This window comes from Amphiura filiformis, chromosome 18 (genome assembly GCF_039555335.1).
Source record: "Amphiura filiformis chromosome 18, Afil_fr2py, whole genome shotgun sequence".
Lineage (NCBI taxonomy): Eukaryota > Metazoa > Echinodermata > Ophiuroidea > Amphilepidida > Amphiuridae > Amphiura > Amphiura filiformis.
This window is the reverse complement of record NC_092645.1, coordinates 15,521,142-15,593,230: the sequence shown is the minus strand read 5'-3', so window position 1 is coordinate 15,593,230 and position 72,089 is coordinate 15,521,142. Positions and strand designations below refer to the sequence as shown.

At 35.5% G+C, this 72,089-nt stretch overlaps 2 protein-coding genes across 2 annotated transcripts; one reads left to right on the top strand and one right to left on the bottom strand.

Annotated features, from left to right (window-relative positions):
- Positions 1-24,822: 24,822 nt before the first annotated feature.
- Positions 24,823-26,595, bottom strand: LOC140139591 (uncharacterized). Its single transcript, XM_072161296.1, has 2 exons — positions 26,509-26,595; positions 24,823-26,274 (listed from the first exon to the last, which is right to left on the bottom strand). The coding sequence occupies exon 2, from the start codon at positions 25,990-25,992 to the stop codon at positions 24,823-24,825; it is 1,170 nt and encodes a 389-aa protein (XP_072017397.1). The 5' UTR covers positions 25,993-26,274; positions 26,509-26,595.
- An 8,250-nt stretch (positions 26,596-34,845) lies between these two features.
- On the top strand, positions 34,846-65,607 carry LOC140139380 (uncharacterized). The gene is made up of 12 exons (XM_072161149.1): positions 34,846-35,195; positions 46,364-46,484; positions 50,147-50,218; positions 52,818-52,889; positions 53,983-54,057; positions 54,313-54,384; positions 56,154-56,225; positions 58,400-58,471; positions 60,548-60,619; positions 62,516-62,587; positions 63,737-63,820; positions 64,232-65,607. Exons 1-12 carry the CDS (start codon positions 34,892-34,894, stop codon positions 65,385-65,387), a joined length of 2,244 nt encoding a protein of 747 aa, XP_072017250.1. The 5' UTR covers positions 34,846-34,891; the 3' UTR covers positions 65,388-65,607.
- The last annotated feature ends 6,482 nt before the right edge of the window (positions 65,608-72,089 follow it).

Sequence of the window (72,089 nt, the reverse complement as noted above, 5' to 3'; positions counted from 1 at the left end):
GACTTGGATGTCGACCTTTTCCCATGATACATCACGATTTTCCCATGATACATCACGATTACATCGCAAACCGCTGGCGGCGCCCTTATTGCGAATAGCGAGAATTATGAACACTATAGGATTTGCACCACCTTTTGGTTTTGATTGGATTTTTTAACTGAAGTTTCTGTGACCCTTATTTAGCATAGGCCTATTATGTATTGGATTTGTTCATAATCACATTAAATCATTCTAATTATTTATTATTGTTACTGAAGGAAAAAGGGGTTCTCATAGGAATATTTGTGACTGTTTTATTATTGTTGCAGTAGAAAAAAAAACTTTTTCACTTTTACATTAATGTTTATTTTATATAAAGTTCAAATAACTTACTGAATGATTATTCGTTGCCGGATTTTTTAAATATCGAAAGAAAATACATGCAAATCGAAGTGGAGTGAATTGGAAAATATCCAGAAAGTTGCACAGGGCATAGAAAACGGAAGTGGAAGTCGTGTGAGGTATGAACGACTTAACGTTATGTTAGAATGTAAAGATACACAATACACAAAGGGAAAACGAAATACATGACCAACTTTGACACTATAGCGTCCATTGAAATTGACAATGAACCGATTGAGAAAGTAGATAGTTACAAGTATCTGGGCAAGACAGTCAAAATGGAGGACAACACAAGAGAGGAAGTCTTACTAAGAATCAAGGCTGGCTGGTGTTGTTTTGGCAGGTACAAAGACATCCTTTGTGATAAAAAGCTACCAATGACACTGAGGAGGCGCATGCGTGTTACCCACCATGACCTACGGCGCTGAAACCTGGTCGACAACTAAAGATCTGGAACATAAACTCACCATGATACAACGAGCCATGGAAAGACGTATGCTGAACATAACTATACGCGACAAAATCAGAAACAGTGACATAAGAAATAAAACTTGAGTCAAAGACATCATGGAAAGGATCGGTGAAGCAAAATGGAGATGGGCAGGACATGTGGCAAGAAAAAACGACAACAGAAGGACAAAAAGAGTCACCGAATGGCAACCAAGAACAGGAAAGCGTAGAAGAGGAAGGCAAAGACGAAGATGGCGAGACGACTTAACAGCATATAGAGGCACCACATGGGCAAGGGATGCGCAAGACAGACAGAAATGGAAGATTCTTGAAGAGGGCTTCATACTACAGAGGATGAAACAGCCTGGGTGAGGTGAGGTGAGGTGAGGTGAGGTGAGAATGTAAAGAATGCAAAGAAAAGGAAGTGAAAAGGAGTCTGTTTCCGATCTGGTGTCTTTATTGTGCATTATTTCCTTCTGGTAAACAAATAAACTGGGTATCGCAGTAAACATCAGCCGTTTCCTGATTAAGTTACAGATCATATTGAATTGATTCCATGCCAGGAACGAAACAAGAGCATCAGGGGTACATGGACAAGGAGCAGTACGGGCCCGTTTAACCAGGGCGGGATTTACCTAGTTGCGGGCCCTGGGACAGGCCAAAATTTGGGGGCCCCGAACTCACGTACCGAGGAAGACATGTGCACTCAAGTCAGTGGCCAACTTTAGGTTTACGTAAAATGCGTATGCATTAAAATATAGAGGGGACTAAAATATGAAGATCTGAGCGCAAGAAGACCGTAAGTCCACTTGCCCCCTCAACATGTATACGCTAACTTGAGTATAGTTTCGTATAGTTTGGTAATTTTTTATACATGTTCAGGGGACAAAACAAATCTTTCACAACATTTCATGATGTTGTCACCCTGGAACATGTATTAAACATTATAAAACCCTACGAAATTATATGTAACATTAGTGTATACAAGGTGAGGGACCAAGTGGACCCTCTGGTCTTGAGCGCAAAGGATGGATCTACGATTAGCTTAGGTCGTTTGGGCGTAAAAACGTGCGTTTTTTTTATGACGGATAAAAATCATAGTTCTAGGAATAAATCGATCAAATTATAAAATTGATATAATTTGCTAACTTATATGTTAAATATGTTCGCATTATTAACATATTACTTATAATATTCTTTCCACCATTATACTTTTCGGTGAAAGAATGCTGTGTTGTGATCACGAAATAGAGCCTATCCCGGTGATGAACAATCATAGTTTTATCAAGATTGAAATAATAATAACAACGTTGTCTGGAGATACTAAAACACCTTTTTAAATAGTTACTCTAAACCCATGAATGAAGGTAACACAATGTCGTCAGTCCTGGTGGACTAGAATACTGTTTGGATACCTTTGATATAATTATTTTGTTGTTAAATAAAACACATCCAAATGAAACATTTCACGAGCGGCGACAAGTCCTACATCGGCTAAAAGAAAAAAGACGGTTATCTGTCAATGAAGATTTACCTGAGGCTAAAATATGCATGGAGTTGGCAAAACGCACTTTTTTGTCAAGACCAACACCTAATCAACCTTGCAATAAAGTATCTTTATAGGTGATTGGATTCGACTATTCTCTTTGATTTGAAACATATCATGCACCAATTAGCCTCTTTCCTTTGAGGTACACGATAGAATTTTTTTTAAACGTTTTAATATTAAAGAGTAGCATCTCTTGTGGCAAGTGCATTGCATTTGTGTGAGGCCGACATGCTGTTGCAGATTTAACATTATATTCTCCAATTACTTCTACTTTATATAGTTAATGTAAGCCCCATTTGCGTAGACATTTAAGATACTGAAGAAGCGCGCATGTGAAATCAACGGAGATATAAATAGTGTTTTGATTTCGAAAAAATAATGTGCATCTATGGCATTTGCGGAAAAATATTTGAGAACATGAGAACAGTATTACTTTTGAATACTAGTATTCAATGAACAATAGGGGGAATTGTAAAGGCATAAGAAAACCGACAGCAGCCCATTGCTTTTGAATATGAACCACGTTACAACGATACCCTATTTTAAATTGTTTTACATGAGACATTGGAATTTTGAGTGTGAGCAATGTAATGATTGGGAATAACTGTCAACATTCTCATTAGCAAAGTATAAATAAAGTAGTTCCCGTAAAGATATTACCCCAGTTTTAAGTGTTAAAGTGGAAAACACATTTTGTTATTATTTTCACCCTTACATTAATGTTTATTCTACATAAAGTTCGAATAAATGAATGAATAGATTTGTGGGCGGGTTTTTAAATGTCGAAAGAAAATACTTTCAATTTGTTAAGTTAAGTGATGTACTTAATATCCAGTAACTTGCAGAGTGCACAGCAAACTAGAATGGGAACCGTGTCAGGTATAAAATACTTTTAGTTATGCTAGAAGTTGTTTAAACACAAAGAAAGTAAATGAAATCACACATCATTTGAAAAAGTGTCTTTATTGTTTATTTTCCTTCAAAATGCACGGCGCCTCCGTTTACTCAAAAGTTGGTCATTTATTAAAACTCTCAACAAATGAAAAAGTCAACTCCGTTCTAACATAAATATCACTCCTTTTCCCTATTGCGCTTTTGTAACTAACCCTGTACGCTGCGTGATTGACATCGTTTTTAACGGTTTCATCAGTCTATTTTAATACAACTGTGTCTAACAGCCACTGCAAAATCCAAACAGCCACTGCAAAATCCAACACGGCGTTATCTCAACTTGTGACAAGACACACTCGTATAAAAATTATTATAAATTTAAAAATATATACTGTGTCTCGTCTTAAATTGAGAGTTGTTGAGAGTGTGTCTCAGCATGAAATTAGAAATAAGTAAATACTTCAAAACCCTAATACCAATTAATATGAATGTTTAATAAACCAATAAAACATAACTTTTACCATATCGTATGGTGATAATAATCACTGTATAGTTGAATATTAAATTAGTTTTAAAGTTATTTATTTTCCATAGAGTGTCATAATTTGAATGCACTGATAAACATTATAAGCAAATAAAGCTTCACTGTTTTCCAAAAAAGGATTCTTCAATCAAAGTATCCCTATCTGTGTTAAAAAAAAGGAATTGATCGTTCTTTAACAACAATAACAACAAACAATCTGCAACTTTATTATAAATTTGATTTTACACCTTGTGTTAAAATACCTCGTGTCAAAAGGCAATGTCGACAATGCAAGGTTAGCTGTGATTTGTGTGCTGAAATGCACTTTTATCTATTTTGAATCTCGTTTCTTTTTTCCTGTAATTCCCGAGACTGTTCAAGCACATGCTTCTATATTTATCTAAGATTGAGTGATGGTGGAAATATGCAATATAAATTTTCTGAAATAATAAGAACGGATGTGTGCTTCCTTTCTACAGCAAGTATTCATAATGTGATACTTTACTGATGATATTCGTGAGTTAACATGCTCATGGTGATGATTTCCTTGAGATAACATAGTTAACGTGACGCTTTACTTGAGGTAAAATAATCAAGGTGATGCTTTACTTGAGTTAGGGAAGATAATACAATACTTTACTTGATTTTCAATGCCGTAGTCAGACGGAAAGTATAGTCTTGAAATAGATCAAATTATTAAGTATGTTATAATTTACTTATTTAAGTTGTCAAATATTTCCGCATTGTTTACTTATAATTTGTCCACCATGTCTTTTCAGTGAAAAGAAATGATGTAATTACGAAATATAGCCGATATGTGCTACACGAACTTAAGCTGGCTGGGGAGAAATGATGTAGACTTATACTTTGCGTGCTTTGCCATATGCTTCAACATGTTCAAGTTTTGAGATATTTTATCAAAATATCAAGAGCTATCTCAAAGACAACAGAACCAATACTGGACTTGTTTGTACTCATCTTAATGCATTATCGCACTGTTTCCAAAAACAAATAACGCCATGAAATGGGCATTTCTGAAATTTAAAAACTTGTCGTCTGCAGCCACACCCATGTTAAAGGGTTAAGCGATAGTGTCTTGAAAGCATTGAGACAATTGCCTCAAAATAAACTTAAAATTGTTTCAGTCACATCCGTTACTCAAGGTTATTCAAGGTTATTGCAGACATACCGCTTTGTCATAGAATGAATCAAGCTGGTATTTTATCAATTTGATTTTTTTTTATTGTTATCGTTGTATTACAATGGCACTATAATTTGGTGCTTCTTATTATACAGACTTGGGGAAATTTCTTCATGAAGTGCCAAGACTAGTCTGGAAAGGGTCTGCATAAACCGCACGGACTAAATTTCAATTGGGATGTGTCGGTAGATGGTGTGAAATAATTGTTTGATAGAAAATGTGACCATCCACCATGAAGTGGTAGTAAAGTCAGCTCTAGATCCTTTTCTGTTTATTGCAGATATTGAAAGAATGTACATGCATCTTTACAATGACACCTCAACCAGCTTCATCAAACATCTAGAAGTAAAGTTATGGTTCATCAAAGGACAAATTCCTAATATATTTTACATAGAAATCCAATCTTAAAATGGAAAATGCCGACTTTACGACCAGTTTGTCGTGGATGGGCACAAATGTGTTTTCCATGAGTTAACATCATGGAGCTCATAACGTAGTGCATTTGCATAAAATTGCGGACTTAAGGAGGCTGAATTAGAGCTTTGTGGGTGAACACAATTTTGGTCTTCATGCAACTTAGTTCTGTTATTATCAAATTTATTGGGGTTTGAGGTGATATTTCCTAAATTTCGTTAGCAATTGCCATTCATCAGAGCTGAATTGCACTTGAAATGTACACATTTTTCGAAAAATGGAGGAGCTTAAAATATGGCTCTTAAAGGTGGTACGTACTCAAATTGTTTGAATGCCACCAACTTTTCGCAAAGTTCAAGATGGTCTGGAAGGGGTCTGCATAAACCGCACGGGCCAAATATCAATTGGGGTGTGTCAGGAGATGGTGTAAAATAATTTTTGATAGAAAATGTGCTTTCCATGATTTTACAATATGGTGCTCATACTGTAGCGAATTTGCCTTAAATGGTGGATTTAGGGAGGCTAAATTTGAGCTCTGTGGGAGGACACCATTTCGAAACTTTATGCAACATGAAAATGGGAGGAGCTTAAAATGTGGCTCTTATAAGTTGTACGTACTCAGAAAGATTGAATCCCCCCGGTCAAATGTTATAAACTTACGGCACAAAACAACTGCGTGGATTCTTGGTTGTCCATTGAACTCGCGCTTTTTCTTTGTGTACAGTAAGTTTATATCCTTTTGGACCCAGGGGCCATTCAAACTTTCTGCATGCGTACCAATTTTCTGTGACGTAAAATTTAGCATATTATGTATTGAATTTGATCATAATCACATTAAATCATTCTAATTATTTATTATTGGTACTGAAGGAAAAAGGGGTTATCATAGGAATACTTGTCGCTGTTTCATTATTGTTGCAGTAGAAAAATAAACTTTTTCACTTTTACATTAATGTTTATTTTATATAAAGTTTAACTTACTGAATGAATTCGTGGGCGGATTTTTAAATATCGAAAGAAAATACATGCAAGTGGAGTGAATTAGAAAATATTCAGAAAGTTGCACAGGGCAAAGAAAACTGAAGTGGAAGTCGTGTGAGGTATGAACGACTTACGTTTGTGAAGAATGCAAAGAAAAGGAAGTGAAAAGGAGTCTGTTTCCGATCTGGTGACTTTATTGTGCATTAGTGTCTTCTGGTAAACAATTAAACTGAGTATCGCAGTAAACATCAGCCGTTTCCTGTCGTCGCGTGTTGGATGGCTTACAATTATACACGTAATGATTAGGTCATGATGCAGTCATGTCTACAGTAGAATTCATCTCGACCTTTGCAGGACTTAAACCCCATTAAAAGCTATTAAACCAAGATAACACTCATTGAAGCAGCTCAACTGATTAAATCAGATCTTCTCTGGTTGTGCACAAGTGTCTTGTTTTACATGTGCGACATCGCAATAAAGCTGGTATTATAGCTTCAGTTGGGTAACCGATTATAAAGGAAACGAAAGGAAACAATGGTATGTGTACCTTTGTTCACGAAATGAGACAAAGACCTGCTTTTTGTTAACCAGCATTCTTCAAAATGATCAACATAATGATTGTTGACTAACACGGTTTGGAAATAATTTCTTCATATTTTTGGTGTTATCTGTCGTTTACATAGCCTTCCTAAAACACAAAAGTGCGACCCTCTCCAAACATCTAAATTAGCTAAAAATTTAGGACATGTTACAAAACTATATTTTCTAGAACCTATTTAGAATAGTTTAAATGTAGCTTGTGCCGTTTTTTTGTGGCATCCTTCAGAACGGAGCGGTCCGTTACCAATATAGCTCAATATTTTCGGTCAAATCTCCATTCAATTAACACGGGGAGTTGGCTAGCTATGAGCTAGCTATGCTTTGCCCTCACTCATATTTTACAAAAGTGCGACCATTTCTGAACATCTAACCTAGCTGTAATTTTAGGTCATGTTAGAGAAACATATTTGCTAGAAGTTTGAAGAATAAATTAAATATTGGCTGGTTATTTTTCACACATTGATGTTAACTAGGCAAGTGTCCATTCTTCCAACATACATCATTTGTAGAGGTCACGCGTCAATGGTGAGAGCACTGTGTGGTTTGTGTATAGGAAAACGGACAGTAACTGCAGTATGTTACAGATCATTAGAATTGATTCCATGCCAGGAACGTAACAAGAGCATCAGGGGCCCATGGACAAGGCGCAGTACGGGCACTTTTAACCAGGAGGCCCTGGGACAGGCCAAAATGGGGGAGGGGGGCAACCTCACGTGCCGAGGAAGACATGTGCACTCAAGTCAGTATAATGCGGATGCATTAAAATATAGAGGGGACTAACATATGAAGACCTGAGCGCAAAGGGACCGTAAGTCCACTTGGTCCGTCAACATGTTTGGTACCAAATTAATCACCAATTCCAACAGATTCTTAAAACCATAACGCTTTAATCCAATCAAACTTCAAATTGCAGATATATCACAATTCTACTTAGCCACGTCCCAACAAAGCAAATTACAGTTTATCCAAAATAGTCTAGTGATGCTTTGCTTGAATTAATATAGTCAAGTTGACGAGTAACTTGAGTTAATATAACAGTCAAAATGATGCTTTACTTGAATTAGCAGAGTAAGGTGATACTTTCATTGTAATGCTTTACCAATGCCAATAGCATGTAAACGAACGTACTGGTAGAACTACTGAGCCAAAGTTGATATTCGGCTAAAAATTCTGCAAAATCATTGGAGTCTCACCCACCCCACCCTCTATGGTTATCTTTGATGGCCGGTCCTACCCTCTGAATCTGAATCTGAAGGTGCTGGGGATAAACATTTTATCACTAAAATGAGCGCAAAGGATGGATCTACGATTAGCTTAGGTCGTTTGGGCGTAAATACGTGCGTTTTTTTATGACGGATAAAAATCATAGTTCTAGGAATTAATCGATCAAATTATAAAATTGATATAATTTGCTAACTTATATGTTAAATATTTTCGCATTATTAACATAATTACTTATAATATTCTTTCCATCATTATACTTTTCGGTGAAAGAATGCTGTGTTGTGATCACGAAATAGAGCCTATCCCGGTGATGAACAATCATGGTTTTATCAAGATTGAAATAATAATAACAACGTTGTCTGGAGATACTAAATCACCTTTTTAAATAGTTACTCTAAACGCATGCATGAAGGTAACACAATGTCGTCAGTCCTGGTGGACTAGAATACTGTTTGGATACTTTTGATATAATTATTTTTTGTTAAATAAAACACATCCAAATGAAACATGTTACGAGCTGCGTCAAGTCCTACATCGGCTAAAAGAAAAAAAAGACGGTTATCTGTCAATGAAGATTTACCTGAGGCTAAAAAATGCATGGAGTTCACAAAACGCACTTTTTTGTCAAGACCAACACCTAATCAACCTTGCAATAAAGTATCTTTATAGGTAATTGGATTCGCCTATTCTCTGTGATTTGAACCATATCATGCACCAATTAGCCTTTTTCCTTTGAGGTACACGATAGAATTTTCAAAAACGTTTTAAAATTAAAGAATAGCATCTCTTGTTTATATGTGGCAAGTGTATTGCATTTATGTGAGGCCGACACGCTGTTGCATATCTATGGCACTTTTAACTGCTGCTGCACACTAACGTCACCCGCTCAAGTATAATTTGCAAATGATGTTTCCTGCCTTACATTTAACATTATATTCTCCAGTTACTTCTACTTATATAGTTAATTTAAGAGGGTACTACACCCCTCGATAAATTTGTGTCTATTTTTGCATTTTTCTCAAAAACTAATAACACACTGGTAACAAAAGTTATGTATCTTATTGGGGCAAGGAATCCAACTACTACACTGGAATTTCAGTGACCCTGTCCCAAGGCAAGCAGTTCGCTATTTATGATAAGAAATAAGGTACCGCTAGGATGTACCTGATTTACTATCATATATACTGAACCGCTTGTCTTGAGTCACTGAAATTTTCAGTGTGGTAATTGGCTTCCTTGCCCCATACACAACTTTTGTTACCAGTGTGCTATTATTTTTTGAGAAAATGCTGAAATAGTCACACATTTACCACAGGGGTGTAGTACCCCCTTAAGCCCCATTTGCGTAGACACTCTTTTAATATACTGAAGAAGCTCGCATGTGAAATCAACAGGGATATAAATAATGTTTTGCTTTTTAAAAAAATGCGCATCTATGGCATTTGCGAAAAATACTTGAGAAGAGCATTACTTTGGAGCACTAGTATTCAATGAACACTTTGGGGAATTGTAAGGGCATAAGAAAACCGACAGCAGTCCATTGCTTTTGAATATGAACCACGTTACAACGATACCTAATTTTAAATTGTTTTACATGAGACATTGGAATTTTGAATGTGAGCAATGTAATGATTGGGAATAACTGTCAACATTATCAGAATCTCATTAACAGAGTATAAATAAAGTAGTTCCCGTAAAGATATTGCCCCAGTTTTAAGTGTTAAAGTGGAAAACACATTTTGTTATTATTTTCATTCTTACATTTATGTTTATTCTACGTAAAGTTCAAAAAACTGAATGAATAGATTTTTGGGCGGGTTTTTAAATGTCTAAAGAAAATACTTTCAAATTGTTAAGTTAAGTGATGTACTAAAATATCCAGTAACTTGCATAGTGCATAGTAAACTATAGTGGGAACCGTGTGATGTATAAAAGACTTTTAGTTACGTTAGAAGTTTTGTTTAAACACAAAGAAAGTAAATGAAATCACACATCATTTGAAAAAGTGTCTTTATTGTTTATTTTCCTTCAAAATGCACGGTGCCTCCTTTTACACAAAAGGTTGCCATTTATTAAAACTCTCAACAAATGAAAAATTCAACTTCGTTCTAACGTAAATATCACTTCTTTTCCCTATTGCGCTTTTGTAACTAACCCTGTACCCTGCGTGATTGACATCGTTTTTAACGGTTTCATCAGTCTATTTTAATACAACTGTGTCTAACAGCCACTGCAAAATCCAAACAGCCACTGCAAAATCCAACACGGCGTTATCTCAACTTGTGACAAGACACACTCGTATAAAAATTATTATAAATTTAAAAATATATAATGTGTCTCGTCTTAAATTGAGAGCTGTTGAGAGTGTGTCTCAGCATGAAATTAGAAATAAGTAAATAAGTGCGTGGTACGCGATTGTGTCGCCAGTTTACGGGCAAATCGCCTTTCTACGCGTGTGTATATAGGTAACGTCGGCGGGATTAATTTAGCGCGCGTGAATCGAAACAGCCACTAAAAAATTCAACACAGCGTTATCTCAACTTGTGGCAAGACACACTATAGAGAATCTAGTTGCGCGGCTTATGCCATTGGTTTTACGCATGCTTGGATACACTGTGCGATTGTACTCTTTTGAGCTTTTGTCCCCGGGGCTTTTGTACAGGAGCCGAAGAAGAAGAAAGAGTAATTAGAGTATGGAAATTGATTTCACATGGATAAATACTTCCCGTTTTAGTCTATTTTTTTGACTGTATCTGATTTTCCTGAAGCAAATCTTTATCTATCGAATCTAGATAATCGTGTTGCATACATCATCCTTAATACACACGCGGGATGGTTAAGTCTGAGATCACTACAATTGATTCCTATAATCATAGTACTTTAAATTGCTAATCTTGTCATAATTTCCTGCCTCATCCGATTCCTTTTGAAAATATATCCTGACTAAACACTCGTGGGTGTACTTGAATTCCCCCATTTAGACGATTTACTCGGCTCTCAAAACGTATGTATATGCCATCTACAAAGTTTAACAAAGCAACTATGCTATGAAGTAAATACTTCCAAACCCTAATGGAAATTAATATGAATATATAATAAACCATTAAAACATAAATTTTACATATCGTATGGTGATAATAATCACTGCATAGTTGAATATTAAATCAGTGTTAAAGTTAGTTAGTTTCCATAGAATGTCATCATTTTAATGCAAATAAAGCTTATTGTTTTCCAACAAGGATTCTTCAATCAAAGTATCCTATTTGTAAAGTAGGTAATGGGTTGGTACTCTGCTCATTCTTTCTTATCCTATCTGTGTTAAAAAGGGAATTAATCGTTCTTTAAGAACAATAACAACAAACAATCTGCAACTTTATTTTAAATTTGATCTTACACCTTGTGTTAAAATACCTCGTGTCAAAAGGCAATGTCGACAATGCAAGGTTAGCTGTGTGCTGATATGCACTTTTATCTATTTTGAATCTCGTTTCGTTTTTCCTGTAATTCCCGAGACTGTTCAAGCGTATGCTTCTATATTTATCTAAGATTGAGTGATGGTGGAAAGATGCATTATAAATTTTCTGAAATAATAGGAACGGATGTGTGCTTCATTTCTATAACAAGTATTCTTAATGTGATACTTTACTGATGATATTCGTGAGTTAACATGCTCATGGTGATGATTTCCTTGAGATAACATAGTTAACGTGACGCTTTACTTGAGTTAAAATAATCAAGGTGATGCTTTACTTGAGTTAGACAAGGTAATACAATGCTTTACTTGATTTTAAACGCCGTAGTCAGACGGAAAGTATAGTCTTGAAATTGATCAAATTATAAAGTGTGATATAATTTACTTATTTAAGTTGATGTAATTACGAAATATAGTTTTGAGATAGTTTATCAAAATATCAAAAGCTATCTCAAAGGCAACGGAACCAATACTTGTCGTCTGCAGTCGACACCCATGTGAAAGGGTTAAGCGATAGTGTCTTAAAACATTGATAAAACTGCCTCAAAATAAACTCAAAGTTGTTTTAGTCACATTCGTTATTCAAGGTCATTGAGGATTGCACACATACCGCTTGGTCATAGAATGAATTAAGCAGATTTTTAGCTATCTGATGTTTTTATTGTTGTCTTTGTTTTGCAATGGCACTATAATTTGGTGCTTCTTATTGCACAGCTTTGATATTAAGTATGGAATATTTCTTCACAATGTGTCAAGACTAGTCTGGAAAAACAGCACGGACTAAATATCAATTGGGGTGTGTCGGTAGATGGTGTGAAATAATTTTTGATAGAAAATGTGCTTTCCATGAGTTAACATCATGGTGCTCATAACGTAGTGCATTTGCATAAAATGGTGGAATTGAACATTGTTTTGAAAACCCAAACTCACACAGACAGAAACGTGAAAACTACTAGCAACATCAGTTAAAATCATTCAAACCACTGGGCCTAAACATAAAAAACCAACTTCCGCACGTATATTAATTTTTTCTCGCATCACAGTAGTGTTTCTAGTTTTTTTTTTATCACCTAGCACTTCCGTTGAAGGCTTAACGCTAGCCGAAAGCTAAGGTCAAAAAACTGGTTGTTTTTGAACTGTTTAATATAAGCATTCAGCGTATCTCTTTAAGTAGATCCAACCATTATGTTTTACAGCACACTGTGGAATTGTTTGTGGACCTTTTGGGTACTACATATATTAAGTTAGATACACTTAAAGTTTTAAGACATGTGTATAAATTACTTTCATCAAAATGTCAAGATCGATTTTCCAAGACAACCTTTTTGAGCATGTAATTTTGGCGTACACAGCTAGGGGACTCGCTCGATTATGTGTCATACATACAGAAATTAACTAATGGGAGGCACGCATACATAAATATGCTTCACCAATATAGCGTTTGTTCTGGTATTGGAAAATTACGGTTTGATCATGATTGAAATAATAAAAATAGTTTTGTTCCGGCAGCACTGCCTAGAGACATTCAAACATGCTTAAAGAAAATCACTTTATTTGAAATGATCATTGTATAGCACATGTAAACGGCAACATTATCAAAAACGAGACTTCGGGGGTCGATTTTTCTGGATGGAACTATAGTGTTCTCAATTCTGCTGGATATACCTGAAGGACAGAACATTTACCACAGTGGCAGAGCCCATTTCTTTGTTCAAAGGGTTGCAACCATAAATTACACTACTTTAAGGGCAATATCCGTGTTAGATAAAGTGCTTAATCGAAGCGTAAAATATTTGGAGCAATTTTAAACAGATCAATATTTAACATTCGTAAACGATTTCACTCACTTTAGTTTTTATTCAGAAATAGAGAGTACTTTTGAAGCCCATTGTAATTGCTGCAATTCCCGTATCCGTGTTTTATGTGCGTTATTTTCCAAAGTATCAGTAATATAATGTAAACATTATACGAGAATTTGACAACGCCCGACCTAGTTGCTTTCTGAAAAAATCCAGACAGTCACTTGGTAATTCAACGGAAAAAATGCATCAACATTTCATTTCTATGTCTCTGTTTCCTGTTAGACCTTTTGAAATGAATGCAGAACTATATCATAAAAATAAAAATGTATAGAAAAAAGTGTGTGTCCGAGTGTGTGGTTTTTTCCGCGCTTTGACGTATTGATCCGATATTTGGGACATAGATCGGTACCGGGTGTTCCATTTTGACCGGGTGGTTATAAAGTCATCAGAGGTTAAAGGTCAAAAATGCATGTTCTGTCCGATCGAGCTTAAACTTGGCCGGTATCCTTGAGATCCTTTATACGAGGGGTATATATGGGCAGTTCCTGCGTTGTGGACGTACATTTCACAGACTTTGAGGACCCAGATCTTCTAACTTATGGAGGCATATGGATTATGAACACTTGTATTAGAAGTATTATAGATAGAAGTATAAAACCGAAAATTTAATTCTAATCCCATTCTGGGTTTGCATGACAGGTCACAAAAACACCCCTGTTGCGGACGTACTCTAAGAAAGTGTACTTTTGTTTTAGTCATAATTACTCTGAAGTGTACACATCTTTGATGGAAACTAATGCAGTTTTGTTTGCATAAACAGTCAACATTAATAGGTAAATTTTCACGGGAAAATTTTCTGGACACGTGACCAATGCGTATCAATGTGAGTGTAACCTCGAGCCTGATCTCTGACCCCCGGCGGTGACCTCGCTATTCAAGTCTTAGTAATTTTGAATTGGAATAGTATTTTTGACCGCAATTTTGATAGAAATTTGTGCATTGCAAATTTATTGAATATTATGTTATCTTAATTTTTTTACAATATCATCAAAACGTAATTTTAAAAATATCTATCTACGGAAAAAAATATTTATCTACGGAAACTCTTACCATAACATTATTAACTTGCGACAAGTAACTTATTTTGCCTCAAAGGAAGAATTCTTCCTATTCAAATACATTGGAAGAACACCCGCTGTGCTCGGGGTCACATTCCATAATGCTAATATGTCTGCGCCCATGGGTGTCACGTGTCCAGAAAATGTTCCCAGTCAGAATTAATAGGTAAATTTTCACGGAGCAAGCTAAAGAAACACAGAAAAGACACAAATCTGGGTTTTTTTTATCTTACAGGTTGAAATTACTCAGTTTCAGCTTTTGCGGACGAACATTTTTTTATGTTGCAGACGTACGTTCTGCTTTTTGTCAATTCGTACGTCCGCAACGAGTTCGGGATGTTATTTCTAAATATTAGACATGGATCCATACAAGGAAACATTTTCAAAACAAAGTATTTATACTAAATTTTGAAAATGTGCCAATGAGGTAAAAGGTCATGGTCACAGAGGGTTCAAATTTTTCGTTTCTTCTTTCCTTTAATTTTCGAGTCTAAAAAGATTGCATCTTACGCGTCCAATATTATTCGTATATCTTAGGCGCTGTTTAGGTGCTGTAAGCCATCCATATTAAAATACTCGATATATCTAAATTACACCACAATGTGTGTCACAGCTTGTTGCGTGTAAAACATTAACCATACAACTATCCTGTGTCTGTCCACAGTTGGTCCCTTTTGGAAGCGCAAGTATTGTTTAACATTCATGATATGCATTAAAAGGGCACAAGTGTATTTACACACGGAGGATAATATTTGAAATGATTTTCATGTGTTTATTCTATCGACAAAATGTAATTGCGATATTGATGAATACTTTTGCATTTGCACAAACATTATAGCTCGAACAAGGCTACAGCGCAAATAAAGTGGATGATAGATGGAATTCACATAACTGCATGAAGTGTTTGGACTTCTTCGAATTCTATAGTGTAATATGAGCGCCCGGTATGAGCGTAACACAGAAATGTCGAGTCATGTGACATCAAGAACGAAGATAAATACGCAGTTTATCCTTCATTTTGTGATGGAGCACTATCTATTTGTACGTCTTTGTCAGCAAAACGAAATTCCCACAACACATTCATATAATGGCTTTAACTTAATTGTTCTCTCGTTTTCTTCCAGGGTTTAATCTTGTCATTCTGTCATTAGGAATAGAATTTAAATAGTGGTACAATACACATAATGTATGTTGAAATTTTCATTCCGAAATAAAATCCCGGAATAAAATCATAAAGATGAGTATTATGATTTGAATGTCAGGTAATTCATATCAACTCTTTGTTGTTATAAAGTGCAGGCTTGTAAACTATTTCATAACCACCAGAAGTTTGATTCGTTTTCTCAAGTGAGTGATTAAACGGAAGCAACATAGGCAGCAAAACATTCACTCGTTGACGACTGTTCCGCATCCCCGGTCCGTATCGCCATGTCATGTCATCATAAGCACTTAATAATAGCTTATTGCAGGTTACTCTATTAAAACCAACTTAAGGGAAAACAGGGGAGAGCAATGGTGTAACGGGAATTGGGTCTCGTATTCACCCAAAATTCTAAGAATTTGTGAAATGAATTAAATACTACTTAAAGTAATTACCCTCACCGTGGAACTCACAGGAAACAAACAACTGGCATAGTTCAGTAGTTTGAACACACGAGTATGATGATGAGGCAGTTGAAGAGGTTAATGAAGAAATAGCTAAGGCGATAGAGTGAAGTGAAGCGGATTACGTTTTTGTAATAGGAGACTACGAGAACAAGATAAGAAGTTACCAACCCGGATAGGAGTCCATCATGGGGATATTCGGGATAGAAGAGAGGAACAGTAGAGGGGACGTGCTGCAAAACTAATCCTGTAAACACCTACTTAAAAGAAAACAAAAGCAGGTGCAATGGACCGGGGACATTGCGCATCGATCTGAGTAGAGTGACATCATACCTTCCAAGTCTTGATATAAAATACGCTCAGGCTGTTGACGTAAACTATAATGTGACTGACATAAAGTCAGCTCGCGCATCGGCTGCTTCGACCGCGGTGATTTTATGATTTAGTGTGGATCAAATGTGGATAATAGATAATAGTGCCATTTAACATAAAAAAGATTTATTTATCATAAAATTGTACAATTAGTATTACGGTGTCTGCCATTGTATTACTTACATGTATTTCCCATAGCTTTCCCATGGCAGCAGCCTTTTTCTATGATGGAAATTTACCAAACAAACAGATAGAGTCATGACAGTTAACATTTAAGATACATGTATAATTGGTCATAGTTATAAATGAAACAATACAAGAAAACATAAACAAATGAATCATAGCAATTAACAATATGTGAAAGAGAGACACTACTGCAGTGCCGGGGAGCTGAAAATTACCTTTACCAACACCTGCAACCCCGGTTGCAAAGAACCAGTGTTTAACATGTTGTTTCTGGAGTTGGATTTCCCATTGGGTGCTCCCAGGTGCAATATTTCTTCACCTATCACTTTGCGCACACATTTTTGTCCCATACATCCCATAATACACTACGGACTTTGCTGCCAAGCGATTAGCATCGCTTTTTTGTTAATTAACGGAAAAACGAAGGCAATGTCAAATGAATGGCATTAACCATCTTCTAAATGTGATTAACACTAGCTACTGTTTTTTTAAGTATCTCGAATGTCGCATACTGGACATTTTCAAGTCAATTATTTTTTCTGATCAGGTTTCATGTTATGAAAGCCGTTTAAAATTATATATGGTTTGTAAAATACTAAACAAAACGTAATTAACGGAATATGACTTACTTTGGGCATGTTATTTATTATTCTCTATAAAATACTTCTAGAATAGTATTTTGTCATTGCGGTTATCTTGTTTTTCCCCATGCACCGGTGGTTTAAACAAACCTACGTGTTCATGGTGTTGTTCTACAGTTTTGATCGTATCACATAAACTTATCGCGATGATATTTACATCCGGTAAATGTTTGTTGTCAAACGTGTAAATACGTTGTAGCTTTAAAGACAGGAAAAACGAACTCGTTTAGTTCTCAAGCGGACTGTAAGAGCACAAAGAGCAGACATATGTAAAATACATATCGATACATATCGGTATATACATATTATACAAGGCTTTTAATCTCAGATATCTTGAAAGACAGTCACGCATATAAATAAACAAACAAACCAAAAGGGTAAATACTTTCAGGCTCGAAGGATCTAGGTTTTTGAAAGCTCGTACATTAATTCTCCCAATTTCAACATTTCGAGAGTTTAGAACCAGAAAGCCGTAACTCACAAATGCACTGTTCTCAATCCCAATTAAAAGAGAACAAAAGCAGGTGCAAAGAACCAGTGTTTAACATGTAGTTTCTGGAGTTGGATTTCCCATTGGGTGCTCCCAGGTGCAATATTTCTTCACCTATCACTTTGCGCACACATGTTTGTCCCATGCATCCCATAATATACTACGGACTTTGCTGCCAAGTGATAAGCATCGCTTTTTTTTGTTAATTAACGGAAAAACGAAGGCAATGTCAAATAAATAGCATTAACCATCTTCTAAACGTGAGTAACACTAGAGAAAAATGATCAATTTCGTGTACATCGTGGAACATACTCTTTGCGTGGCTGTGCGTAGTAAGCAGTTGTACGCAGATAGCCTCGCTAATATGGACGCGTAGATTAACGTTGTACGCGCGTGTAGTTAGCATGATTAGTCGCGGAGTAACAAGCGTAGTTGAATGTTTCACGATGTACACGAATTTAATATTTTTTCTATAACACTGTTTTTTAGTATATCGAATGTCGCATACTGGACATTTTCAAGTCAATTATTTTTTTTTCTGATCAGGTTTCATGTTATGAAAGCCGTTTAAAATTATACATGGTTTGTAAAATACTAAACAAAACGTATTTAACGGAATATGACTTTTTCCCCATGCACCGGTGGTTTAAACAAGCCTCCGTGTTTATGGTGTAGTTCTACAGTTTTGATCGTATCACATAAACTTATCACGATGATATTTACATCCGGTAAATGTTTGTTGTCAAACGTGTAAATACGTTGTAGCTTTAGAGACAAGAAAAACGAACTCGTTTAATTCTCAAGCGGACTGTAAGAGCACAAAGAGCAGACATATGTAAAATACATATCGATACATATCGGTATATACATATTATACAAGGCTTTTAATCTCAGATATCTTGAAAGACAGTCACGCATATAAATAAACAAACAAACCAAAAGGGTAAATACTTTCAGGCTCGAAGGATCTAGGTTTTTGAAAGCTCGTACATTAATTCTCCCAATTTCAACATTTCGAGAGTTTAGAACCAGAAAGCCGTAACTCACAAATGCACTGTTCTCAATCCCAATTAAAAGAGAACAAAAGCAGGTGCTAAGAACCAGTGTTGAACATGTAGTTTCTGGAGTTGGATTTCCCATTGGGTGCTCCCAGGTGCAATATTTCTTCACCTATCACTTTGCGCACACATGTTTGTCCCATGCATCCCATAATATACTACGGACTTTGCTGCCAAGTGATAAGCATCGCTTTTTTTTGTTAATTAACGGAAAAACGAAGGCAATGTCAAATAAATAGCATTAACCATCTTCTAAACGTGAGTAACACTAGAGAAAAATGATCAATTTCGTGTACATCGTGGAACATACTCTTTGCGTGGCTGTGCGTAGTAAGCAGTTGTACGCAGATAGCCTCGCTAATATGGACGCGTAGATTAACGTTGTACGCGCGTGTAGTTAGCATGATTAGTCGCGGAGTAACAAGCGTAGTTGAATGTTTCACGATGTACACGAATTTAATATTTTTTCTATAACACTGTTTTTTAGTATATCGAATGTCGCATACTGGACATTTTCAAGTCAATTATTTTATCTGATCAGGTTTCATGTTATGAAAGCCGTTTAAAATTATACATGGTTTGTAAAATACTAAACAAAACGTATTTAACGGAATATGACTTTTTCCCCATGCACCGGTGGTTTAAACAAGCCTCCGTGTTTATGGTGTAGTTCTACAGTTTTGATCGTATCACATGAACTTATCACGATGATATTTACATCCGGTAAATGTTTGTTGTCAAACGTGTAAATACGTTGTAGCTTTAGAGACAAGAAAAACGAACTCGTTTAATTCTCAAGCGGACTGTAAGAGCACAAAGAGCAGACATATGTAAAATACATATCGATACATATCGGTATATACATATTATACAAGGCTTTTAATCTCAGATATCTTGAAAGACAGTCACGCATATAAATAAACAAACAAACCAAAAGGGCAAATACTTTCAGGCTCGAAGGATCTAGGATTTTGAAAGCTTGTACATTAATTCTCCCAATTTCAACATTTCGAGAGTTTAGAACCAGAAAGCCGTAACTCACAAATGCACTGTTCTCAATCCCAATTAAAAGAGAACAAAAGCAGGTGCTAAGAACCAGTGTTGAACATGTAGTTTCTGGAGTTGGATTTCCCATTGGGTGCTCCCAGGTGCAATATTTCTTCACCTATCACTTTGCGCACACATGTTTGTCCCATGCATCCCATAATATACTACGGACTTTGCTGCCAAGTGATAAGCATCGCTTTTTTTTTGTTAATTAACGGAAAAACGAAGGCAATGTCAAATAAATAGCATTAACCATCTTCTAAACGTGAGTAACACTAGAGAAAAATGATCGATTTCGTGTACATCGTGGAACATACTCTTTGCGTGGCTGTGCGTAGTAAGCAGTTGTACGCAGATAGCCTCGCTAATATGGACGCGTAGAGTAGCGTTGTACGCGAGTGCAATTATCATGATTAGTCGCGGAGTAACAAGCGTAGTTGAACGTTCCACGATTTACACGAATTTAATATTTTTTTCTATAGCTACTGTTTTTTCTTAAAGTATATCGAATGTCGCATACTGGACATTTTTAAGTCAATTATTTTATCTGATCAGGTTTCATGTTATGAAAGCCGTTTAAAATTATACATGGTTTGTAAAATACTAAACAAAACGGAAGTAACGAAATATGACTTACATTGAGCATGTTATTTATTATTCTTTGTAAAATTCATGTTGTTTTCAATGCTCTTCTAGAATAGTATTTTGTCATTCCGGTAATCTTGTTTTTTCCTATGCCCCAGTGGTTTAAACAAACCTACGTGTTTTTCTACAGTTTTGATCGTATCACTTAAACTTATCGCGATGATATTTACATCCGGTAAATGTTTGTTGTCAAACGTGTAAATACGTTGTAGCTTTAGAGACAGGAAAAACGAACACGTTTAATTCTCAAGCGGACTGTAAGAACACAAAGAGCAGTCATATGAAAAATACATATCGGTATATACATATTATACAAGGCTCTTAATCTCAGATAGCTTGAAAGACAGTCACGCATATAAATAAACAAACCAACCAAAAGGATAGGCTAAATGCTTTCATGCTTGAAGGATCTAGCTTTTTGAAAGCTGGTACACTCAAAACAAACTTCCGGCTTTCTTCGCTTGCTCCATTATTTCGACCCACACTTTTTCATGGCAGCCATTCTGAGGGATCAAATAATGGGGCCAATTCACCCAATTTCAATATATCGAGGATTCAGAACCAGAAAGCCGTAACTCACAAATTTACTATTCTCTCTCCCAATTCATCCGATAATCTTGAATATAAACCATGTTCAAGTTGAACCACCTTAAGGACGTGCAACTACAATATTTACTACGACATAATTTAGATCTTTTTAGCGAACTGCGCTCGGTTATAACCACCTATGATATCCTAAAGGCATGTAAGCACCAAGTTAACAAAGTCAACACATAAAATGAATTAATACCTTCTAGGGTCGGTTATGCCAACGTAATCGGGTTCTTGAGCTAAACGGCTTCAATAATGCTTGACATACACCATATTCAAATTCTGCGTACACGAACTAACCAAAACAAAACCAAAGTTAGACACCCACCTTATGACACTTGGGGAGCTGATCCTGGTTACGAAGGTTTTTTTGTGGAAAGTGTAGGGTGTGCGCTCTTGAAGCCTGATTTGTTGTTAAATGGTTTATGGAATGATGGTCAGCGACAACCTGTAAAGTGTACTGAGGCTTGTGGACCAACGTCAAGGCGTTGTGCCTGTGCGTAGTGCACTATAAATTGCAACCCTTTTTTTTAATGAAAACTGAAAACGGGAACGAGATTTTTAGAAAAATAGAATATTGCAATGACAAATCAGTCCATAGACCAATTCTTTGTTTCACATTGAAGAAGAGCTCTTCTCCAACGTGCCTCCTTAGCTCAGTTGGTTAGAGCGTCGTGCTGTCAATACGAAGGTCGTCGGTTCGAATCAATGTTAATGTGCACTGGCCTACTCTGAGAAAAGATTACAAATCTGTTCACACTATATGCTTACCCAGCAAACACAAAACGTTTTCGACATTATTCGCAAAAGGTTATAAAAGGTTGTCAGAAAACGTTTACATGTCGGGTTATATAAAGGGTATATTAAGAGTATAAAACGTTTTCATAACCTTAAAAAACATTTTTGATAATCTACTGCTCTGTAAACAAAAAATGTTTTACAATAAACGTTTAAATGTCGGGTTATATAAAGGGTATAAAAACGTTTTAATAACATTCCAAAAACATTCTTTAAAACTTGATACAAAACATTCTAAACAGAATGTTATTTTTGGGTTGAAAAAATATTTTGCGAAAAATGTTTGCACAAAATATTTTCAATAACGTTTTAAAAACGTTTTCATGACTTTTATATGAAGAGTTGAATTGCAAAACTGCTTACATCCATTTTAGCCTTTTTGAGAAAACTGCAAAAATTAATAATGACCCATAATCATTGTAAATTCAACTAAGTTTTGCATCCTAATGAAGGATTATGGTATAACCTTTAAAAACATAAAGGTCACTAAAATCAGTCATACCTTGTTTTTTTTTTTATTTTCTTTATTTAATTTCAAAAAAGTGGATGTAAGCAGTTTTGCAGGGAAACACTATAACTTGCATGCATAAATCATAAGATTCACTCACTAAACATCAATCATTTTGGTCCAGCCAAGATTTTAATATAAAAACTCATTAGCGGTAATACAAATAAATACATTTGATGATGTAGAGTACTTTACAATCAGTTAAGGGTAGGCGATGGGGGGGTGACTTTCCTTTTATAGTAATGCAATAATGCAGTCATGTTGTCGATTGTGATGTTTTAGATCAAGTCCAATGTAGAAAAATATTAATCTAACATACACGTGTACTAATATTCGGGAACTGGGAAAATACTTGAGTGGGGGCATGGGAGGGGTGTGTAGTGGGGGGGGGTAATGAAGGAAATTTCATGCAATCGTAGGTTTGAAGCATGAAAAATAATTTCACCTCAAACGTAGTCATTGATCCAAGGAGAGACCATGACATACTTAGTACCTTCCATGTAGGCCTACACAAAATCAAATGGGATGGAGAGTGAAACGGGGGACAGGTAAAGGGAATGTGGGTGGTGGGTTTGGTGGTGGTGGTTGGAGTGGACGAGCAGTGCAATGGTATTGCAAGGCGTTTTGATTTACAATGTTTCAAAATAAATCCCGGTCCAAAACGTGTAGGCCCTACCAACATTGGCGGCACCAGGATTTTTTTCGTGGGGGGGGGGGACATGAGGGAGCAAAATACATTTCTGGGGGGGGGGCAAAATCAACAAATTTTGTTCAAAATTGCCACAAAAAGCGGAAATTTGCATAATCTTTGGGGTTTTGCCTCACAACTGGGGGGAAGAAAAATATTAATTGGGGAGGGGGGATGCCCTTCCCCCCCCCCCTCTCTCTCTCTCTAGCGTCGCCACTGTTCAGGAGCAGGGAAAACGTTAAAAAAAGGAGTGAGATGGGGGATGTAGGTTGATTCCATGCTATATAGTAGGCCTAAAGCATGGGGTTGTTTGTCAAACGTAGACATGGATCAATAGAGAGAAGATGACCTACTCACTTTAAGGGCTCGGTTTAAGGGGCAGCGGTTAAATACAAAAAATGTAGGATGGGTGGTTGGGTGGGGAAGGGAGGGGAGGGTATTATCTTCATACAAAAGTGAAACCAATATCTATAATTCTTTCTCAACATAACAGAAGTTTCAAAAGTTATACCACCTTAGTAGTTTAGATGTAGATAATTACAGAGTATAACGATTAAGAAACGAATTTAAATCATGTGACTGTGATAAGGCTTTCAATAACCAGTTTGTAATTCAGTTTAAAGAAATACCACATTATCTATCTGAAAGACCCTAATTTCTTGCCTATTTTGAATTAATTTTATAATCTAATTTAAATATGAATCAGACAATAAAAGCATTTCATCCAAAATATTAATGCGAATTAAAACCATGTTCTGTACACCATTTTTTGTGTATAAACATTACAATCATACGAACATCATAAAAGTACTTTTTGATGGAAATCTTCCATTACTTCAAGAAACTACATTAAATCTACACTATGAGGTTGTTTCAATGTTTTCTACATGCGGCAAACTACCAATACAATGACTACTGTAATAAAATTGAAATTGATTGAAATAGAAAAAGAATAGTAAATCTATGTACAAAACAGCAATTCCATAACGGAAAGTACTACTTAATTTGACCAGAGCCACATACTGAAGTTAGATTAAAAATACAAAATTTGATAAATTTCAGTGTCAGTGTTTTAACCAAATAAATAATCAGAGCAAAAGTATTGGGAGAAATTACAATAATATCAATATTTTGACCTGATTGATTCTTTAAAAATGTATAGGAATAGCCACCTAAACTTACATAATTTTGAAAGTGGACGTGACATTTTAATGTTAGTAGGCCTGCATGTTGCATTTAATAATATAATTAAAAATAACAGACCGTAATGTCACATCCATACAATGTGTTTTACCACTGTGGTATTTTACAATATTTACAAAATCATTGTAGGCATTGTAAAGGTTTTTGATTGTTACCTTTTATGTACAATGTATAAACTAACTGCATGTTTTTATAATAGTAATAAAACAATCACATACCTGAACTGAACAGAGCCTGTCAGAATATTAGTTACATAAATTGTTCTAAAATCATGGTATAAGAAAGACAAACATGGACAAAGTAATAGACCACTTTTTATAGATTCAGAAAAAACGACATGTTGTCATTTCAGTCACTTTTCACATTTTCAAGTTGCTTGACTTTCTACCAATTATCATCATTAATGTCTACAGTTGCTTCATCTTCGTCATCACTGTCATCAGTCTCCATTGCGTCTTCGTCAGTGCGACAGATGGGATCATAGAATGCCTTGATCTCTTCGTTGTTTTCCTGCCCCATAGCAATTAGTAGTCCTTTCACATCACGCTTCTTAGCAAGTTTAACACAATCTGTATCATCCAAGGGGGCTGCCTCTAACGCGCGCCAATTCTTACCCCTCTTCAACAGGGTGTGTTGACAGCCTCCAGCATTGTAAAAGTTCTTGACTGTCAGTGGAGCTGGTGGGGGTGCTACTTCACGAATTTTGGTTTCAGTGATCTTGAAGGTGGGGGGCTTTTTAAGGTTGGCATCAGCTACTTTCTTGAAGTCAAACACTCCCCAGTCAGTCCCGTACTTGATGACGTGCCCTACTTCTTCAAATGCAGCATAATATTCCTCTGGTAAAAGGATGGTTTCCTTAGCTCTGAGTATCTGCTCAACACGACCAAACGCACGATCAGCAGGCATGTACGAATGTCCGCGGACAGGGAATACATGCTGGAATGACACCTTATGCTTACTTGCTAGCATGTTAAGTGTGGATAACACTGTGTAGTTCTTGTTTTGTCCTGAGCACGAGTCACTGAAGAGCCTGATTGTTTTTATACCGTGATCATTGGGACTGAGCTCTTGGTCTACAAAGTGCACAAGGGCACTAGCTACCTGATTAGCACCTCTGGCTTGTTGATGCTCACCCCAGGTGTAGAAGTACACGTCATCTTTCTGCTGCTCTCCAGGACGGTGCCTCATCATACCTAGAAAATACAGCCATAGTTGGCGAGCGTAGTAGGCCTCTCCAATTGGGCTCTTTGGTAGCGCCTGGTTTTGCATTAGGTCAAAGCAGATAGTCAGCACCGAATTGTCCTGTTCTTCTCTTAACTTTGAATAAAACTGACGAGAACGCACCTTGTGCACTAACAGTTCTGTGACCAGCTCCTGTTTTCTTGCGCGGTCCTGTTCTATCCTAATGGATGCCTTCTTCTTCACACAGAAGGAGCAGATGTCCTTGCGCGGATTACCAAAGCCTAGATTAAAGCTGGTCATGAAGATGTTATAGTACATCTTGTACTTTACATCAAGTGTTCCATTGTACTGTTCACAAAACAACTTGTACATCTTCGTGATGCTGAGGTGGCTGGGGAGATATTTCTTATGGGGTGTCTTGTTACGTCCATAATGTGATGACACACATCTGAAACTGCTGATATGGTCCTTAATCTCCTCCTTCAACTGGACAAACTCTTCCTTAAATCTTGGACCGCCTCTTCGTTCTCCTCTAGGATTGTTTGTCTGCCACTTGTGGGAAGCAATAAGTTTCACTCTTCCAGGAGAAACGCAGAAGATTGAAAGAAACGTCTTGCTGCAAACCTCAAGTTGATGTCCATCTTGGTTAGTTATCTGTTAAGATATAAAGCAAAATTGCATCATTATCAACAGTCCCACCTACAGAACATGATGATAAAGGGGTTGGGTTAGACAAGGGTAATCGCTTGGCTCTTTTCAGCACACTTCTATTCTTGTTTATTTGTTTAATAGTGTTTTTATTTTCAAGGATTTTGTGTTAATATTTTCCTTCTTATTTCAGTATAGGCATTTGCTTGCCTTCTGGGTTTCATGCATAGGCCTACTTACATGATAGTGTATGATGTACGGGATGTTGCGTTTACGTTGATTGTCACTGACTCTCTTACGCTTTGGAGGTTCAAGTGTAAGGCATGCTGAAAGGTACTGGTCCTGACGTTGCTTGTCTGAATCCATGTAGAATTCTTCATAAAGGTCTTGGATTTCATGCGGTTTAATCATCTGCTGCTTGCAGTAAGTCCTGGGACCACCATGTTGACAGTTGGTTTGGGGGATTTTACCTGGTTAAGAGATCATGGAAAGACATTGTTGTTATTTTTGGGATGAATCCATTGAATAAAGGCTGTGGTAACCAAATAAGGTTAAACTAATGTTTAAATCAAAGAGTACTTTAACATAACATAACATAACATAACATAACATAACATAACAGAAAACATTTGGTGCGCTGTTCCTTATGACAAGCTCGTAGCGCTTACCAATTAAAAATAAATACATCTTAAGGCCTAACTCATGCCAAAATTATAATATTTGAAACACAACAAGGAATGTCCAATTAAACAATCTAAAGAAGATTTAAAGAAGAAAATTATGTATTTCAATTTTCAATTAAAACATTTTACATTTGATTAAAATATCTATTACCTAAGCCCACTATACTATAATAGGCCTAAGGCTGAGTAAAAAAAAAAGCATGTTTAGCGTGCCCTCCCGCTTCCTTTTTTTGAAATTTTCTTTCTATCAGTTATAACTTTTTAATGAAAAAGTTTGAGAAGTTCTATAGCCTTCTACAGCTTTACAGATGTATAAAGAAGCACTTCAGGAAAGTTTTGTGATCAGTAAAGGGGCATAATCTACCAGAAAAAGAAAATAAAAAGCCCCTCCTCGTGCCTTATTTTTCACAAAAGAAATGTCCAATTAAACAATTTAAAGAAGAAATTTGTGTATTTCAATTTTCAATTAAAACATTTTACATTTGATTAAAATATCTATTACCTAAGCCCACTATACTATAATAGGCCTAAGGCTGAGTAAAAAAAAGAAACATGTTTAGCGTTCCCTCCCGCTTCCTTTTTTGAAATTTTCTTTCTATCAGTTATAAAAAGTTATAAAGAAGCACTTCAGGAAAGTTTGTTTATCAGTAAAGGGCATAATCTACCAGAAAAACAAAATAAAAAGCCTCTCCTCGTGCCTTATTTTTCAAAAACCTAGACGCTAAACATGTATTTTTTTTAATTTGGTATAATAGTCCTACATAATTTATTTGTAAAAATCTAAATTAAGTTAAAAAGTAATGAAGATGGCAATGTATTTATTTTTTTACTGATTTATTTATCTATTCATTTATTTATCTATTTACTTACTTAATTATTTATTTATTTATGAACAATATTTAGTTTAATATCTTTAGTATTGCTACACTAAAGGCCTACATAATTTATCAAAATTAAAAATTAAAATTAAATTAAAATGTAAACCACTTGGTGATAAAATTGAAAGTTGTGTTTATCTATCAAATTTATTATTTATTTTTCACTTAATTATTGGTTTAATTGTTAAATATTTATTAAAACAAGATGTTAACCAAAAGTCCATTCAAACTTGTTAGTGTTGTTTTCTCATCTTGTCTTTAATACACAAAACACATCCTGCTTATTGATCATCAAAATATCAATAACAATTAAGATGGTTCACACTCTCATTTGCATAACAAAACCAAGTAACTGGATGGTCATTCTTAATGTGCTCACTCACAGCATGACTAACATCCCATACAATTGAATACAATGCATAGGTGTAACTGTAGTACTAATAATAATAGTAGGCCTAGTAGTATTATTGTGCTATAATACACATACCAAGAGCTGTCTCTCAATTTTTTTAGTAATTAATTTAGCTACAGTGTTGAAGTATTTTTAAATACTTCAACACTGTAGCTAAATTAATTAAATTAATTAAAATTAGTCATCAATACAATTGCTGAAGAAAAATACATATTCTTTTTTTTTTTAATTACAAGCAATATATTTTAAGGTTTATAACTTCAGCTTACCTTCCCCAGAATGACGTCTAGCTTTGGCTTTATTCCGTTTCCATTCCTTCTTCTTTATCTTCCTCTTCCGTGGAAACGTTATGTTGATCTGTACACTTTCATCCTCACTACTCATTGCAACAACAGTTATATTAAAAATTAATTCATTAAAATGTAAAACTAAATCGCCGAGAAAATACCATAAAATACCACAGTAGAAAGTGTCTTTGCATTAAGAACTCATGAACTTGTTGTATAGTCAGTGTGTGTGTAGGCCTAGAAAGTTATTATGCTCATTAGGAAAGTCATATGACCCACTTCACAGCATCCTATTGGTCAATACAGTGCTGGGGGCGCTATTGATGGATGTAAGCACTTTTGCAGGCCAAACAAAGTGGATGTAAGCAGTTTTGCTGCACAACTGAAACTTGGAGTGGCATTATGAACAGGATGTAAGCTGTTTTGCAACAAATCAATTATATTGCATTGAAGGTATGGTCAAACACTATGCATTGACACTGATAACTCAATTTTGAAAAAATGGTTCCTAAGCAGTTTTGCAATTCAACTCTTCATATAACCCGACATTTAAATGTTATTAAAAGGTTTTGAAAAAACATTTTAAGAACATTTCTGTGTTTGCTGGGTTCAAATATTTTAACATAATGTTATTTAAGTATTGACACAATATTTGGTAAAAATGTTTGCAAAAATAGTTTACAATAACATTTTTTGAAAACATTTAAAAATAGTGCTTGAGTGTGTTTTCATACAAAACGTTTTAAAACGTTATCATGGCCTTTATATAACCCGACATTTTACTGTTATTAAAACATTTTTACCTAAACCAAAGCCCAAATATAACTTTTTTAAACGTTTTAAAAACGTTTTTGTGTTTGCTGGGTATAGACGATATAGTATAACATAAATGTATAAAAGTAAAAAGAAGTAATAATTTTTGATATGAATTAAACATAATGTTAGAGTGGACTATAATGTTGAGCCTATTAGAGCGATATAATTTTGAGTGTGATATAATGTTTATTAAATATCAAATGAAATGCTAAATTATTGACAATACCGTTGGTGATGCCATCGTTTGCCAAATTTGTTCATTGACGTTGTTCTTTATCTCTCATGACGCGTACATTTGAAAAGAAATCCAACATAAGCTACTTGACTTGATTAACCAATATCTTACAGCTATTTGCAAACAGCAAACATCCTCCAAAATGCAAATACATGCTATAATAACACCTATAACAAATTCAAGCGCGCTCATTTTGCTGCGTATTGTAAAGTAAGATAGCCGAACGTCAGATCCAATCATTAAAAGGCACACATTCATTATCGCATACTGATTGGATTGATTTTCATGTATTTATTCTCACCATGTTGAATCAAAGGCACTTTCAGAAATAAGCCCTAAAGGATAGAACAAACATTTAAATATAATAGCATATGGTTATTCTGAATATAAGGCCCATATTTTAAAATTCCTTTTAAAATTTCTGTTAATTGTTTTAGTTCAAGTACCAACGTGTCTTGTGCGAAACACGGAATGTTTTTTTTTCTTCAAATGAGACCCATGTCTAAGGATATTGTTCTTAAAATATAGTTCATAGGGAGTTGTAGTCAATCAGGCATGGGCTTCTGTGGTTGATGGACAGCAGGCATGGGCTTCCGTGGTTGATGGACAGCCATGCAGTGATATGTAGTAGATAAAGGGTGAGAAACAGACCATTGCCATAGATAATCAGTGTCTTGTTGAGGTATGGTGAGCATGTTAGTCGCTCGGAAGGCGAGACCCCGAAGGATGGGCCGTTGAGCGTTTTTGGGTTGGGCAAGGATATAGACAGACTCTCTTCTAAAACCAATTGGAAGTTTATATACATGTACTGAGTATGCATTAAACGAAACGGTTACTTTTTAATTTATGAATATTTACTTCGTTATGCTAATTTAATTTGCATACATTTAACTGAGCACCAGTAGTGTTATGAATTACTGTTATACGGACTGCAGGATCCCTCTATAATTTTCTCTTGTCATGTAACATTTGCATGTAAATCGAGCTGTAAATGCAATTGTTCCGTAATTCTATCCGAGACAAGTAACCAACTCAGATTCTGCATGTATGTTGTGATCCTTTCCGTAGTGTTTCTAGAATGTCCATGGTGTTCCTTTTGTTTAGCTCGCTGCCCGAGACCGTTATCTTGAGCTATTGTGTTGATAATGGTCTCTGGGCAGCTAGCTACCTCCATTACCCTAGGTAATGGTCGAGGCAACGAACCTTAAACAAAAGGAATACAATGGATAATCTGTGAATAGAAAAGGGCTAGCGTATATAAACAAATACCAATAACTATTTTACTCTATTTAGCAAACCAACAGGTTGCAAACCATTATGTAGTGTTCATGTTAAGAAGCTTTGATACAAAGCATTCACAGCATTTTAACACCTCACGGTTTCAGAACCAGATAGCCTATACTCAAAAAAGAATCCACTGTGAGTTAAGGGATGGAGTATGAACGTTTGGACAGTATTTATTGTGGGACATTAGAGCAGTGTAATACACATTTGATGGTAAATGATTAAAAATTTATATTTTTGATATTTAACAATACTCGAAGTAAACTTTATAAATCTGATGATTTATACTTACAGTGTATGTAGGTGGGATGAAAAGCCGACGATCACTTGAACATTTTGACCTTTCTTATTGAAGATATGGAGTTTTTGTTTTGTTATTTTCCAGCAATGTTTTGATGTTGAAAAGTTCATTCAAACTGATTAAAAGTATAATATATAGATGATATTGAAGTACATAAATGGGTTTCAAGTATTTTTTACTAAAAATGCAACAATTGTTACTGCGGAAAGACATTTCAACGAGGGAGCACCAACGACGCAAGATGCAAGTTTCTTTTTCAGCAAACATTTTGAAAGACAATACAATTTCACAACAGCTTCTGACTATTGATTTTACACAAACCTGCATGCAAAATGGGTCAAATTTTGGTCCCGTTGTTAAAAGAATACCCTGGTTTTTTTTTCTTGTTATACCCTATTTCAAAATAATAGTCAACCGCGATTTCAAATGTAAGTTTGTAATATTAAATCTGAATTATATTTTACAAAAAGAAAGGAATATATATTTGAAAAACTCTGCTATTAACTCATTATAGTCAATATAATATTCTTTCATTCTTCCCCAGGAGATATGGCTTGTCTAATCCAATCATCCCACTTCAGTTTTTTAATCCTATTTTAGCAACGTGTGATTTGTGACTTCATTATGCCATTCCAAAGGATGTTTAGTAATTCTATATCTTGTTCTGAGATTTCAATGATGAATACTGCATTGTATATTAAGTGATAAGTTGAATTGAATGAATTGCAATTGGGTTGTAATTCCAGTATGCCGACTTAAATCAATTATGAAAAGTAACATTTAGCAGATAATGTTACCTTTAAGTCAGTTTTCACTTAACTTCTTTTTTACTTTCGTTGACAGATTCACATAACGGAATGTGTTGATATATCTTACACATGTGGGCGATAAGATGCTTTAGTAACATGGATTTGAAATTCATTTCTAGTATCATAGTCGTATTACTGCATGTCCTGCGGGAAACTAACGGTAAGTAAACCATTGTATTATTGAGCTATACAGGCTACAAGTGTTAAATATCGGAAAATGTCAAAAGAAATTTCTAATTATGTTGTAGTATAATCAAAGCTCAATGTCCCGGTTTGCATTTAAAAAATTTTTGCGAAGTTGCATAGGACGGAATATATTTGTTGTCAGATTGCAATCTACACTTCCATATAGGCCTAAACCATAGTAATATATATACATGTAGGTCACTCATATCATATCATATCATTTTATTTGCAAGTAAAAAACACATACATATAAAGGTTCGCTAGACCAAAAAAGGTCACTTGTCCGAAAAAGAAAAAGAAAAATCAATATGTGACATGTCATATCAAAAAGAAATACTTTTGGGCAGGTTGTCAATTTTGAGTGTTTTACATATCTTTGCTCCACAACGCCGTTTTACCCAATGCAAAAAAAAAAAAAAAAAAAGCAATAGACATTCCTAAGCGAAGATGTTGAGTTCGTATGTTATGGTATTATAAAATAAAAAAATCGAGACATCGACCTTTAAAATGTTATTGACAATGTTGAGAGTAAGAACTACCTTGAGAAATGTCTCAAAATTATACAAGATGCCAGGTATATTCCGATCTGAAACTATCAGACAATATTTTAAACATTATTAACATCACAAATTCGCAACTAACCCAAATTGTGAAAAAAATCACCCCGGGCAGATTTGTTGCTATCTCTCCATTTACGATCCTGACCAAAAGTGTCCCCTTTCGAGATACTACGTCACATATTCCGGAAGTTGGGTTTAGGGTTAGGATTAATTTAAACGCCAATAATATTAATTTGTATCGAGTAAAATGATAAACATAGCTAACATAGTTTTATAATGAATTATTTCAGTTGAAATCCATCTTAGATTTCCAATGGGTCTCCAATTCAGGTAACCCCATTTGATATGCAAACTCCCTGTGTGGCAGATTAAGTAATGTCTTCCATAGTGGGGGTATGGCTGTAAACTGGAATAGCCCAATATGAAACAAATGACTAAGTTAATTGACAGATCTGTTATCATAATCAGGCGCCGAATGTAATCAAAATATCGTAGATATCTGAGTTACTGAAATAGATGAAACTGGTCTGTCATGGGTCTTAAACTCTTAACGGCCAAGTAGTCACAAGATATTTAACAAAATACATTATCTCCATTAAGAGCTTCGAGTAATAGACTCGTAGGAGGCAAACAACCACCTGATTTCCTCTTAAGGTACACAATGTTTAATAATTGAGTATAACTGATATTATGTTTTACTTCAGCTTCTTCTTGTATTGTTGTAAAAGGTACTTCAGACACATGCTAAAAGTGTAAAATTTTGTTTTAAGGACGTGCCTAATAAAATATTCTACTCAAATATCTGGTGTTATTGTCATGGCATGCTTAGTAAAATGTTAACAGGCAATCTATACGCTTCTGTAGTGTTTATTTATGTCATTATATCAATATAATTACAACCACTGAACTACTCCAAACATACCATACACCCCCAAACAATTGCAAATAACAATATAATTCTTTTTACTTTTCAATTTTATTTCATTTTTGGTAGGGGCGAATAAAATAATAATAATGCTTGGGATGCGCAGTCGATCTAGGACGATCAATAAAAATCAAAATCTTTATTTCATTTAAAACATAGAAACAACTACAATAAAAATATTAACATCTGAATGCGGATATGCTCATAAGGCCAAAAACTTGAAGCAATATGGGCGTAAGTTGGGTAATTACATAACAAAACCATACATCTATACATACATAATTATATAAAATAAGGCACAAACGTACAATGCAGAACTTAAATGTATACGATTTCATAAGACAACTCAGGTACTTGCTACATTTCATGGTTATTTTATTTTTATTTTATTCATTTGGCAACAAACATCAAAAGCAACAAAAAAAACATAAAGGAGGCCTCCTGAGCTGCCAGGGAGTACTGAAAAGCACAAGAAAGCACTGTCGCCAAAAGGCGCAGTGCCCTCTACTCAACATCCTCAAAATAAGTGTACACATAAGTTATATACAATTTAACACAAGAGACAAGAAATAATGGCTACAGTGATGGAAAACATTTTGTGAGAGAAGTTGAAGCTATGAGATTTGCTTAAAAACGCCCTGAGTTGTTTTTTAAATGTGGTAAATGTGCACGTGACAAGTGAATTCCTGATATCATTATTTATATTTGACCATATGGCTGTTTGATGCGGTCACAAAACATTAGATATATTTCAATTCTAGACAATACCAACAGTTATCACACTATATTTTAAAGCTATTATATTTTTAAGATAGATTTTCGTTTCTATATCAAATTCACTTTTTTCTTCTTTTTGTGGTAAATTTCTATTCTACAAAATTGTACATTTGTGTGCAAATTGAGGGCGCTATTTAAATATATTTTTAATTTGAATTAGCCAAATAATATGACTTAATTCTTACATTTCATGATAAAAGGGTTTTTCTAATGTATTCTGTCTGATGTTCTAATAACATTATACAAGTGTCTACCCATTGTAAAGATGCAATTAGCACAAATTACAAATGACATCAAACAACCCTAACCTCTTTGATCGGTTACAAGCATGTGGTAATATGTAATTATCCAATCAGGGTCACTGTATGTATATGTTTTACTTTACTATCCCTCTAGGTTTCTGCAATAATCCTGTGCTTCTCATGGATGAACAAATACGGAATCAGACATATACGTGTCCACAAACCAACATGACATTAGCCAACTCCTTAAGCTGCTGCTGGATGATATCTCCTACATCCGGGCTTAAACTAAGGATCATGCACCTTACACCTACAGACTCATTAATTATTAATGATATTGGAGTCAATAATGACGTAACCCCAATCTGGCATGGCAACAATACGTGTTCAATAGACGGTGTACAGAAGTGCCCGTTTAAAGTGACCACTATCTTATTCTCTAATGTAATGGCATATAGGCTGATTGAGATGGGCATAAATAAATGGATGCCACTGACAAGGACTATACATCTGGACATATTTGCTAACCTAGGTAAGTGGTTTATATGATAATTTATTGAACCAAGACAAAGTAGAATTTGTTAAGATAATCGCACGCGCACGAGACCACAGAGTTATAACTCCACAGTCAAGAAAATATCCATCATTTACTACTTTTGAGTAAATTCTAAAAGTTTAAACTGACTTTCTGCACAAAAATCCCACTGACCTTGAATTTTAGATGTGTGACACACATCTTCACTAGAAGAAGTCCTAGGATGTTGTGATGGACTTGCCCTTTTGTTGATCATTGGCGAATGAGGGCGTTGTAGAGGGTTGGCAATTCCAGTTCTTGATCACGATTAGTCTGGTGTTTTCTTCTTGATCTGGAGGGCCTCCCGCACTAAACGGGGGTACTCACGATCATCCTTGGTTAAAACCTTGGTGGACTCCCAGTCAATATTGTGGCGACACTCGGTTTTATGCTCTGCGACAGCAGAGGGTTTGCGTCTGGGGGCAGTTGACTTATGCTCCTTCAGTCTTTCTCCTAGTTGTCTACCGGTCTGGCCGGTGTACGAACTTGAACACTCGCCGCAGGGGATCTCGTAAACCACACCTGATTTTTCTCTGTTGGCGTGGGATCCTTAGGTGAGACTAACAGTATACTTTTGAGTACGTCAGTTATTATAAAAGGAAAGAAATACCATGAATTAAGATGCTGTCAGAATCAATTACTTGTCAGTAATATTCCCGGGGGAATATCAGTCACTGCATAAGTTAAAGAAGTATTGGATAAGGACTGTCAAAAAGGTAACCTACTGGGTCATTTCACAATAACAAAAATCGGTTTGTTTTTAAGAGATACACATTATATTTCGGTACTTTTTTCAATAGGCTTGATTTATATCCAGGTGAGCTCGACCTATTGGCTCCGCCTAACCCAACAACCATCCCCCAACACATACCCACACATCATTACGGGTATTTGCCTCCAAACGTGGACAAATTTAGGACTTTGCAAACGCGGACGTCTGTAACCGCGTTCAATCGACAAACCGAGGACTTATTCGCATTTTTTGTGTGTATGTGTATGAGATACAATTTTACCCAGCAACTGCGGACAGTATTAATACACAATAAAGGTTGTATCTTGCAAATGCATTTGCATGTATAATATACATGAAATTGTGGTCGTTTGTAGACTTCCGAAAGCGAGGAAGGTTCCCCCTTGCAAAGTGGTTCGCGGTCTAAATGTAAAATGTTTGTTTGTTGGTAAACACATATTACGCACCTCGTTTGTCGGCAAACACGTACGCATCCCACTCGAAATGGTGTGACGGTTTGGGGCTTTGCGTTGTGAGTGTTGCTGGTGATACAAAGAAATATGGTATTGTAATTGACACTGTCAATTGGACGGAAATAATCAGGTTGGATTGTCAGGTATTACAATGTGCAGAAGAAAAAGCAATTATTAGTGCGCTTAAATGTTCTCATTCGGGGATGATATCTCTCTGAAATCGGCTCTTATTTATAAGATAATTACACTATATGCGGGAAATTAATGTATACTAACATGTACTATACAGGGTGTAACAATAAAATTTAAACAATTGCATTTTGACTTCTCAGGAAAAAACTAAAAGAGTTTTTGTATTTGCAATACAATCAGTAATATATTGGCTAAAAGAAGACGTTTAGTTGGTTTCTATACTAGCTTGGGTTCAAAAGTTATGTCCGGTTAATTAAAACGTCAAGAAAACGTGTTGGGCCACTTTTGCCATGTTTGCGCACATCAAGTTTGTAACGCGTAGATATGCTTATCGTGTATTAAACATCAAAGAACTGACACAAAAGGAATTATAAGTCGTGTTTCTTCATATAATTAACACGAACTTAATGATAATATGATCTTTCTTTAAAATCTATAAATGAAGTCAAGAAATTTCTTTCAAATTATCTTATAAATAAAAACAGAGATGATTTTCATTTTGGACTTTACTAAGTCCAGATATATTTTAAACTTGAAATTAAATTCACTTTGTGTAACAAGTATGATTTTGAATGTCCAATTTATTATCCATTCCAAAAGGAGCACCCCCTTCCAAGGCTATATGATTAGGATTTGGACTAAGGTTAGGAATTGATATAGGATTAGGGTTTGCCTGTTAAGGGTATGTTAGGGTTAAGGTTGGGATTAGGGTTAGGTTAGGGTTAGGATTAGGGTTAGGATTAGGGTTAGGATTAGAATTACGGTTAGTGTTATGGCCCATGTTTAGGGTTTAGGGTTATAGGGTACCGTATGTAGGAGGGGTCTGCAATTACCTTGGATAAAATACAGTTGTTTGTGTGGGTGTGTACATCTGTACAGGTACATGTATGGCTATGTGAATATAGGCCTGTGATTCATATGAAGAATGTGCATGGTCTTTTTATAGTACAAGGACAAATTGGCCAATGCCAGAGGCTATATGCATACCAATGTGTGTACATCTACAAATGAGAATTTTTTTGTGGTTTGCTTTTCATTGCAAATTGCAGTCATTTGAAATTATCGCAGTTTTTTTTATTGCAACTTCCTACACACAAAATGGCGTTTAATTTACTCGCAACATTACGCGTCTGGTAAAGCCGTGAAATTGTGCCTATTTAGAGGATATCTCATCATTTGTATAATGTACATCATCACTATACTTGTCCATGTTATCAAAGATATGGCTATATGCAGCTGTGAATTTCCAGCCCCCCCCTTATGGCCAGGGTACCACGGGGATGGGTGGCTGGGACTTATACCAGGGCTAAATTTCAAAAATGTTAAAACTCCCGGCCAAGTCCCGGACCGACGGGAAACAACACATGGCCGGCCCAAAAGGGACAAATTTTGTGTCAATGCCCGTCTGTTATAATAAACTGCCCGGCTATTTTTTCCGGGTACTCTGCACTGCAGCCAGGGGTTGGAGTGGGTCAGGGACTCAGGGTTTCAATTGACAAGTGCATTATCAACAGTCTTCATTTTCACGTGCATGAAATCTATAAGCTTAACTACTGAACATACGGGCCTATGCACCCCCCACAATCATAATTACTCACATCACTAGTATCACAGGGTCAGGCTTTCAATTGACAAGTGCATTATCAACAGCCTTGCATTTTCACGTGCATGAAATCTATAAGCTTAAATACTGAATATACAGGCCTATGTACCCCCCCTCAGCACACACACACAATCATAATTACTCACATCACTAGTATCACAGGGTCAGGGTTTCTAGTGACAAGTGCATTATCAACAGCATTGCATTTTCACGTGCATGAAATCTATAAGCTTAACATACAGGTCTATACCCCCCCCCACAAACACACAATCATAATTACTCACATCACTAGTATCACAGACATTCAAATTCCATCATGAAATCTATTCGGCTTTCACAGTACACTGATTTTCAAGTTCAAACGCTAGCTCTTCAAAGGTGCTGAATTCGACCATCGTGCAAATCGCCAGATATCGTATGAGGAACTTAACATAAGGGCGCACATCACTGAAAATGATGCCAGTTTTTCTCTATACAAATGCTAATTAAAATCATTTAAACAATTTTTGATATCTGCCATCTGTGATACACTTGTAGGATTTAATATTACTAATCATTACCAATCCAAATTTATGCAAATTTCTGCTCATTTTAATGCTTACTTTTAGAATCTATGTTTTTTTCTTAGAATAAAAATAAATTAAGATTTGTTCCAAGTCTACCATGTTACAATACTGATAATTCAATAAAAAAACTTTTTAGACTGCAACAAGTCTGTCCTAAAACATTGTATTTATTTGGATAATGAATTGGAAATTCAAAATCATATTTGCTACACAAAGTAAAATTATTTGAAGTTTGAAATATATAGTGGACAAAATAAAGTCCAATTTGAAAGAATTTAATGTTCTAAGGTGTATGGCTCAAGGCTTGGATAGCAGTTATCCATGTTTGACCAATGCATGCATGGATAGCCCTAGTGAAATGGACATTGGATAGCTCTTATCCATAGTGCTGAGTGACCAGCATGGATAATTGCTATCCATTTTGCCTCTCAGTTTACATGTGTTTGGCCCAAGGCTTGGATAGCTCTTATCCATCCCAGTGCTGACCAGCATGGATAATTGCTATCCATTTTGCTTGTCAGATTACATATTACAACAGAGATGATTTTCATTTTGGACTTTACTAAGTCCAGATATATTTTAAACTTGAAATTAAAATTCACTTTGTGTAACAAGTATGATTTTGAATGTCCAATTTATTATCCATTCCAAAAGGAGCACCCCCCCCCCTTCCAAGGTTATATGATTAGGATTTGGACTAAGGTTAGGAATTGATATAGGATTAGGGTTTGCCTGTTAAGGGTATGTTAGGGTTAAGGTTGGGATTAGGGTTAGGTTAGGGTTAGGATTAGGGTTAGGATTAGGGTTAGGATTAGAATTACGGTTAGTGTTATGGCCCATGTTTAGGGTTTAGGGTTATAGGGTACCGTATGTAGGAGGGGTCTGCAATTACCTTGGATAAAATACAGTTGTTTGTGTGGGTGTGTGTACATCTGTACAGGTACATGTATGGCTATGTGAATATAGGCCTGTGATTCATATGAAGAATGTGCATGGTCTTTTTATAGTACAAGGACAAATTGGCCAATGCCAGAGGCTATATGCATACCAATGTGTGTACATCTACAAATGAGACATTTTTTGTGGTTTGCTTTTCATTGCAAATTGCAGTCATTTGAAATTATCGCAGTTTTTTTAATTGCAACTTCCTACACACAAAATGGCGTTTAATTTACTCGCAACATTACGCGTCTGGTAAAGCCGTGAAATTGTGCCTATTTAGAGGATATCTCATCATTTGTATAATGTACATCATCACTATACTTGTCCATGTTATCAAAGATATGGCTATATGCAGCTGTGAATTTCCAGCCCCCCCCTTATGGCCAGGGTACCACGGGGATGGGTGGCTGGGACTTATACCAGGGCTAAATTTCAAAAATGTTAAAACTCCCGGCCAAGTCCCGGACCGACGGGAAACAACACATGGCCGGCCCAAAAGGGACAAATTTTGTGTCAATGCCCGTCTGTTATAATAAACTGCCCGGCTATTTTTTCCGGGTACTCTGCACTGCAGCCAGGGGTTGGAGTGGGTCAGGGACTCAGGGTTTCAATTGACAAGTGCATTATCAACAGTCTTCATTTTCACGTGCATGAAATCTATAAGCAACTACTGAACATACGGGCCTATGCACCCCCCCCACAATCATAATTACTCACATCACTAGTATCACAGGGTCAGGCTTTCAATTGACAAGTGCATTATCAACAGCCTTGCATTTTCACGTGCATGAAATCTATAAGCTTAAATACTGAATATACAGGCCTATGTACCCCCCCCTCAGCACACACACACAATCATAATTACTCACATCACTAGTATCACAGGGTCAGGGTTTCTAGTGACAAGTGCATTATCAACAGCATTGCATTTTCACGTGCATGAAATCTATAAGCTTAACATACAGGTCTATACCCCCGCCCCCACAAACACACAATCATAATTACTCACATCACTAGTATCACATACATTCAAATTCCATCATGAAATCTATTCGGCTTTCACAGTACACTGATTTTCAAGTTCAAACGCTAGCTCTTCAAAGGTGCTGAATTCGACCATCGTGCAAATCGCCAGATATCGTATGAGGAACTTAACATAAGGGCGCACATCACTGAAAATGATGCCAGTTTTCTCTATAAAAATGCTAATTAAAATCATTTAAACAATTTTTGATATCTGCCATCTGTGATACACTTGTAGGATTTAATATTACTAATCATTACCAATCCAAATTTATGCAAATTTCTGCTCATTTTAATGCTTACTTTTAGAATCTATGTTTTTTTCTTAGAATAAAAATAAATTAAGATTTGTTCCAAGTCTACCATGTTACAATACTGATAATTCAATAAAAAAACTTTTTAGACTGCAACAAGTCTGTCCTAAAACATTGTATTTATTTGGATAATGAATTGGAAATTCAAAATCATATTTGCTACACAAAGTAAAATTATTTGAAGTTTGAAATATATAGTGGACAAAATAAAGTCCAATTTGAAAGAATTTAATGTTCTAAGGTGTATGGCTCAAGGCTTGGATAGCAGTTATCCATGTTTGACCAATGCATGCATGGATAGCCCTAGTGAAATGGACATTGGATAGCTCTTATCCATAGTGCTGAGTGACCAGCATGGATAATTGCTATCCATTTTGCCTCTCAGTTTACATGTGTTTGGCCCAAGGCTTGGATAGCTCTTATCCATCCCAGTGCTGACCAGCATGGATAATTGCTATCCATTTTGCTTGTCAGATTACATATTACAACAGAGATGATTTTCATTTTGGACTTTACTAAGTCCAGATATATTTTAAACTTGAAATTAAAATTCACTTTGTGTAACAAGTATGATTTTGAATGTCCAATTTATTATCCATTCCAAAAGGAGCACCCCCCTTCCAAGGCTATATGATTAGGATTTGGACTAAGGTTAGGAATTGATATAGGATTAGGGTTTGCCTGTTAAGGGTATGTTAGGGTTAAGGTTGGGATTAGGGTTAGGTTAGGGTTAGGATTAGGGTTAGGATTAGGGTTAGGATTAGAATTACGGTTAGTGTTATGGCCCATGTTTAGGGTTTAGGGTTATAGGGTACCGTATGTAGGAGGGGTCTGCAATTACCTTGGATAAAATACAGTTGTTTGTGTGGGTGTGTGTACATCTGTACAGGTACATGTATGGCTATGTGAATATAGGCCTGTGATTCATATGAAGAATGTGCATGGTCTTTTTATAGTACAAGGACAAATTGGCCAATGCCAGAGGCTATATGCATACCAATGTGTGTACATCTACAAATGAGACATTTTTTGTGGTTTGCTTTTCATTGCAAATTGCAGTCATTTGAAATTATCGCAGTTTGTTTAATTGCAACTTCCTACACACAAAATGGCGTTTAATTTACTCGCAACATTACGCGTCTGGTAAAGCCGTGAAATTGTGCCTATTTAGAGGATATCTCATCATTTGTATAATGTACATCATCACTATACTTGTCCATGTTATCAAAGATATGGTTATATGCAGCTGTGAATTTCCAGCCCCCCCCCCCCCCCTTATGGCCAGGGTACCACGGGGATGGGTGGCTGGGACTTATACCAGGGCTAAATTTCAAAAATGTTAAAACTCCCGGCCAAGTCCCGGACCGACGGGAAACAACACATGGCCGGCCCAAAAGGGACAAATTTTGTGTCAATGCCCGTCTGTTATAATAAACTGCCCGGCTATTTTTTCCGGGTACTCTGCACTGCAGCCAGGGGTTGGAGTGGGTCAGGGACTCAGGGTTTCAATTGACAAGTGCATTATCAACAGTCTTCATTTTCACGTGCATGAAATCTATAAGCTTAACTACTGAACATACGGGCCTATGCACCCCCCCACAATCATAATTACTCACATCACTAGTATCACAGGGTCAGGCTTTCAATTGACAAGTGCATTATCAACAGCCTTGCATTTTCACGTGCATGAAATCTATAAGCCTAAATACTGAATATACAGGCCTATGTACCCCCCCCCCCTCAGCACACACACACAATCATAATTACTCACATCACTAGTATCACAGGGTCAGGGTTTCTAGTGACAAGTGCATTATCAACAGCATTGCATTTTCACGTGCATGAAATCTATAAGCTTAACATACAGGTCTATACCCCCCCCACAAACACACAATCATAATTACTCACATCACTAGTATCACAGACATTCAAATTCCATCATGAAATCTATTCGGCTTTCACAGTACACTGATTTTCAAGTTCAAACGCTAGCTCTTCAAAGGTGCTGAATTCGACCATCGTGCAAATCGCCAGATATCGTATGAGGAACTTAACATAAGGGCGCACATCACTGAAAATGATGCCAGTTTTTCTCTATAAAATGCTAATTAAAATCATTTAAACAATTTTTGATATCTGCCATCTGTGATACACTTGTAGGATTTAATATTACTAATCATTACCAATCCAAATTTATGCAAATTTCTGCTCATTTTAATGCTTACTTTTAGAATCTATGTTTTTTCTTAGAATAAAAATAAATTAAGATTTGTTCCAAGTCTACCATGTTACAATACTGATAATTCAATAAAAAAAACTTTTTAGACTGCAACAAGTCTGTCCTAAAACATTGTATTTATTTGGATAATGAAATGGAAATTCAAAATCATATTTGCTACACAAAGTAAAATTATTTGAAGTTTGAAATATATAGTGGACAAAATAAAGTCCAATTTGAAAGAATTTAATGTTTAAAGTAATTTCTCATATCCCTGAGATATCGTGAGGACAGTTTTTGCATCCATAAGTACAAAACAATAGGATTTTGAAATTAAGTTCAGCTTGGCTTCTAGCTTTTCTGGGACGACCACTATTGCCAGCATTTCTGTTAACAAATTCCACATACTTCGCATAGTTATATGTAATGCCTTGATGGAAGACATGAGTTTGGAAAATGAGCTATAAACAATCTTATGGTTTCTGCTTGACTCCATGTGCTACCGAATGTCACAATCATAAAAATACGCTCTTCCAACGTGAATTGGGGTTGAAGTTGAGCTGCGGCCACGATTTCTAGTAAATGAGGTTGTTATGTCAGTGATTAGTTGCGACTTTCAAAAACTCAAGGAGATATTCTATTATGTAATCATTTCTACCACTTCGAATACTACATTGTTTAAAACTACCTATCATAAGAGAATCGTCTATGGTTCCAACTCTATTCAGTCACTTTTGTAACAGTTTAGACAAAAGTGGCCCAAGCGGTTTTAAGACTAGGTTACATAATTGGACATATCTTCACTTTTATACCGTCGATTTTATTGAAACAAAGCTTAGCTGTTGGCTAAAGAAATTATCTTGATAGACATATAAATATCAAACCACAACATAAGCGGCATACTTGTGTCATTCTATTTTCAAAAGTGTACAAATTTTATTGTTACACCCTGTACATTAAGTCGGGGGAATATGATTCTTATCATATAGAAAATTGCTTAGATCATTTTACCTGTATAATTTATTTAAAAAATTGGGTTACAAGAAAAAAGATTCAAATGGTTATGTGTCTCTTGTTGCCGACTAATGTCTTCTTTTTGTTAGATTATGACATATATAAACGCTTTGTCATGTTAGTGGCCGATGGCTATCGTTAAACGTTTTATGTATAACGTAGCTCACTCAACAATATGAGCTCAATTCCGACAACATTACCTGGCTATATCTAGTACGTTTTTACCGCAATAGGTAAAATTAAAAATTGGGTTATTCTGAAGAAGAAAAAAGGTTATATTAAAATAAGTTATGAGTTGCTGGCTGTAAATTTAATTCACTCGAATTTGTAGTAACACTGATGGGTCTTTTTACTATGCTGCTTTAGGTATTTTACGTTTTAGTTAGTCCAGTGCTTTTACCTAAACCTCCTATAATGTCATTTGTATACTACCAAATGTAAAACATAAACGGTTCCAAAAAAGTAAGTCCCCTCCCCTAAGACATTTTAGTATAATCCAAAAACTGCTTGATCAATTCTCTTGTTTTAAAGTTTGGAACATAGACTGATTAGTTATGCATCAAGTGAGCGGATTTTTGTTGCCACTTTTTATCATCTTCATTGCAAAATGCAGCCATTTATGAAATTTTCGGCCAAAACAAAGTTGCATTTTTCTACATAGGGGTTTTATGCTTCAATTTGTGTTTGACAATTTTTTCCCTTTAAGTGAATAATTTAATCAAAAAGAAGCACACTTTAATTAAATTAAATTTCAGCTTTTCCTGATTTAGGTGTCACGCATTCAAAAACAGGTTTTTTTTGGTTCAGTGAATAAATTTAAATGAATGCTGCAGCTTATTATTGTCTTTCAATAATGAATAGGCCTTCCTTCATGTGAGATAGCTTCCAAGCATCGTTCTTCTCTGTTGTTGGTCAAGCTGGTTCTCCACATACTGCATGATTTGCTGCAAAGTCCTTTAAAGTGGTGTTGTCCCCACACTTGTCAGTATGTAATAAGTTGAGTCTTGATAACGGCCACCCATATAAATGTTTTTTGAACCATTCAAGGAATGACCAATGATCCAGCATAAAAGATCTAACCAGGAATATGTTGGTCCATTGGTTAAATTAATCAATGAACACAATATTTATCATTGAAGTTACAGTTGTTCCTTCCTAATAAATTGAATTAGAATGAAAAACTTGTTAAATTTACATTTTAATGCATAAAAAAAAACAATTTAGAAAAGTACAACTTTTGTTGATGAATAACATTTCATAAATGGCTACATGATTACTGACTGAACCATAAAACATTTTGAAATGTGTAAAAATTAATTCATGAACATCTTAACTTAAGTTATTTAAATAAAAAACAAACAAAAATATAGAAACATTCCTTTTTTGATGAATTTTCTTCAAGTGAAAGAGGATGATAAAAGATAACAACAAAACCACGTTCACTTGATGCATAACTAATCATCCAAACTTTAAAACAAGAGAATTGATCAAGCCGTTTTTGGATTATACCAAAAATTCTTAGGGGGGACTTATTTTTTTGGAACCGTTTAGTTCATTTCTGTAAATCCTGAAAGAAAGGAGTATGCACTGAGACCCTTAATTGTTTTCGTATCTTGATTCATGTCCTTGATTTTTAATTATTGATCCCAATTAGTATATTATACATAATGTAGAATATGGCTAGTCCAGAAATAAGTGCACACCCCTGTAAAGGAGTAAAAGAGATATCTGGAATTCCAGGTTTGCTTTCTGAAAACAACTGGAATTCCAGTTACCAATGTTACTAGAAAAAGCTTGGAAATGCAATAAATGTTTAAAAATCAAGAAATGTGCCTCTTAAAGTTAGGAATTTTGATTTTGAACTATTTTTACTGGATGTTTTCGTATTTAGATATTTTGAAAGTATTGATTTCCAACAATCATGACTGGACAAAAAGTCAGGAAAACCGAACACCTCTTTGGGGTGTGCGTCTATTTTCTGGAATAGCCAAATAAAACTTGCCTAACGGATGTTGTTCTAAAATATTACTCGTACACCTTTCTCTCACCAGCGGATTCACCGTGTCCTTATCATTGCAACTGTCTACAGAGTGATAGGTTAAAACTGTTTGTATCATGCAGCCATTGGACGCTGAGAACTATACAAGAACTACCATACACAACTATGGATCTGTAAGTTATCATCTACACCCAGGCACAAAAAGAAACTCGTCAGTTATAGTCATCCTTGCTGTTCAACAACCTGATAATTTTGGATTATTCTGAAATATAGCCTACATTTTTAATTGGACTTTGCTTTCTCATAAAATTTGACACCCTGTTTGTGAAAATTGAGCACAAATTGACCACGATATGTGCCTCCAAACTCCCAAACCCCAAAATCAAAAGTTGCAATTTTAACGATTCAATTATGCCTGTCATGGGCTATATAAGTCACTGCACGTTAGCAAACGTAAAATCTAAAAGATCAGCTAGCGGAAACAAGATTGAGGGGAAGGGGTTGCTGGCAGAGGGGTTGTATCCCCTCGAGTTCTGTAAACTTTTACAAATCACGCGTTAAAATCACGCATTTTACTGACTCAGTTTTGACGTTAAGGGCTGAGAGCTGAGGGCACATCACTCAGACATACCAAATTGCATTCTGAGTACAAGGAATAGCCTTAACTGATATCAAATAATTTTGAATTTTTGAAATTTGCGATATAATACAAATTTTATGACACATTATTAAAAAATGATATTTAGTTTATTAATCTAATAATATGCACTTAAATGGATACATGTCTGGTTCACTAATGTATTTCACTAATTCATTAAATTGACTTGTCATTATTTTTAATTACCTACAGCTCCATGAAAGTACACGCTAGGATCATTAATGTCATTAAGTTTATGGTATTGATGGTATTGATATGCAAAAACGAATACAAACTCTGAAAAATGCATAAAATACACACAGGTGCCTACACTTCCACGAAATTAATATCTGTAAAATGTAATAATAATAACAAATCCTTTTGATTTACTTACAAGGGTAGGTTTCATTTAAAATGTCATTATATTTAATTGAATTGTCATTTTTGATAACTCCATAAAAGTACACAGAACCTCTTTATTAAATGTTGAATGAATTGTTCACGTGTCCCTACCATCTCGTAACCTGTCGCGTAAAGTTCTAAAAATTTGATAAGATTTCTGCAACTTAAGTGATGCAAAGGTGCATTTAAGTTGTCGGCAAATTGCATGAAAAAAGTTGCATACAAATTTCATTACAAAAGATTAAACACACTTTTCATGAACTAAATGTCTATAGTGCTCAACTTAAAACACTAAGATGTTCAGTCCATAAACAGGGTGTTTATTTTCTACAAGCATTATACAGGGTGAGTCAAAAAAGTGCAATAGTGCAAAGAATCCATCTTTATTTTATAACCAGATTGAACTTTTAGGATTTAAAACACATTATATATTCATTAGTGGCCTTGTGTGAAAAAACGAAGTAATTAGCACTTACCGTTCTGTTGTTATGACACATTTTGCTCGATTTTGACTTGATTTTAATGCTTGTCCACGGGACATAGACATTTTGAATGTCAGCACACTCTTTGTAAGGTAGATTTTGAACAACTGCCATTTTCTTACCCTCATTGGCACTGAAGTAGAATGGAGCACCAAAAGTTTTATTGTCCCTGGTCTTGAGCTGTCTTGTATAATGTAGAGGAAACATTTCTTTTATTTGTTGTTATTTTCATATTTAGCCTTACATTAAAAATGTTCATTATCTATAAAAGAAACATACAAATTTATGGGCGGGTTTTTCAAATGTCGAAAGGAATACGTGCACATTGAAGTGGTGAGAATTACAAAATATCCAGTATAAGCTGGACACATTGTAGGGAATTGAAAAATTGGAGTTGGAGTTGGGTGAGGTATGAAGGACGTAAGTAACATTAGAAAGGTAGTTTGAACCAAAAAAGGAATAATTATTGAAAGAACGCAAAAATCAACCTTAATTTAAGTTAATTCCAGTTTCAGATCTGGTGTCTTTATTTCGCATTGTGTGCTCTCATTCAAATTACATGGTGCCTCGTGGACAAGGAGTTAAAAAGGGTATCGCCGTAAAAAAAGTTAAAGGGTTCACTTTCTTTTTTCACATAAGGTGAATATTGAGTGTGGCATTTAAAAAAGTTTCAATAATGGGAAAGTTAAACTTGGTTCTTACGTGAATATTCAGATTCAGATTCAGATTCATTTATTTGGTTTCATCTCAAACATAGAAATTCACAAATATACATAATAATAATAATGATAATAATAATAATTGTAAATATTGAAGTAATAATAATAATAATAATAATAATAATATTGATTCGTTGACCTATTGCACTCTTTTTTACTCACCCTGTATATACGTTTAATACTCAAATGATTTGATGTGATCATCATTAAGTGTCTATGTGTTTAGTTTAGCGTTGAAAGTGTTCAATTTAGTATTTACCTCTATACCTTCACCTTGTAAGCATCTAGAAGAGTTTAAACCGGCTGATTTCACATGCATTTAGCAAATGAAAAAACAATCATTTTTTTTAGTAATTTAGTTATCATATGGTTAAGCTGTGCTTTTTTCACTGATCTGGACTCCTCTCTACTAATATATCGCAAATAAATGAATTATATGGTCTTTAAAGGTTTCCTTGAGCATGTTGAGGAAAGTCGCGCTTTTAGCCTTTTTCACACTAATTTAGCTATAAGTATTGTACATTTTGATTATAAAAAAAGTCCCGATATTGAGCCAGAGGTCTTATCAAGCTGCCCCCGTTACCAGGTCTGCATGCCATACAGTTGCGCACTTACTTTTTTATTGTTGTCGGTGTCCCCGGTTGCATATCAGCGGCGATGCATCGCCCCTCATGAAAATGTTCCTGATGGTCATAATTTTTGGCCTGTTTTACCATGTTTACTGGGACATTTGTGCACAAAACGCCTTTCCATATTACACTATTTTAGTACAAACAAAGGTGATATGTTGTTGTAATTTGCATCATTACACTATTTTTGCACCAAATTAAGGTGTTTAACGGTCTAAAAAAGAAGATGCACAGGGCAATTCTGGACAATTTCTGTCCGGCAGATGGAGCTGTCCCCACGCCTGTTGCGAATTTTCTCGTCCAGAGGCTTTTCCCTACGAGTTACCGAAAAAGTGCCCCTGCCAATTGAATGTTTGACAGATCACCACAAAATATATGATATAGGATTTCCCGACTAGATTAGTCTTACTTTGTGGAGGAACTTCTTTAATTTCGTAGTCATGTTTCGGGCTGAAACTAGTATAGAAACATTTTAAGCACGGATTTTTAATTCTCACTGCACGGATTTCTATTCTCACTGCACGAACGTGCCAGGAGGCACGTAAAAATAGCCCCTGGTGCCAGTTACATTGTATGCTTTATTGATTGCCCCTTGGTGCTTGTGTGTAATACACAGATACTTTCCCAATGTAAATCATGGAAATTGCAACTTTTAGTTTTAGTTTTAGAGTGAAAACCTGCAAATACCCCCACCCCCACCCCCCCCAATATGTTTTGCGTGTGTATTTTATCCATACTCTCATCCGCACTCGCTCTGCTCTAGTTCTGTTTTTATCTCCTGTGTTGCTCTCTGCTGTATTTTCCCTTCTGTGTTTCCTGTTCAAGCAATATGTAGGCTCCTATAGCTGTTATTAGTATTCTTCATACTGGGTATTCGTCTAGTAAATAAATACTGATGCTGATTGTGTTAAACGATAATCCTATATTATATTTTGTGTAAAACGATAATATCTATTTTTTTCGAAGGGAAATGAAGAATAGCGAAGAAATATCGATTCCAGAAAACGCCTTCAGCGAGTTGTATCACCTGACCTACATGTAGGTACTTTTAAGTATTTCAATTTTGCAAGAGGTTATTGCAGAAGGTCCAATCAGCAATGGCTGCTGTACTGTGAACATATTGGTTAAAAATTGCACAAAGTGGATTAACAAATAAGCGTTGGTTAAAAATGATATTAAATGCTGATTTAAAAGCGTAAAAATACAATAGTTTTCTATATATTCGACACAATGTTGTTTACGTTGGACAGTACTTTAACTTAGGTCGGTTAAAACAATCCTCCTTTCACTTCTTTGCTAAGAAGTAAAATTGCTGTGTATTGTATTGAAAATTCGCCGCACACAAAAATCCATTTTTCTCCAAAATAACCCAAATGTGGGCTAGGCAGTTTTATATTGAGCCCTTCATTAGTATAATTCAATGATCTCTGATTAATTAAAATATTTCAAATATGTATAATAAAGAACGCAGACATTATTAAATCATGTAAATGACTATAGGGCAGCTACTCTAGATATGGTCTTACTTGAGCTTTAATGCTATCTTACTTTTAGATAAGATTATACTCATAGGTTTTGATTAGTGGTTGAACATGCGGCGATGTTTCACAATTGAGACCATCATACACTTGTTTAATATAAAGGCGATTATGTTGGCAGAAGACATATTTATGGAATTTCCCCTTTCCCAAAAAAATCATACACATGGTGTGGAAATGACGCCACTTATATCATGACTCAGAATCTCCTAAATGGAACTCATACCACTCCACTTGTGTGTCAGCTTTATTTGTCACAATATGCAAACACCGTAAGGTCATGCCCGCCTCCAAACCGCCTTAAAAGAAATGTAGAGAACATTTCAAATACAATCCAATCATATTACTTTAAAGCATATTGGAAGGGAGCATGATATGTGCATGCTTTTACTCATAAAGAGTAAAAATGCCCCAAACCTATGGTAATTAATAATACTTTGATATATTATTGGTTTAACTCAAGAATTTAAAGGTAATTAATGGCTTCCTTGACGCATCTGCTTTCTTGGTATCTGCTATAAAATCACTGTGTTCACATTAACACATTAAGCAGGATTAGCTAGTTAAATGGCTGTAAAAATATGTGTCATGCTGTCCAACTCGCCTTAAACCATCCTATTTTGATTGACATAACCTAGTTGTACTAGCTATTCTAACCTCATGACCTAAATCCCAGCTACAATCATAACGCTTCAACAGGTACTTAAGCTTAAGTGTTATGAGACATGAAGCATTAACAGGTCCATGGAGACATTTAAGACATTTGCTATGTTTGTTTGGATTTTTGTAAATATGTCTTTTTTATCTGGGACTGATATTTTATCCCTGGGATATTTTACTGACATACATTTTGTATCACTAGGGACAAGCAGGGGAGGCAATGCGCCCATTTGCCTCCACTGGCTCGAAAAAAGATGTGCAAATTCATCTTCGTTATCCCTGTTTTGTTTTGGGCATTTAGCATACAGATAAAACAAGAAAAGCAAGCCAGGGGAGCAGTTTTTACATTTTGCTTCTGTCAAATTTGCTTCAACTGGTACACTAATGCTACGAAAGGCGTTAAATGTTGCGACAGCGCATATTTTGTCCTATACTAAACTTCATACACTTGTGTGTTACATTATACCAATAGCAAGTCAGAAAAATATGTGTACAAGTTTTTATCGGAAATTTATACGGCAAATTACATTATTAATCTATCATTCATAGTCAATCCAAGATTGAAAGGGTAAAAGGATGAAAAACTAATTATTGAGCCACGCAAGACCCGGTTCATTGATGTACTTTTATATAATGTGGCATTGTAATATCTAATGATATTTCAGCATAAGAAATAAACCCGGAAATATATAAGTGTTTGAGTCTCGAGTACTAGGATTTGTCGAGGACAATCAAACAATTGTTTGGGTCTTAATGACAGCCACTGTTGCAGTTTGAACAGCATTTATTATACATTATTTTAATGGAAACGATATCAGCAAGTATCGTTTAAACAGTCATTCAACACAAAATAATTTGAGAACTAATCTCACTATTTCGACGTGTGTCACATATCCTCCAAAGATCTTGTGAAAGAGTTGACTTCACGCTTGACAGGAGATTACCTTTGTTATTACCAGTGGTACCCCATTGGCGGTCACAGAACACAGTACAGACTCACGCCATTGAGTGGGACAACGTAAATTAGTGTTTGACAGAGAAGACAAAGAGTACCCACGCCTAGTGAGGGAAGCCATACATATCGGAAGTCACTCGCCGGAACTCAACCGTGACCAGGCCCTCAAGATTCCGACACTGTGCACTTCACTGATATTAAACCTAAGGTAATCCTCAGGTCAATCTTCAACAACATCTTTAGAGTTCCCCTGATATGATGATAACGGGTGATACACGCCAAAATATTGAGGTTAGTTCTGTGTCAATCTGTGTTGAATTACTGTTTAAAACTTGCTGTTTAACAATATCAACAGGTTTCATTTTAGTCGCTTGTAAAGTACCACGTAGAAACTCGAGAGTTTAATGGTCTAAACACACAAAGACGTCTCTTTGTGTTCAATATCATCCATTACTGATATTTATTTGAATTTTCTTTGTTTCAGAAATTTAGGCAAGAATAACGTTTCGAATATAGATCCTGGAGCATTTAATAATCTGACATTCGTGGAAAAAATGTAAGTTTACTTTTTGTCATAACTTGTCGTCAGGCTGTACATTAACAATTTGCAGCATTAACAAGTGATACACAATTTCTACCCTAATAATAGTGTAATGGTGTGTCTTATATTTAAATCACTAACAAATTTACTTCCTTTTACCATTTTTCACAATGAGATTAAAGTAATGTCCAAATGGACTGCCACCTTCATTGCACGACCATAATGTTTTTAGTCTCTTCTGGGCTACTGAAAATTAAAAAGTTATCTATTTGGCGTTGTCTTGGTTTGTATTAACCATACGCCTTAACGTACACTAAACTTTAATAAGAACCAAATAATCAAGTTGTAAGGTAGTTATGCGTGTGTGGAGCATTCCGTAGTATGCTGTATGTGCGACTGTTGTCTCGGTCCCAGCCGGTTTGTGTTCCTCCGTCACTAAACAAACCGTCTGGCGACAACCCCGAAATGACGATCCGCTGATTGGTTAATGAATTTCCAAATATGTCCAAATAAAACTGTTTTCAATTTGCTATAGCACTTGACTTGTGTAAGTGACACTAAACAGCGTAGGCCCCTCACTGTTTGTAGCTGCCACAAACGCAAACAATACGCTAGCTCATCGGCCACTGAGGCGCCAATCGTCTGATATCGCCTTTCATGTCAGCGACTCACAGCGCGTACTCCCGCGAGTACTCACGTACGTTGTGTGGATTTATGTAACCGCATAGCTGTCACTCAACCGTTGCATGCATTGAAACCCGGTACTGATAGACAGCAATTCTCAATCAGAAGATTTTCTTCTGACGATGATTGGCCAATCAGAAAAGACGTACTATGAGGTTGTCGCCAGACGGTTTGTTTAGTGACGAAGGAGCACAAACCGGCTGGGACCGAGACTAGTGCGACTGTTCCTACCACCGACCGGGAACGGCCGTGCATCGCAACGCACAATTACATCAAGTATGAAAACAAAATTTGAAATCAATGTTAATTAAATCAGTTAAAGACACTCGAATAATTATCTAATGTGCTACATGGGCCAATGGTAAAATGCATGCAGCTGTGTTAATTATGATTTTTTTTTTGGATTTTTTTTTGTTATTTGCAGACAGCTTCATAAGAATTCACTCTCCTATTTTGGACCAGAACATTGTCAAGGATTTCCCAAATCCCTGTCTAGTTTGTAAGTAAATCTCTGTTAGTCGTCATGATTAATCTGCCTTATACTGTATGTTGAGAGCCGGCTGTTTGTATTCGTTGTTATGGCTAATATGAGTTTGTTTCCAATATTACCACGTGATTCGTGCTTGGTAATTGTTTTTTCTAACATATAGGGCATAAATGTTGTGATTACCGTGTCATCCTTTAATACATTAAACATTGCATTATATTACACTTGCCATATTTCTAATTTCGCACTTTTTCATTTTTCATTCAGAAGGCTGGATGGCAATAGACTATATAAACTACAACCCGGAGTGTTTACTTCCTGTCGTCGTCTCGTTAACCTGTAAGTCATTATCGAAACCACAAGTAAAAATGCTGGTTTATGTTATTGTCAGGTGTCTGTATAATTGAAGACCGAATTAAAAAGACTAGTTTGCGTCTGACGTCAGGGCAAAGGCGCTGCGTGATTGGTTGCTGACCTTGGCAGTACAGCATTTCTCGTCTGGTTGACAGGACGTCATACGCAAACTAGTCGTTCTAATCACAGATATTTGCCATATCTGTGTTCTAATTCGGTCTTAAATTGCTTAGTATAATCACATATATTGGAAGATATGAAAAAGATACGAGGGGCGGTCAATATTACAGCTCACAGAACAATGTACTTTACTTTATTCTTATTTGAAAGCACAAATGTGACGTGTCATGTCAAAAGGAGACACTTTTGGGCGTAAATGGAGAAATAGCCAAAAATCTGCACGGGGGTGATTTTTTCACAATTTCGGTTTGTTGCGAATTTGTGATGTTATTAATGTTTAAAATATTGTCTGATAGTTTCAGACCGGAATATAACTGGTATCTTGTATTTTTTGAGACATTTTTCAAGGTAATTCCCACTCTCAACATTGTCAATAATATTTTTAAAGGCCGATATCTCAATTTGGGCTGGACATCCTGCATAGTAATTGACATTCCCGACGAAGGAAAAATTTCAAAATCAGACGTGTTCATGTATGTGTATGCCTACCAACAAGTACATGTAGCTGAAAAGGATATAATACAGGGTGTCCCAAAAGTCTCGATACCATTTTCAACGTTCATAACTCTACTATAGAGCAACCGAAAACTAAAATTAAGGTATCGTTGCACAGAGAAAACCATGGCAATTTGACATATAAACCCTCTTATAATAATAATAAATATTTATAAGGGTGGAACAGTTGGCCATATTACACACAAAAGCATACAATACGTTGACAGCACATCTCCGGATCCCAAGTATCTAAGTGATATCCCCTCGCAATATTAACAACTATCGTATAGTGTTCCGAAGTTCCCAAAAAGAAACACACATATCTGTTACCAGTATTGACATGTCGCATTTGAGATGTATTGTTGATTGGTCATATTCACTCGGTCGGACATCCGGGAACATTGCCCCTCCCCCTTTGCACAAGCGCGCGCATAGCAACCAGCTCGAGAAAGGGGAACTGCACATGCGCTGCACATGCGCACACTGGTTTTACAAGGCTATTTCCCCTTTTGTGACGTCAGCCCGACCAAGAGAATATGTCCTATTAAGGAAAGATTTATGTATCATTTGGTATTCAAATAAGTGCATGAATTTACTCTTTCCAAATATGTATTTTGATTTCCTCTCAGTCAATCCCAGTGAAAGATATCACGATTCAAAATGGTATCAAGACTTTTGGGACACCCTGTATTTAAATGAAAAGTTTTGGCTCCTTATGTTATTCTTTAGTGACAATGAAAACTGTGACAAGCGTTCTGTGGTTTTTTTCTATAATTTATTGATATTACTTTTCCCACAGTAACATAACCATATAACATCAAGAATTTCATCATATCAATATTGTTCCGGCAACCCCCAAAGTTTGAGCAGCATAATTCTCTGTGCAACACTGTATCGTATACAAAAATAGGGTTGCTAAAAAAACATAGTGTACTTCAGGAAATTACCGAGTGCAATAACTTCGCACCCGAACACGTTACAGATGTGGAACAAAGGTTACAATGTGTATTTAATCCATTTTGGAAACAAGCTTTTCAAATAACATGAGGAGACTTGATTTTCTGATATTATATTTCTAGAAAACTCAGCAGAAACAATATCACCAGACTTGTAAATGGCACATTTGATGGATCTGATAAACTACTATCTATGTAAGTACTTCATCATCTCAAAAAGCAATCATAAAATATTCATTCTGTAATCCTATACATGTTAAGTCCCGCAGCTTTCTATAACTTTTACAAATGTGTTAAACTAGATAAAGATATATTTTCGTTTGAGACAACACCGGGCTATCTTACGAGGCTGTCATGCATATGCATGAAAAAAACAGCTGCCCAAACATTTGGACTAATGGATCATGTGATCAACTTAAGTTAGGCATAATAGGCACTCTTCATAATCGTCACTCATTAAACATTCATGAATTTATATCTCTTCTTTAGCATTTTGTATGCAGAATACACAAATTGTCCTAATAAACCTGATAGAAAATTATATTAAAAACACTCTCTCGGGGAAAAAAACGGATTAAAATGCATAGAAGTGTCTAGAATAATACTCTTTTTTTTATTTGACTTTCTTCCTTTTTAATACCATATAGCAAAACAAAATGAGTACAATAACTTAACATTGAGGACTATAGGTTTGCAATACAAAGTGCATCATCTTGTAATTATGTTGAAAAGATCATAATTATTCATATTTATTGTGTGTTTATAAAATAAAATAAAAAATTGGCACAACATTTAATACAGTCCTGGCCATTATTCAATTTAGGCCAACTCAGTCTTAATCTCGATTTCACAATCAAATTTTGATTATTTAGTTTTAGTTTGCATCAAATAATGTCAATTATCATGCGGTCAGGGGGGTTTTCCACTGAGCTAGGACCATATTATGTGAGTTATGGTAATAAAATGGAGATGGAACATTAGCGGAACCAATGTTTTTTTTTTTGCATCCTTTAACCTCAATTGATAAAACAATCATTGGTTCTCGGTTCATTTTTCCTATGTCCATATGCTTCACACCAGTGGTCAAAGGTCCTAATGGGGACAATATTTATATTGCAATAAAATGCATAGTTCAGGAGTTATAGAGTCAAGTATAGGTCAACGGTCAAATATCATCATATGACCAATTCTCCCAATCCTCCTCGTCTGCTTCTTGTTTGAGCTTGACGTTGGAAATAGATATTCAGCAGGAAGTGGTTTCCTTCGTCTCGGGTTAGTGTGTTCCCCCTTCCTCTTTTCCGTAAAACACATGATTATATATTTTTGAAAACGGTTATTTGCTCTTTTTCAAAAATGTCTGGATAAAATATTGCAGATTTAGAGAAACTTTACCAACATTTCTTTACAAATCTGTCATTTTATAGAGAATTTACCACAAATGTCTTGACAAATGTGTGATTTTAATATATTTTAATGTCTGAAAGGTAACCAATTGGCTTCCTTTTGCCTTGCTTCTAAAAAGGCAGCCATTTGGGTGCCTTTTGTCTTACATATCTTTTGTAGAAACAGAAGACATATAAAAGAAGCCATTTGGATAGTCCAAATCACTTCTTTTATATGTCTTATGTTTCTACTGTGCTCTCTGTCTTTGATACTTGCGTCTTACCAGCAATTGACATGATTGTCCTCCGCCACATGATCTGTAATGTCGGAATTATTTACCTCTCCGGTGACTGGGGTCTTCCTCTGTGTTCTGGTTTCGTTGACGCTTTTCCGCTTCGGTTTGATGTTTTTTTAACGCGTACTAAACATTCTAGTACCAATGGAGTTTTTTTCACACTTGCGACCAGGGATTTTATAAACGCATTTCGCCGATTGTAATGAATCGCGTTTTTTCCTTTGGATAGACCAGGATGTTTCTTAGTGTCTGGGTGGCTTAAATGATGTGTGAACCTCTCATTTGAAGACGCGAGTAGCAAAGACAGAGCATAATTGAAACAGAAGACAAATACAATAAGCGATTTGCATACGGAAAAGGGGGGCCAACACACAACACCGAGACGACGGAAACCATTTCCTGCCACATATCTATGACCAGTTCCTAAAGCCCTAGTAGCACCGCCAACGTCAAGCCAGAACATGAAGCAGACTAGGAGGATTGGGAAAATGGTCAATTGATTTGAGAAAATGCTACGAGGTAGCACGAAACGTCTTTATAGGTATGTTTAGCATCATTGTATTTCAATCCTATTGAAATATTTTACGGATATGTCGTAGTTGGCCGTTAAGTTTGTTCGTTTAGATAAATAAGTTGTTCCGGTAATGTCATTAAACTCACTATGAATACCTTGGTTTTATCCACTTATTAGGACAATGGAAGGCAACCAAATTGCATACATTGAACTAGGGGCATTAGATGGGCTGATCAATCTTCAATATCTGTAAGTATCATTCCTAGTTGGATTCCAATTTCTGGTTGTATTTAAAGTATAAAAGTAAGAAAGCAAATTTGTAACGAAACTTAAGGGGGTACTACACCCGTGGTCAATTTTGTGCCTATTTTTGCATTTTTCTCAAAAATTATAGTACATTGGTAACAGTAACTACTGCACTGAAAATTCAGCAACTCAAGGCAAATAGTTATTGATTTATTGATATAATTTTGGTTTTCCCTGTAACTCCACAACTGTTGTCTGTGTTGAAATAAAATCTCCAGTGCAGTAGTTGTAGTCCTTGCCCCTATAATATACATATCATACTTGTCACCAATACGCTATCATTGTTGAGAAAAATGCAAAAATAGACACAAATTTGGGCAGGGGTGTAGTACCCCCTTAAGGCAGCTGTGTACTCTCAGACATGCATGTACTAAAAGTTCCATAACTTTGTAATTATATTCATGCAGGACATACACGACATAATAAAAGTATATATTTTATAAATCCAATACATCAATTAATATTAATATTAATACAGATTTGGTGTAAAGACGACAATAATGAAGAAAATCACAAAAAAGTGAGGCTCCATTTTGAAAACCGTTTTTTTTATATATCGGCCTTATGTTTTGCGATATTAACCATATAAGGCATATAAATGAAATCCACAAAATGCCTTTTTGCACAAAATGATGCCTAAGTTCTGAAATAGGCCAAAAGATTTTTAAAAAAATGAGAAAACAGATTATTGATTGGATCTTGCTTTTTACGATGATCACAATTGTTTAAATATAGCTGCTGTATTATTAAAGCCATAATATAACATTTCTGTAAAAATAGATTAGTATTTATTTTCCATAAAATGTTAGCTTTTACTGTCAGATATGTCCCCTTTTAATTTTAAGCTGAACAAGGCAGATAAAGCATAGAAAATTGGAATTTACTACTAGCGCCCATGCATGTTACTCCCGCGGTTGTAATACGGTACGATCCTCGGGGTGTGTGTGTATGTGTATCCCGCACGCCGTGTACGTACTGTGCATACGTCTTCGACTAATATTTCCATTGTAATAATATAACGCCGGTTCCATCGTTTTATTCAAAATCTCGGATTTTGACAAAACTACAGCACCTAAAGTCTTGATTTTTGCAGAGTATCTTTATTGACTAAAGTACATTACAATCGTGTAAAAACCAGAATTTTAAAAAATGAGGGCGTTCTCCTCAGCAAATGTTATAATATGGCTTTAAGTCATCGTGTACCTAAATCGAGAAATGAACATTGACGTAATGGCCGTTGAAGATTAATGTGGTCACATTATGCACTTTGATCGAAGCTCATAGGAAAATGCGGCAGTTCTCGGGTTTTTTAACTCACATAACTAACAATTGGGTAAATTCATAGCCCTTTGAGAGCTTTAAGGGGGTACTACACCCTTCGATAAATTTGTGACTATTTTTGCACTTTTCTCAAAAACTAATAACACACTGGTAACAAAAGTTATGTATATTATAGGGGCAAGGAATCCAGTTACTACACTGAAATTTCAGTGACCCAACGGTTCGTTATTTATGATAAGAAATGAAGTACCACTAGGATGTACCTCATTTCCTATCATATTTACTGAACCGCTTGTCTTGAGTCACTGAAATTTCAGTGTAGTAATTGGATTCATTGCCCCAATAATATACATAACTTTTGTTACCAGTGTGTTATTAGTTTTGAGAAAAATACAAAATAGTCACAATTTACCACAGGGTGTAGTACCCCCTTAAGCGAATTCCATTCATAGCTTGGTATTCAAAATTACTTGATATCAGAAGGACATTCTTCGTATTCAGAATGCAATTCGATATGTCTGATATGCTCTCAAGCCTCACAAAAAAGAATGTGCAAACGTCCATCCTCCAGTCTTTAACAGGTCTATATATCAGTGGTCAAATTTTTGCAAAAAAAATCGTTAGGAAGGGCGGGGGTATCTGAACTAATCTTGGGCATTAATGAGAGTGAAACTTTTTATGACCTTGATTTTAAAGAATCCACAAACAGTAAAACAATTCGTTCACTTTGCATTACAGTGACTTATCGAAGAACAATCTATCTACCATCGGAGAATACACATTCCAAAAATTAGCAGAACTACAAGTATTGTAAGTCTAAAATAAGGTTCATTTTATTGGTTAGTTTTTACTGAATAGATGCTTACAAAATTAATCATCACATAAATGTATTGTAATCAACTAAAAACATCAACTAATATTGTCACAATACACCAATTGTGTAAAATAAAAGCTATTTACTAAGGTTACAAAGCAATTCAAAAGATTAAGTATTAATAATAAACAAATGTAAATTGCCTAAAGAAAATGTTTTTTCACTATATTTTTGATGCATACCAGGTATTTGTTATTTGCTGATTTACTGGTCATGTTTGTAAAAACAAAATCTGATTAGACAATCACATTATTTCAGTAGTTAGTGTACTTCGGTTATATAGACTGAGCTCAAAAAGAAACGTATAATTTTTTACACAATCACAAGGTCATATCTTAAAATACTGTCAATCAAAATGAACCAAAATTACACACAGGATTACCTTAATACTCTACTCAAAACACATGTCAGTAACCAAGCAGTTGTCCAACTGACACAACAGCAAAATACACTGTCATGGGACAGCTTCCTGGACTTCCTTCACTGACACCCAGGACAAAACATCTGTGAGAATGCACACAAGATCCTTGCACAGATGAAAAAACGGTGCTGCTTTCTGCTTTTCATACACTTTTTTCATGAGACTTGGGCTGGGCTGTGAATGTGGTCAAGGAAGCTGTCCCATTTCAGTGCATTTTGCTGTTGTGTCAGTTGGATAACTGCTTGGTTACTGACATGTGTTAAGAGTAGAGTATTGAAGTAAATCTGTGTGTAATTTTGGTTCAATTTGATGGACAGGATTTCAAGATATGACCTTGTGAAAAATTATAAGTTTCTTTTTGAGCTCAGTTTATTTATCTAAATGCGCTCTTATAAATACTGTAGGTACGTGACCACCTCCGCGCTGCCATAACAGCTTATAGACAGCTTATAGTCTCGAAGTGACCTTCTATATAGCGACTGGTCTTTCTATACATTTGAATGCAAAGGCGGAACAACATGAGACAGCTGTGCAAGCAAAATTGTCTATTTTGTTCAAGTTTGTGATCATATTGTAAACGTTTCCGTCGTTGAATATTTTTTCCGTTGTCAAATACTTTCAAAATGTTGTTTTTGATCATCATCATCATCATCATCAGCCATTATCGGTCCACTGTTGGACGAAAGCCTCAGCATGTCTCCGCCAGGTAGCTTTATCTCTTGCCTTGTTGAACCAATTTACTGTTCCCCAGTACTGATCTATCTCGATAACATATTACAAATTCGGAATGTGTAATAATTTTGCAATGCAATTTATAATTAAATTTGATTATATTTACCTACAGAGTTCCTATCTCTTTCTGTATAGTGGTCAGTGCATAATGATTTAGTCACGCTTGCTGATCTTGGTATGTCGTGCCCATGGGTCACGTGCGTATTTATAAAAGCGCATTTATAGATATAACTGAAGTACACTTGTAGACGACCCGGCCGGTTATTTTGATAGGGTGTGTTAGTTTCAAACAGGGGGAACTAAAATATTGAAAATAATTTTCCTCAAAAGCTATAAAAATGAATGAGAATATACGTTAGGATAATTACTTTTATTATTCTCAATGATGTGATATAGGATGGACAAGACCAGCTGTGAATACCGGTAGCGCCCGTATTCATTCTCAAAATAGTATATCCAGTAAAATGTGAAAAATTAAAGTATGATTGTACCAGTTTAGGTTTGATCCTGGTACCTTTAATCAGGTACTGTCATTGTAGAGGTCAAACCAAGGCAATATCCTTTCATTTACCAATTAACGTAGATATTCCTATGAATACATATCTCGTACTTAAGTTAATTTAGTTCAGCTTTTGGATGTCAATCTGTCTTGGTAATGCAATTTAATAATTTGTTCCAGAATCTTAGAGTTTAATCCATGGATCACAATAGAGCCGTACGCATTTGATGGACTTCGTAGTATACACATTATGTAAGTGCCATTATTGTTAGTATTAATCTGTAAAATATTGTTTTTAATTATTAATTATTATTTATGATATCTTTATGCTACCGGCGCGGCATTATAATTGATCCCGGGACACCTCAGACATCAGAAGCGTATACCCTAAACCTCGAACTCTAACATTTTGCCTATCCCTTTTCGGTGTGGTACAATTGTAGAAATTCGCCGTCTTATTTCTAAGTATTGCAATTACACTGTAACATATCGTGTGAAGTAAATAATTTGTATATGATACAAACGCATATTTGCTTTTTTTAACCTTACAGCTGCAGCTTATAAAGAAATTACACAAAATTGTGTTGTTCACGTTTATTGAAACGGATCGAACTTATCCGTTCTGGCCAATAATAAACACATCCCAAAAAGAAAGTATCCAGTTTGATTTTGGTCCATAAGTCAAAGATGGGGTCTTAAATCAAGACCTACCAAAAGTATGTTACAAATAAATTTATTCCGTATAGTTTGATTTGTCAAAATATATGCAGAACTAATGACACAATGACCTTTTGAATGCACCTACCCAGGATTTTAAAGTTGCAGTAATGGTGGTTTTCCTGCTTCTCAAGATTCTTCATAAAGGTACATCATAACAGACACGGACTAAGACTAACAAAATGCATATATTTACTGACGGACTGTTTGACTTCACTTCATGTGTTTTATTAAGTACAGTTACTCTTTTACTCCCTCCTCAATGGTTTACCCTTCACTCTTCACAGTCAATATCTGGTATGTCCTCCTGCTGCATCAATGACTGCCAGATATCTGCGGCGCATGCTCTTAGTGAAACAAAATGAATATTTAGCAGCAAGACCTTTTACAATTGAGGTGATTGCATTCAAAAGGTCATTTTTGTCATCAATTCTGCATCGATTAGGACAAATGAGGTATTAAACTGTGCGGAAAATTTTTTATCTACAACATATTTTTGGTATGTCTTGATTTAACACCCATTCATTGACTTATGTACCAAAATTAAACTGGATACATTTAGGGGGTTATATAATCACGTATATTAAATTTGCTTAAGATTTGCTCCCATCGGGAATGTGTATCCAGATCAGTACTCGTATGATAAACATTTTATTGGCTCTATACATTCGTTTATTTCTTCAGATTTTTAAATCGTCAAGAGCAGTATTGGAAAGGATCAAATATGGCCCTCAATAGCTTTCATGATCTTAATAATCTTCAACTTCTGTAAGTAAACCTGCTCAAATATATTTTCTAAACCTGCTCAAATATATTTTCTGTCCAATAATTATACTTTGTGCCCAAGATGCTAGAGTTAAAGGATCAAAGCAAAGTTTCTCTAAATAAGATTACACGTATAATATGTCAATGCGCAAAAATGTATAAGAACATAAATCACACAAAACAATTCCGTAGCCACTCAAACTTCAAATATTATTACTATTGTTTAGTATTATGTAATATGCATTAAAACGTGCAATATGTTCAAAGCTCCGGTCAACCTACCAATTTGGCATATAAATATGTATTACTCTGACACTTTCGTCTGCAAAGACACGATAAAAACTCTTATTACTGAACAATGATTTTAAGTTTGACAAACCTCATTATTATTAGTTTTTGCGATTATTTCAACAGAAATACCGACGATCACCGGATTTGTTGTCTTCTACCAAATCCAGACACAACTTGCAATCGTGAAACCATTCCGCCATTGTTCGACAACTGTGACAAACACCTGATGCCAACTTTTGCCGAGAGAACCTTACTGTGGATATTTAGTATATGTGCACTTTGTGGAAATACTTACGTGATTGTGCTACGAAGTAGGGAGAAAAATGTTCGGAATCAAACGCAATCAATTTTGATTTTAAACTTGGCAGTGTCCGATCTTCTTATGGGATTTTATATGATAATTATAGCAATTGCTGATTTACGTTATGGGAAACAATTTGTATTGTATGCGGAAGAATGGACGAGTAGTGGTTTCTGCAAATTGGCAGGGTTAATATCTTTCTTATCAAGTGAGGCATCTGTGCTCTTTGTTGTGGTAATCAGTTTAGATCGTGTACTTTGCGTTGGATTGCCTCACGGAAAGAAGCGAATGACATCACAGACAGCCCGTCATGCAAGTTCTTTTGTATGGATTGTCGTGGTATCACTTGGTATTATTGCAATTATACTACAAGAAACTACGACCACATATGGCCTTGCTAATGTATGTGTTGGACTGCCGCTAGTCAGCAATAAAGTGTATAGAACAGTTTATCAAAGTGAGAAATCTGGATTAGTAGGAACTGCCGGTGAGAATGTCAATTTGACAACATATGAAATAGTCGAGTCTGGTGATACCTGGCAATTTTCAATTGCGATAAATCTGGGGTTGAACTGCATCGCTTTCTTCTTTGTTCTTGGATGCTATGTTGCCATAGGGATCATTGTTGCGACAAAATTGCCGAGTAAAAATTTCCAAAGGAAGAAAGATCGAAATCAAGAGTTAAAGCTTGCTGCACGAATGGCTGTTATTGTACTGACAGATTTCTTTTGCTGGATGCCGGTGATTATATTAGGAATATTAGTACAAAGTGAGGCTATAGATGATACTAATATAAGGCACAATTATGGATGGATCGTAGCTTTGGTCTTGCCATTAAATGCAGCACTGAATCCATATCTGTATACATTTGCTTCGGAGATACGTAATCGCAAGAGGCAGAGAGCAAAGGATATAGTGATTGAACCTAATAACATCGGCAATACAAAGAGCAATACCTTAATAACAAGTCGCCTTTAAATTACGGTCAAAATGATATTTATGCAACAGGCTTTTCAAAAAAGCGGAGAAAATCATTTGAAAAGTATACAATTATCGCGAGAAGCAACATTACTATCGTTATCGTCCAATATTACTATCCTTATCGTTCAATATGGTCAAATATTATAATGTTTAAAAACTTCTCTTATCTAATGTTCCGATATTGCAATCAATTCAAATTATATAATGTCATATAGTTGTGAACATACAAGAGAAAGAAAGTGTGGGGTGTGTGTGTGAGGGGAGTATGCGAAGGGTAACAGCCCAATATATCGATGGATCGCTATGTAAAAATATGGTATCGTTATGTCGAATAAGTTTGGCTATGTCAAATCTAATTCTAACCCCAAAGCAAGCTAACCCTAATTGGACACAGCGAACCTTCTTGCAGACACAATGAGACTTCGTCGTAGCTAGCCTTTGACATGGAAGGGTGGGTGTATGTAAAATGGTGTGTCCTACATAAGAATGTCGGGATGTCACATACCACACAAAGTTTAGCATAACACTTACACAGGAAATTTCCCGTATTAAACAGGTTCAAAATACCTTTAACGTACGGTATTCGGACTATTCGGCTTGTTTTATACGGGCATAGTTCTCTAATCAAGTATCCAAATTTGTCATTAACCATTGGTTTCTATGGGACAGTGAACTACTACGTGTTAAAATGACTCGCGATGAACGATTGGAACAGGCCAATTAGTTAGATTGTGCTTGTGACTATATAATACAACCAGATGATTTAGACCAGCAAATTGTGCCCTTGTGATCTCAAATGAAGGACTATTAGGATAAAATTTCCTTAAAAGTCTAACTACGGAACATAACAAATGGTGAGCGGGGTGAATCTAGGATATAACACCCAGGTATGTCAATGCACTCAATCGTCCATTAAACTGTGCTATATAACATTTCGATTTTACTCATAGAGCACGGCTGTTCATTACGACCACTTTTATCGAGGACGCCTCAATTTAAAGCTCAGTGGTAAATTCAGGTCCGTAACAAATGAAAATATTACACAAAATGAGTCCATTTCAAACATTGTAGTTAATTGGGCATTTCTGATCGGGGTGGTCCGTTCTGCGTTTTTAAATTGTATCAAAATAAAGGATTTAATTAATCTTCAGGTTGAATTGTTTGATAGTATAACAGAACATGCATAAAAATAACAAATTAGATGTGAGTTCGATTATTTTAGACATCATCACGAAAAAACAGCAAAAGCAACATAATGGTAAATAGTGAAATCTGTTTTGTTAACAGTTTTCCTTGACACGTCACTTGAACTACTATAAGTCCAAAATAAATAAAGTGTTTCTACCCCATGTTTGACATGGGGTAGAAAGGAGCTGGTCAGTAGGTTGCGTTTTTGGCTCAACAAGATAGATACCATCTGAGCATGTTGATCTAAGCTACATTTTGTACTTGCGTCAGACTTTAACATGTTTAATGTATTTTGACCTTGCCATCAAAATGATACAAAATCTTAATAAAGATTCAGTATAAAATCTGTGTAATGTTTGTTGCAATGGTGACGGGCTGGAAGCCTATAGTATAAAATCCCAGACTATACTTGGCATGCTTGGTTCTCTATATTGATGTTAATTGATGGTAAGATTGGGAGAGGTAAATGGGAAAAATTAAAGCTGTGATTGCCAGGAATGTTAGCTTTTAAGTGTCCTTTGGCATTGTTATTGAAAAAAGACATAATTTTCTTTATTTTTATATCATTGTTAAAAAAACAAAGTGTTTGATGGTTTTTTTACTCGGTCGGGTCTGGGCAAATAACACGTGAGATATTAGAAACATGTTAGGAAGAGTGAGAATGAATGAATGAAAGGTGTGATAGAGAGAGGGAGACAATGAGAGGAAGAGAGTGCGAGAGAGAGGCCAAAGTGACGAACATCGTTTTTTAGCACAGCAGTTCTTTCATAAAATGTTAAGTGTGAATAAATGATAATTTAAAAACCCGATATAAATAAAAGTGTTCAAATGGTTTCAATCATATTTTTGTTTATTACACGGTTAACGAGTAGATAATATAAATAGAAAATATTCGTGTCCTTCTTTAATGCAATCTTAAAAAAGAACATACAAATATTTTGAAACACAATTATTTTTAATATGGATTATAGTTGATTTATTCCAATAGAATGTAGAGGTGGAATAGACACTGTTCATTTATGTATTATCATTGATTTGTGTGGTGTACCCTTCTCAACAAGTATAAATAGTTTAAATATATAACATTACCAAAACGTTTAAATACAGACCGCTTAGATATTGGTAGTGTATATCTCACTCCCTTTTATACGTCAATAAAAGCACCAAACTTGCAAATAATTTATGTGATTGTGTTTTAACATAAAGCATCATGTTGGGGTAGCGTACTGCAATATGTACAGAGCAAACAGCATTATTAATATGTTGGACTTAATTACAAAACAACAATTACTAAAAAAATACCAAAATTAGGTGTTCACCCACAAGGAAAAAAACAGTATGTTTCTGTTGGTGGCCTGAAACATAAAACGCGGAATGCGATGAGTTGTGTGGGGTGTGGTGGGACCAATATCTCCAACTGTACACATTGATGTAAACCTAATTATCAAAATAGGTTTAATATGAATATTTTGTGGAGTTGATGTGCATTTGTTTTTCAATTATTGTTATTATTTACATTTTTTGAGTTATTTTCTTCCTTTTTTGCAAGAAAATAACAATTTCATTCAATTCTTTAAACCAAATGTGGTAAAAGTGCGCTAAAAACGATATGTGCGAAACCTACCAAGAAACAAATGTTTTATTCTAATGCTATAATGATACTTAAATATTTTATATATACATCCATTTCTTATTAAACTGTGTGGACTCTCATTCTTCTGGGCTAATACGACAACAACTAAAAAAAAGTTTGTTTCCTGCTAGTGGTATGACAACCAAAGTGCAATATAAGGAACTTTTGTTGGAGGTCAGGATGTATCTTAAAATATGCCTCTAATTGTACCAAACATAAAAAAATATTACCTTTAATTACTATAAATACCGGGTGTCCCCCCAAAAAGTTACATGTGGGTTTTTAAAAAATAATCTAAGTTAATGTTGACAAATATAACTGTCCTTTTCATGGTATAATTTATGTACCCTCTGCTAGTAGCCATGTGATTTTCAAGTTCACAACTTGCGTACTTAACTCGCATTCTACGTAATCCTGAGCAAGCTGTTTACGTGAAATATTGCAACAGTCACAGCCGCAGTACATTTGGAGGGGCATTTGAGTAGGCCCAGCCATAGCATGGCAGATGCAGTATTTTATTTTGATGAACAACGAATAAAACTCGTTCAGTTCAGTCAGAAATGTACAATATTCTTTACATTTTTGAACATGTTTCTTTGGGGCAATAAGTTTTACCATGAACAAAAAACATGATAAAGAAATAATATGAAAACAAAGGTGTGCGTGTGTTCAACTTTCGTTTCGCGATATTTTGATGGTTAGTCACTCGTGACACCTCTGTCATCTTTTGCGCTCATAAAGTTAGTTAGCTTTTACGATACGGAGTTGAAACTTAGCAGACAATAAGGATAAATAAATACTATCTGAAAAAATGACATTGTTATATTGTACCATCACAAAATGCGGTTCATTTTCTACATGTAACCTTTTTATGGGACACCTTGTATATTGGTTTTTGAAACACTGAGGGTTTATTTTTTGTTTGTAAATGTATAAGTTTATGCAGTACAGCGATGAGATTTATTGTTGCTGTTGTTGTTGCTGCTGTTGCTGTTGTTGTTTTGTGTTGTTGTTTTTGCATTAATAATGTATAACACATGTTACAAATCAGAACAATTGCTTCAAAAACTAGAAGCATGCGCTCTATTATTATAAAAACATTTGTTAGCGTAATACTGTGCAATAATTTTACAGGTATCTTTTTAAAATGCTTTATTGTAGCTCTTATTGTTTTATATAAAATATTTTTATCAAACTTCTTTTTCTTTTTTACAGCTTTTTATGATCATAAGTTCAATCCGTCTTTTTCCTACATTATTATCACAATTTGATGTGCAAATCTCCTAACTGTCTGGTGTGCTGACAAAGATAGCTAACATACTGGCTTTTCCAACGCCTCCTGTAAAAAAAAAAGAATATTGTGTCAACCCTTGTTCGTGAAACCAGTGTAAAATTTGATACCTTCAAACCAAGTATACTGCGCCAATAAAGTATTCTTACACTTGGAAAAATAATCACAATTTCAAAACTGAACAATATTTGGGGCAATTTATTTTTTTAATAGATGCACTATCTAATCTTGCACATTATGACACCACATTGAATCCAATTTGACCTCAAGAAGTAAAGTTACAGGCAATTGAATAGGCGAAGGTCCGGTTTTTAAAGTGACGAACTGGCCTATACAAAGCGCAAAAAGATTCCAACAAGCGCAACAAAGAGACAACACCGTTTTTTCAATGAAGCGTTATTTAAAGCATTTTTTATTCCAGTTTTATCTTCTCTGTTTCATTTTATTTGTCAGTTCTTTTGTTTCAGTTTTCTTTTTGTTCCTTTTGATTTAAATTAAAGCCAAACGCATAAATCAGCCATTCACCACTCTCAAACCAGATGTCTAGTCTGTGGAGTTTTGAATAGACCTGTTTATCACTTTTAAAACTGGACCTTCGTCTAATCAAATGCTTGTAACTTTGCTTCTTGAAGTCACATTGGATTCAATGTGGTATCGAAATGTGCAGAATACATAGAATTTTGTCAACATTTAAATAAATTTATGTTAAAATATTTGCAGTAGGTTATAAAACAATGTTTTTTTTAATGTTATGAAAACGTTACTTTTATACCCTTTATATAACCGACATTTAAACATTTTCTGACAACCTTTCATAACATTTTGCGAATGATGTTAACAACGTTTTGTGTTCGTTAGTTTACTTACTTTCATCGTGTCCAATGACTTCCATTCTCATAGAGGGATGAATGTTCCAATCAATAGCATACACACGCAGAATACGAGATGTGATTAGTTTAGGAAATGTTATATTTACAACGCTATTAATATCCACATTAGCTGCAAAAATCTGTGTAAACAAAAAACATGCAAAGACCGCACCTATTGTATGATTTTTGAACAAAGTATCATTCTTACTTTTTCGCACTGTTTGTCGTCAATATATACCCTTGTAATTTTGATCAGAACTATTGCCAATACTTAGGGAATAAACGATATGATTTTTTTTTACTATCCTCTACCAGTATCCAACAAAGATCGAAACAACGAAGATCAGGGGCCCCAAGGTGTACTCCGAGGGACACCAGAATTGACTAGCAACCAATCAGAATGAACGCCGTTGATAACTACCCTCCGCAACCTACCCTCCAGGTGAAACCAGGCAAGGAGTGTGCCACTGATGGCAGTACACCTGAGCTTCTCAATAATCTTTGAATGGATGACGGAGTCAAATACCTTTGAGAAATACAAGTGTACCACATGAATGTCACACCCCTGTAAAAGTTTGAACTGATACCATGGGTAGAGTTAGCCACTTGTGTTATACATGAACGGTTTGCCATAAAACTATGTTTGGTGGCTAGATATTATTGGCTGTAAGAAGGAAGTATTTTCTTGTGAATACACCAATCCAGAACTTTGGAGATCAGGCTAAACAGGGATATTGGACGATAATTGTCTATACTACTGCGGTCACCCTTTTTAAACACAGGTGTGATGTTAGCAAGCTTCCAGGCTGATGGAACTACCCATACATGAAGAAAAGCATTGAAGATTGCAATGAGAGAAGGTGTAAGCTCAAAAGCACATTCACGTACCAATTTACCGTCCAGACAACTTGCTTTGCCTGGATCCACAGAGCTCAGTACTTCAAAGACATCTAGAAAATTCAATTGCACAAAGCTATAGCGGCGCCCAAAAAGTGTTTGTTATTTTCCATTTTATAGATTTTTGTCAATAAAACTATTCTCGGCAGGCTTTCTGATTATTCAGTACGTGTAATCCCTCTTATTAACAGTACACTAATCCAGATTATCCAAAACTTACTTTGCGAACCACATTAGCTTCTACGATTGGTGTCAATGCATTTTCATGACTACCCGTAGAGACTGTGAGACGAGTAACCCATTGCTGTATCGCATCATCGCCAGTGCCCTGCGTTCGAATCCCTTTGATAACAACACTAGTAAGAAAATCAACTTGTAGCCAATGATCTATGTCGGTCCATGTTGAAGAAGGACACCAGTAGTTATTATTGTGAAGTCGGCCTTCCCAAGGACTTCTTCTTACATCAGGACTACTCCAAAAGCTTGATGCGGTCATCTGGTTGTCATCAATTCTTCCATCTGCGAGCCCAAGGGGCAAGTCTAAACAAATAAATCGATAGATTAGTGAACAATATCAAAGAGGCCCTATCTGCTATTATATAGCTGCCCTGAAGACAGTTGACAATTTCCGGAATATATACCTTGTGTTATATAGTACGCATCTATATAGCAATGTAACATTTTACAGCTAGTTCAGCTGGGGTTTTCTCCCTCATCCCCTTGAAATAGGACGTGGAGAAGTAATGTATTTTGACACTGTGCCATTTTCAACGGAGAGGCTCCTTCATCCATTTCCTACTGAGCCATTTTTGTTACCCGAA

Bases quoted from the DNA above. Each gene is read 5' to 3' on its own strand.
- LOC140139591 (XM_072161296.1), bottom strand. From the start codon at position 25,992: ATGTACAAGTTGTTTTGTGAACAGTACAATGGAACACTTGATGTAAAG.
- LOC140139380 (XM_072161149.1), top strand. From the start codon at position 34,892: ATGACATTAGCCAACTCCTTAAGCTGCTGCTGGATGATATCTCCTACA. The intron at 50,219-52,817 runs GTAGGTACTTTT...TCTTTGTTTCAG, and splicing joins TTGTATCACCTGACCTACAT to AAATTTAGGCAAGAATAACG. The intron at 62,588-63,736 runs GTAAGTGCCATT...TTATTTCTTCAG, and splicing joins CTTCGTAGTATACACATTAT to ATTTTTAAATCGTCAAGAGC.